Source organism: Gossypium arboreum, chromosome 7 (assembly GCF_025698485.1).
Source record: "Gossypium arboreum isolate Shixiya-1 chromosome 7, ASM2569848v2, whole genome shotgun sequence".
Lineage (NCBI taxonomy): Eukaryota > Viridiplantae > Streptophyta > Magnoliopsida > Malvales > Malvaceae > Gossypium > Gossypium arboreum.
The window spans coordinates 16,536,723-16,608,811 of NC_069076.1; the positions used below are offsets into that span (position 1 = coordinate 16,536,723).

General features: G+C 35.2%; 2 protein-coding genes and 1 non-coding gene across 3 annotated transcripts; 1 reads left to right on the top strand and 2 right to left on the bottom strand.

Moving 5' to 3' along the window:
- Nucleotides 1-7,192: 7,192 nt before the first annotated feature.
- Nucleotides 7,193-7,299, top strand: LOC128295920 (small nucleolar RNA R71). The gene has a single exon (XR_008286469.1). It is a non-coding gene; the product is annotated as a small nucleolar RNA R71 (small nucleolar RNA).
- Nucleotides 7,300-17,340: 10,041 nt separating this feature from the next.
- Nucleotides 17,341-19,592, bottom strand: LOC108485655 (receptor-like protein kinase FERONIA). Its single transcript, XM_017789512.2, has one exon. The coding sequence runs from the start codon at nucleotides 18,975-18,977 to the stop codon at nucleotides 18,078-18,080; it is 900 nt and encodes a 299-aa protein (XP_017645001.1). The 5' UTR covers nucleotides 18,978-19,592; the 3' UTR covers nucleotides 17,341-18,077.
- A 4,089-nt stretch (nucleotides 19,593-23,681) lies between these two features.
- On the bottom strand, nucleotides 23,682-25,355 carry LOC108473130 (receptor-like protein kinase FERONIA). The gene has a single exon (XM_017774686.2). It carries the CDS (start codon nucleotides 25,249-25,251, stop codon nucleotides 24,007-24,009), a length of 1,245 nt encoding a protein of 414 aa, XP_017630175.1. The 5' UTR covers nucleotides 25,252-25,355; the 3' UTR covers nucleotides 23,682-24,006.
- Between the last annotated feature and the right edge of the window lie 46,734 nt (nucleotides 25,356-72,089).

Genomic DNA, 72,089 nt, shown 5'->3' on the forward strand with positions numbered 1-72,089 from the left:
GTGCTAAAAAATTTGCTAAAGAGTAGCATCAATGTTATCGAAGCACCGAAAAAACTGCTGCTCGAATCGAGTAAAGCGCTTAGAGATGTCAGTGTATGAAGCCATCGCATAAACTAGCCGAGAGAGAGTGGTAGCTGAGTTGATGGATCCTCGTGACGTGGAGGGACATCATCAAGAATATCCTCTAGGCCCTCCTCCTCGGTGGACTGGGTGAGGCGGTACTGAGGAAGGTAGGTTCCTCGACACTTCTCGATCATCCTCATATGTAACATGCTCAAGATGCCCTATGGAGACATCTGGCCGATGAGAGTGAGAGAGGATGATTGGGCCGCTGTGTTGGAGAGCCCGAAATGTTGAGCGAACCGAGTTACGTAAGGGTCAATGGAGATGAACCCCTCTGATACCGCTCCATCTGGTGGCAAATGGCAAGGGCAATGAAGTAGGCGAGGTCAAAGATGTGCCTATTTGCCATACTCTATAGAAAGTAGGCGTTGTGAGTGTTGACGACGCCAGTGCTCTATTTGCCTATTTGCCATACTCCATAGAAAGTCAGCCTGTCAAAGTGTGTGCCAAGATGGCATATAGTTACCTCACGGGGAGAGTGAGAGCTAATGTCTTAAAGCGGCTGGGATCGTAGGAAGTCGAGTCGGGGACCAAAACATCCCAACACTTCGAAGGGGAGTAGTGGATATGGCAATGGAGGGTGTTGAGCTCATTGTCTTCCATAAACTGCTCCGTATAAAAGCCCAAAGCGATACCAAACTTGGGTACACTTAATTGGCGGACTAAACCAGCGAGATGGAACTGGACCGTTCTAGGGTCATCAAAGTTAGTCATGACATCTTGAACATGGAAGGTCGAGCAAAGTTCAAGTGTAAGCTCAATTATGTCGGCACGATGATCGCAAAGAAGAGTTCACATGGATCTGTTGTCAGGAGAGCTCAGACGTCGTCAGCCAACTGAACTTGTTCAAGTGCTGTCCAGTCAATACAGCGGCCCACACCTAAAGGTCGGGCCTGAAGTATCTGAAAAAGTTTCTCCTGATTTCCTGGTTGGAACTGGAGGAATGGGTGTCAGTTTTTCAAGATAATACCCGAAGATAATGCTGTTCCTTTTCTCTTCTTTGAGGCGGGAACAACAGTCTTCTTACCACGTGATGAAGATATTGTACTGCGTTGAAAAATCAAAACTTAACCAATACATCCCAAAAATAACACAGAGGCACAAAACTAAATATGAAGATTTCATGAGACTTACGTAGTGGATGAAGTAAACAAAACTACTAAATGTATCAAGTTATAGTATTATTGGAAAAATGTAACAGGAATATGAATGAATGTATATAGGAAGCATAAATTTCATGAAACTAGGAAAAATGAAAAGGTAGAGCATAATGGAGTACTAAAATGACAAAATTCTTATATACAAGCAAAAGTATTCTATTGTTCTAACTATGGGAATTCATTTAAAATGGGCAAATAAAGTAGAGAAATCATGGAATAAACAAAATATTTAAAGAAGATAGAGAGAAAAGAGTAAACAAATGTAAAAGGAAGGAGCTTGGGCGTCGGAATCGGTGTTGTAGGTGGCACACGGGTGGGGGGGTAGGGCGTGTGGAGTTACAGCGGCTAGGTTTAGGGATTTTTGGGGAGGGAGATGATGAATAGTGAGGGGTTTTTATAGATTTTGAGGCACACGGCCGTGGGACACGCCTGTGTTGCTCGAGCGTGTAAGTGCACACGGCCATGTCTTGCTTTGTTCGCTTCTCCCACGTCCGTGTACATAGGTCCATGCCCATGTTAACTTGACAGGTTAGCCCACAGACACGCCCATGCTAATTCGACAGGTTCGCCCACGGTTTCGAGGCACGGGCGAGTCGAACACCCGTATTGTTTGGCAGGTTTGCCCACGGCCATGTTGTACGGCCGTGGCGACTTATCGCTTCCTATGTTGGAAAAATATTTGCCCTATTTTCGTATGGCCTAAGGCACGCCCGTGTGCCTGGCCGTGTGGGATTTAGAGAGTCGGTATATCATGATTCGGTTAGTACATTAGATGTTAAAAACTAAAATTTAAAGAATTTAATACTGTTAGTGCTGGGGTTGCCTCCCGAGAAGCGCTTATTTATAGTCTAAGCTTGACTTACCTCTCTGGTGTATGATCATGGTGAATCGAGGAGTTTACACTCCTCATCCCTGCTATCAATTTTATCAACATAAGGTTTAAGACGAGTACCATTTACCTTAAACGTGCCAAATTTAGAGTGATTTACCTTGACCGTACCATATGGAAAAATACTAATTACCGTAAGAAGGGTTTCTCCATTTGGTTCAGAAGTGGTGATTCAAGGATCTGCTGCATCTTGTAGTACTTTGTCTCCAACTTTAAGTTGATTTTTGGAGGAATTAAGCTCCCCATGGCATGGTTTTGGTTTATCGTGTTTTTTCGATTTATGTGTCAGCCATTCATCTGGCTCCTCGATTTGTAAACTTCGTTCTTCATGGATGGGTTCTTTGATGTTGCTTGGCTTATGTATGTTCTTCGAACCTGTTTTCTGCAAAGCACGTTGCACTATATGGTTAGTTTTAGCCAAATGATTTGTACAGTCACCTTCGATTTTTGATGTGTTATTTGAATTACGGGCTTGAAGGGTGATTGTTTCATCTCCCACACGAAGTGTGAGTTCACCTATGCCAACATCAATAATTGTTCTGGCAGTTTCTAAAAAGGGCCTTCCTAAAATTAAGGGGACGTTGTTATCCTCCTCTATGTCTAGAACAACGAAATCAATTAGGAACATAAATTTATCGATTTTAACGAGTACATCCTTAATAATACCCTTAGGAAATCTGATAGTTTTATCTACTAATTGAATGCTCATCCTAGTTTGTTTGGGTTTCCCCAGACCTAGTTGCTTAAATAATTTGTAAGGCATAACATTGATACTAGCCGCTAAATCAACCAACGCATTAGTAAAATCTAAACTACAAATTAAATAAGAAATTGTAAAACTCCCTGGATCTTTTAGCTTGTTAGGCAGCTTATTATGTAGAATGGCTGAACAGACAGCATTCAGCTCCACATGCGATGCTTCATCTAACTTCCGTTTATTTGCCAGAAGCTCTTTTAAAAACTTGACTGCGTTTGGCATCTGCAAAAAGGCTTCAATAAATGGTAAGTTAATATGTAGTTTCTTTAGAAGTTTAAGGAATTTACCAAATTTTTTATCTAAGTGGTATTTCCTTGTCACATTGGGGTATGGCATGCGAGGTTTGTATTCTGTAATCACTGGCTTTGGCTCATTGTGGCCGACCTCATCCTTACCTATGCTTACCACCATTTTTGGCCTTGGTTCTGCAACTAGCCCTTCCTCATCTTGAATGGCAATCGCGCTGCGTTACTTCCTTGGGTTAGATTCAGTATTGCTTGGTAGGCTACCTTGTGGTCGTCCAGAAATCAACTTGGCGAGCTATCCAATCTGAGTTTCGAGCCCCTTGATTGATGTTTGTTGATTTTTGAGTGCTGTCTAGGTATTCTGAAAACGAGTTTCTGAAACTGAGATGAATTTTGTTAGCATCTAATCAAGGTTCGATTTTTTCTCTTTTTGGTAGGGTGGTTGTTGGAAGCCTAGAGGTGGTGGTCTCTGATTCCCTTGGCCTCCCCATGAAAAATTAGGGTGGTTCCTCCAACCTGCATTGTAAGTATTGTTATAAGGATTGTTTTGAGATCGAGGATTGTTACCCATGTAATTTAACTATTCATTCTCCATGTTGTTGCCATAAGGTGGGTATTCTGAACTGCTTGATCCGCCTCCACTTTCTTTGTAACACCCCTTACCCGTGTTCGACGTCGGAACAGGGTACGAGGCATTACCGGACTTAATCACTAATCATCGTATAAAAATCGATTCATAATTTCACTCTAATTTAAAACTTTTTAAAACACATTCAAATTGTCCCTTAAAAAGAGCTTACAATGCCCATATCATACTTTAATTCAACCACACACATAGGCAAGCATGCACATTCATAAATTGCATCATTTAATTAATAACATAATCAAGACTATCTACATTAGATGACTTTATACAATAGAGACATTCAAATAACATAGGTCAGTATTTTAAGCCAATTCCTAGCAACTTAATAACAATTAAATGAGTCTCCATACATGCCAAAGACTTAAAATACTTTAAAACCTTGATATATCGATCAATAGTTCGATAGTGTGATTTAGCCTCCGGCTACCTCCAACTCGAGCTAACATCTGCGACAATATAGGAAAAAGGAAAGGAAGGGAGTAAAGCATTATAGCTTAGTAAGTAAGTATGTAAATATTAATAAAAAATAAATTATCATACTTTAAACAAAGTCACAATATGTTACCGGAATATTACCATCGCAAACACACATACTTTCACTATTACAATCATAAACAGGTTCAAAATAAGCTGTCTAGTAGAGTACCAGAAACTAAATTATTTATTTCTGGAGCTATAGAACTCAAAATTACAAAATGTTAATTTTCCTTGAAACTAGATTCACATATATTCTTACCATAAAATTTTCAAAATTTTTTGTCTAGCAATTTAGTACAGTTTATTCATTGAAGTTACCCCTGTTTCACTGCTCAACTATTCTGACCACTCTTCAATACGAATCAATTTTCTCCTTGTACAGAATTCAAAGGATGTTTTAGTTTATTTCATTTAAAAATAGACTCATTAAGGATTTCAATAATATAAATTATATCCCCTAATTATTTTTTTACAATTTTTAATGATTTTTCCAAGTCAGAATAGGGGATCATGTAGTCATTCTGAACCAGTCTCTCAAAAACTTAAATATCTCATAATATAGAATTCCTTTGCTTGCTCTGTTTCTGTTATATGAAAATAGACTCATTAAGCTATAATTTGATATCTCATTCAATCTTTGATTAAATTTTTACCATTTTTGGTAAATTTTTAGATTCACATCACTGCAACTATCTAGAACAGTTTTATTGTCAATTTTGATCTTTCACACTTCAATTGTATTCATCACTTTCCCATAACAATCTTTCCAATTTCCAATCACATATCGAGCATATTGCTCACAAGTTACACATGTATATACTTACACTTACCATCACAAAGTCATACACAATTTCATTTAATCAATTTTCCAGTTGAACGCTTCAGAATAATAACAGATACGCGATGGTATCGCACATAGCCCACTTTTAAAATTGAAGCTCTCTTGTACACATAGTGGCCTTCACTTATCACCACTCATGTGACCTAGATCGATTGTACACATAATTTTGGCTCTCTTGTACACATGGTGAACACTTAGTACCACCCATGTGACCTAGCCAGTTTATCTCGTAGCTCTCTTGTCTACATGGTGTCCTTCACCTGGAACCACGCATGCGACCTAGCTACATATATCCTGTAGCTCTCTTGTCTACATGGTGTACACATAGTATTACCCATGCGACCTAGCTACATCATAATGTCTCATAGCTCTCTTGTACACATGATGTGCACTCAAGACCATACATGTGACCTAGTCACATACCATCTCAGATCATCCAATCTTTCGAAGGTTCAACTAGGATTTCTCTCTTTTAATACTTGATTCCATACTTCAGTAGTCAATTATGATTCAAAAATCAGCTACAATACATAAAATATGCTGAAATACAAAAACATAATAAAGATAATGTATTATTTACATACAAACTTACATACTTTCTCATTTCCATGTTGAATTAATATTGAACATTTAAATCATCATAATTATACTTACTTTCAACACCTCGGCAATCATATTAAATTTATCAATTTTACATTGAAACATGCATAAATTAATGCTTATTATACATATGAACTTACCTCGATACTAAAACAGCCATTTTACCAACTTTCCCAATTTTCAATTTTTCTACCATTCTAGATTCAAATCTCATTTTTCAGGATCTAAAACATCATATTTTACTTGTTTAATTAATTTAATATTCAAAACAATCCTTAACTCAAACTTTGGAAAAATTACAATTTTGCCCCTAAACTTTTTCATATTTACACTTTTGCCCCTAGGCTCGGGAATTAAAATTCATCCCTTATTCTTATGTTTTATGACATGCTGATCATTTTTCCCTTCTATGGCAACATCAAATTCTCACTCTAACACATAGTTATGAACAATAACAACTTTTACCGATTAAGCCGTTTTACTCATTTTTGCTTAAAACCGCTTAGCAAAAGTTATTTAACATAATTTCAGCCTTCATATTCTATCATAAAACATCAAAATAAACATATTTCACCCATGGGTATCTTTCCAAATATGAACCCTAGCTTAAATTATTGCTAGAATAAGCTTAATCAAGTTATCGGGATTCTAAAATCGTAAAGAACTTGAAAAACGGGGCTAGAACGAACTTACTATTGAGCTTGGAAAGCTTGAAAACCCTATCCATGGCTTCCCTCATGCTAATTTCGGCCTCCATGAAAAAGATGAGTCAATTTTGGCTTTATTTTCCCTTTTTATTTCTTTTAATTACCAAATGACTAAAATGCCCTTAAGGCCTTTCTTTAAAATTTTGTCCTATTCATGCCTTTGTCCAAAAAAAATATAATGGTCTAATTCCATTTAAGGACCTCCTCTTTAAACCCCCATTTCAATCAAGTACTTATGAATTAGAACACATATTTTGCAACTTTTGCAAATAAGCCCTAATAGGCAAATTAAACATGCAATCTATAAAATTTCTTATCAATACTCTAACACATGCATCTAATCACTTGGTAAATCATAAAAATTAATCAAAATAAACTTTTCTATCTCAAATTTCTGGTTTCACAACCACTATTCCATTTAGGCCTTATTTCGAGATGTTACATGCTTCTCATTACATTACTTGCTGAACCTGTGAAGAACTAAGGAACCCATTAATTTTCTTATTTAAAAGTTCTACCTGATTAGAAAGCATGGTGACAGTATCGAGGTTATAAACGCCAACTATTTTTGTTGGCTTTGTCCTCATGACTTGCCACTGATAGTTATTTAGTGACATCTCCTCCATAAATTTGTAAACCACCTTAGGTGTCTTATTAGTGATAGTTCCTCCAACGGCTGCATCAATCATCTGCCGAGTCGAAGTATTCAGGCCATTATGAAACGTTTGAACCTGTAGCCAAAGCGGTAACCCATGGTGAGGGCACCTTCTCAAAAGGTCCTTGTATCTCTCCCATGCATCATAGAGTGTTTCTAAATCCATCTGCACAAAAGAAGAGATGTCATTACATAATTTGGCTTTTTTAGCCGGCGAAAAATATTTTAATAAAAACTTTTCGGTCATTTGTTCCCAAGTAGTGATTGACCCTTGTGGTAACAAGTTCAACCATTGTTTAGCCTTTTTTCTTAATGAAAAGGGAAACAACCGAAGGCAAATGGCGTCATCAGAAACGCCATTAATTTTAAAGGTATCGCAAAATTCTAAGAAATTTGCCAAGTGAGCGTTGGGATCCTCGTCTTGCAAACCATCAAACTGAACAAACTGTTGTATCATTTGAATTGTGTTAGGTTTCAGTTCAAAATTATTTGCAGCAATAGTAGGTCTAACTATACTTGACGCAATTCCAGTTAAATTAGGTTTAGCATAATCATACATAGTGCATGGAGCAGGATTCTGATTTACTGGATCAGCAAACTGTTGTATCATTTGAATTGTGTTAGGTTTCAGTTCAAAATTATTTGCAGCAATAGTAGGTCTAACTATACTTGACTCAATTCCAGTTAAATTAGGTTTAGCATAATCATACATAGTGCGTGGAGCAGGATTCTGATTTACTGGATCAGCAGCAATCGCAGGAAGTAGCAGATTTTCTTGGTTTTCAGCCATCTCCTCGGTTGTGGTTGAAGTATTGTCCTCTCACTCGTCCTCTGTGTATCTTAGGATTCGTCTTATTTCTCTCTGGTTTTTGCAAACTGTGCGGTCGATCTCACCATAAAAAGTATTGGTCCTGACGGGTTTCTTCTCGTCATAAACTAGTAAAACCTGTCAAAAGGAAATAAGAGAAAAATTAGAAAAGAAAATTGTCGAAACCTTTTTTTATTTTGAAAACAATGGGGATCGACTTTTGGAAACAAAAATGTGGAGTCACCACCAATCTCTTGGTTTAGGTGTGATTGGGCTACCTACTAAAATGTTTTGTTCCATTGAGAATAATTTTGGTTCACATAAAATCAAAAAATCATATGGGTTCGGGAGTCGGTTACGCATGAGGAAAGGTGAACACCCTCATTACGCCCAAAAAATTTGTACCATATTGACTCGATGCTATCCTTATATCAAAGATTTTTAAGGGAAAAAAAAGATCTTTCAAAGCATGATTCTTCAAAATGTGTAAATAGTTTAAGTTAACTGTCAAAATTCCCTCGTCTCAAAGATATGCAGCATCATATCCAGCACAATTGGATACGATCCTTTATACCTTTAAAAATATGATTGATTACTCGTTCACTAAAATTATAAAAGGTTATCCAAATATTTAGTTCATCGAAAAATCATACCCAGCACGATTGAGCACGATTTCTCGAATTCCCAAATATTAGATATTACCTTATTTCAGAATTTTTGAATAATAAGGAAAATTGAAAATTCGCTCAAAACACGTTTATTTGGTTTAAAAAAGGTAGAACACTTAATGTATTGTATCGAAATATTTACATAGAAAAGGATTAATGAACAGGAAATAATATGATACAACAAGCCATAATTTAATGAATCCAACAATTATGTACGACGATTCTAAGTAAAATGTAACCAAATTCTTAATCATGCATGGAGAACAATTGATAAAACAATGACTAAATAATATATCACAACAATAAATGTAAAACAACCCACAAAACATGTACAAAATAAAGCGGAAATTAGCAAAAGCTGTAGTATAAGGCAATTTTATAATAATTACAATTAATGAACACATAATATACGTACTATATGAGTAGATTGATGTACATAAAAACTAGTAATATAATTATTGAAATAAAACATTTAAATCAAATAATATGCAAAATATTTTAAACACAAATTTATTTAAAATTGACAATATGCATGATAGCTTAAATAATATATAAAACATAAAAGAATAATAAAACACATAATAAGATATAATGTATATAATAAATTCATAAAACATATATATAAATAGATTTGGGAATAACTATAGCATGAAATTAATAATGTATGAAAAATTAAATAAATATATAAATTATACATGTAACAAATTTAAAAATATAATCATATACACAAAAGGTAAAAAACTACATTTATAAAATACATAAATTTAGTGATGTATATTTATAAAACTATATCTAAGAAGGAATTTTGAAACAAATGATATATAACATAATTTTACATGTAACAAATTGATTTGGATTGATGGTACATGTAAATAATACATACATAAGGATGATAGAATATGAAACTATATACAATAAGTTAATTGTACAATTTTCATAAAAGGGACGCATCATACGCATAAATAATGTTAAAGGAAAGTATACATAAAAATATTTACATAAAATAATATGAAACTAATAATGTGGACTATAGTAAAAATAATTTAATATGGGCAATGTACATGTGAAGAAATCTTAGAAATAATTGTATGTCTAAATAACATTGAATTAAAATATGAATTATCAAATTAACTTAATTTTATCATAAACTATACATTTAATGAAACTAAAAACATTAGATACAAATTTACTAAAAAATTATATGTATAAAAACAACGTGGCTTTAATAATGTATGTAGATTAAATATAAATACTAAATATATGCTTAATGATTTATATGACACATAAAATAGATGAATTTCTAAAAACAGGATATAAACGTCAAAATATACGGATAAATTCAAGAGAAATTATAAAATATCATAAAATTAATAGCATACATAAACTAAAATGAATTTTATTACAAATATTACATCAATTATTAAAATAATAGAATGAAAAAAGAAAATATTATAATAATGTTTTTAAAACAAAATTCAATTATCAAGTAACTTGAAATATTACAACCAACAATCAAGCATGTAAAAGAAAATGTATGTGCATTAAAAAAAATGAGGATAAAAACTTAATTAAAACAAAATTGAAATAAGTGGAACAATCTACAAATAAAATAATTGTAAAATAGGATCAATGTGCCATGCGCACAAATGTGCGAGGACTGGAATTGGAAATACCCCAAGCCCAAAATGCTGCACTGAACCGCATACCAAAATAAAACAACGCACAAATTACAGAGTCAAATTTAAAAAAAAAAACAAAGTAAGCAAATAGGACACAATTGTAGGCTCGCGCGAGGGGAAGGACCTAACGCGCAAATCGACCATTTAAAGGGAAAAGGCGCCGATCCGAGTATCCAAGCGGGTCGACGCGTGGATCCTCAAAGCTTGAAACGGCGCCGTTTTTTAAACAATGGATTTAAAACCTTTTTTTTCATTCTTTTCCCCAAATGCTGCCAACCTTTCAAACAAAAAACCACAACCCTAAAATTAAAATTGCTAGGGTTCTTAGAATCCGCCGGATCCACCATTTCGTTTGGTAATCGACGGTATACCACAGTGACCAGATCCATTTCACGCCCATGAAAATGCAGTAAGCTACTTTTTCTTTTTCTTTTTTTTTACAAAACTTTTGAACCAATATTATTCTTTTTTTTGAAAAAACAGAACGAAATTTAAAAAAATGAACCCGAATTCAACATTGTTCGACCCTCGCCTGTATCCGTATATGAGGTTTAGGCTTTCATCGACATCGATTCAGGTATCTTCTCTTCGCATTTCTATACAGAAATTACAAGCTAATCAAAAGAAACAAAAAAAAATATATGTTTGGGAAATCACCTTTTGGCAATTTTTTTTCTACTCTTTGGTATTCAATATGCGTGCGTGCTTGCGTTTGTAAAAATACATGGGGTACAAGTGAGGCTTTTTATAGCCTGAATTTATAAAGAAATAAAGAAAATAAAATTACATTTTCTCGTTGTCATTTTGCTATATTCTGTTAGCTTGCTTTTCTTCTCGTATATTCCTTTGCAGGTTCTACGGACGCAAAGCTGTACGGGGAAAAGGCCGTGGAGGCCGTGCGTGGGAACCACTCGTGGGAGCCCCGTTCTGCTGCTATTCTCGTGTATTCCAGAAACTTCTGGCCTGGGCTTTATGGGTTTACCTCAAATGGCCAAGAGGGAGGGCTACTGCTACGGCGCTGGTCAGTCAACTGGGGTTTTGGCTAGGGTTAGTTTTAGATTTGGCCTTTTTCTGGGTTATTTTTAGTCTCAAATTTAGGGCCCAAAATTTTGCAAATGGATTTAGATTTAATTTAGGCCCGAAATTTTGTACATAGATCAAATTTGTGTTTAATATTTGGGCTGAATTATAAATAAACTTTGGACCTATAATTTGTGGACTTTATTTGGTTTTTTATTTCAATTTATTTATTTTCTGTAAATAATTTAAACAGGCCCAGGCAAAATGGGTTAACTACAAAAATAAAAATTTAAATTGTAATAAAAGTAAAGTGGCTAAAGTAATAAAAATCTAGTTTTCCTAATATCCTAGTTCCCCGACAACAGCGCCAAAAACTTGATGCGTGATATTCGTAACAGGTTTTAAAGATTTATAAATCAAACGTTCTTAAGACTAACTTATTATCACGATTAAGGTAAATATACCTATCGAATAGTAGTATAGTTCAGCAAGATCGGATTGTCGAACCCAAAAGAACTACGAGTACTAGTATTTACTTCCTTTTTATTATCTAGCCCAAAATTTAAGAGGTTTGGTTGTCTAAACTAATTACCAACAAAGAATGCACAGAAAGAAAAACTTGGGAAAATACTTTTGGGAAAATTCGATTGTTTGAGACAATACCTAAGGACAAATCCACCTAGACCTCACTTGTTATTTGACTCTGAATCAGACGATTTATTCATTTGACTTGATCCGTAGAAATCTCTAAGTTATATTATTATCTCTCTCAAGACTAATAATGTCTAACTTTAGGTTGAATAATTGAAATCTCTTTTTAATTAACACCCTAGAATTGCATTAACTCGATCTATGGATTCCCTTATTAGGTTTCACCCTAATCCGGAAAAATCTTGTCACCCTATCTCTAGGCGCGCAATCAACTCCCCTTAATTATGACAAATTTACTCTTAGACAGGGTCTATTGCTCCTCTGAATAAGAGCTTAACTTGAATCAATATCTTGGAATATCAAAATAAGAATTAAAAACTCATAATTAAGAACAAGTCAAATATTTGTCATACAATTCAGATAATAATAACAAGATCTATCTTAGGTTTCATTTCCCTTAGGTATTTAGGGGTTTAGTTCATACTTATGAAAGAAAACATCTCAAAAGCATAAAGATAACAAAACATAAGAAACCCCAAAACTCCTGAAGGAACTTGAAGGGAGATCTTCAGTCTTGATGATGAATCCGGCTCTTGAGATGGATAAATCGGCTTTCCTTGAGTAATTCCTTACTTCCTACTCTGCGTCCCCCTTCCTAAGTGCCTCCTCAAGTGTTTTAAATAGGCTTTGGAATGCCTAAGTGTAATATCCTGATTTTGGGCCTAGTCAGAATAGTGGTTTCGTGACCACAAAATCTGAGATAGAAATAATTATTTTATGATTATTTTAAGGTCTATGATATGATTGCATGATTGTGTGAAAATTTTGTGAAGAAATTTTATGCATAAAGTACTTAAATTGAAATTAGGGACTAAATCGAATAATTTACAAAACTTGCATTCTAGAAGTTTCTAGTATGAAATTGTTTTGAAATATTAATTAGGAGGTCTTAAATAGAAATTTTACCAATTTCTAAGTCTATGGACAAAATTGGACATGGATGGAATTTTTGGAAAGTTTAGTAGCAAGGGCATTTTGGTCATTTAGGGTAAAATGAATTAAAATACAAAATTAAAGCCAATTTTGCTCATCTTCAACCCCATGGCTGAATATAGCAAGGGAAACCATGGCTAGGGTTTTCAAGCTTCCAAGCTCAATTGTAAGTCCGTTCTAGCCTCGTTTTTAATGATTTTTACGTTTTGGAGTCCCTAGCTCGATTAAGCTTATGCTAGCAATAATTCAACCTAGGGTTCATATTTGGAAAAATACCCATAGGTGAAATTTGTGTATTTTGGTGTTTTATGATATAATATGAGGTTTTAAATTATGTTAGACAACTTGTACTACTCGGTTTTAAGCGAAAAACGAGCATAAGGGCTTAATCGGTAAAAATACCTAATAGTCATAAGTACATGTTAGAGTGAGAATTTGATGTTACCATAGAAGGAAAAATGATCAGCATGTCATAAAACATAAGAAAATAGGATGAAGTTTAATTTACGAGCTTTGGGGCAAAAGTGTAAATATGTGAAAGTTTAGGGCAAAAGCGTAATTTTGCCAAAATATGAGTTTGGGTCAATTTGAATAATGTGAGTCCTAATTAGACTATATTTTAAATGATAGAGCAAGGAAAACTAAAATTCGGGCTAAAATGGGAAAATACCAAGTTGTGGACGAAATGGTAAAAGTAGCCATTTTAGCATACGAGGTAAGTTCATGTGTAAATAATGTAGTATAATTGTTATTTTTAAGTTATTGATGTTAATTATATGATATGCTGATTTTATCATGAAATATATGCTTTGTGGTTATTTTGAATAAAATGCAAATTATGTGAATTATTTGTTAAATATAAAGTGCTACCGAGTATTGGTTTCGGTATTTTACGGAAGATGGCATGGAGATGTGTTCGAGGAAAATCCCGTTTGAACCTTAGGAATAGATTAGGATACAAGTGACATGTCACTAGGATATTTGGGCATCCAAACTCGTTAACTTGAGTCCGAGTTCACTTATGAATGCAAATGTCCGAACTCGTTGAGTTGAGTCCGAGTTCGTGAGATGTAACTAGGCATCCGAACTCGTTGAGTTGAGTCCGAGTTCACGCATGGATGCGAACGCCCGAGCTCGTTGAGTTGAGTCCGAGTTCGCTTATGGGCGGGTTACATAGTAGCTTGGCTACATATGTGGCACTTATGTGCAAACTTTCCATGTATCCGAATTATATTCCGATGTGTTCAACGGGTAAAGTTCTACTCAAATGGAGGAATACTCAAGATGAAAGTGACATATTGGTAAGTGTTGTGAAATGGATACTTTGAACAGGTATGTACTTAACCCTCGGGTTGAAAACTCAATATAACAACAATATGGTAAGATGATAAATGAAAATGTGATATGAATGTCTCGGTGATGATTATGCAAATGATGTTTTATGTTTGCTTATATAGTTGTGTTACTTGCTATTTGCATGTGAGCTTACTAAGCATTTATGCTTACTTCCTCCTTTACATTCCTTGTAGTTTTGACAAGCCAGCTCGGAAATCGGGAACGGTCGGAGGCTCGCTCACACTATCCGTATACCATCTTAGCATAATGGCATGTATATTCTGAGTATGGCATGTATAGCATTATAATCATTTTGTATATATGGTCTTATGATATGGTTATTGAGTGGTATGGAAATGCTTGGTAATGATTAGCCATTGGAATAGCTAATCATGATCATATTTGGTGTTATGTATGTCAAATTGCTAGCTAATCCATGGAAACCATGAAATAGGTAAAATTTACCATAAAATAGATTCAGATAGCAGTAGTGACGTGAATTTGAAAAATCACTAAAAATAGTAAAAATGGATTTAAATAATGAATAAGTTATGGAATCGAAGCTTGATGAGTCTATTTTCATATGGAAGAAGCAAAACAGGTATATGAGCTATATTTTATGAGATGTTTAAATTTTTGTGAAATAAGGCCAGAGCAATTTTTGGATCCCCTATTCTGATTTTAGAAATTCACTATAAATTTTATAAAGATAATTAGAAGTCATGATTTATATGTAAAGATTACTTATTAAGTCTAGTTTTATTAGAGACAAACGACATAGTCATTGAAGCTCTGTACAGCGAGATATCTGATTCGTAATACACAGAGGTCAGAGTAGTCGAACCCTAAAATAGGGGAGACTTTAACTAATAAACTGTACTAATTGGCCAGACCAAAAATTCTAGAAAAAAATTAGTAGATAGATATATGAGTCTAGTTTCAGGAAAAATTTACGGAATTGGATTTTGAGTTTCGAAACTCGAGATATGATTTTTAAAGCAATTGTGATGCAGCTAGTTAGCTTGTCTAGAAATTTTAAAATGAATTGTATGAGCTGTTTAAGTAATGAATTAAGTCCGTTAACACCTCGTGTTCGACTCCGGAAATGGTCTCGGGTACGGGGCGTTACATTAAGAGCCCTCAAAATTGGCCTTTTCCAAATTGGACTAAACTTGGGTTTGGCAGGGACACGCCCATGTGCGATTACTGAAGGCCGTGGTCAAGGCTGTTAAATGGGCACGGACATGTGATCCACCCGTGTAAGTCGTGCTTCAATCCTACCAAATTGACATAGCAGTGTGATGCGCCTGTGTGAGAAAGTCCAGGCCATGTTGTTTTCCCATGTGGGTCTATTTTCTCCGTTTTCGGACCGTTTCTCGCTCTTTTACTCTCCTATGCTCTCCTAAGTAAAAAAAAATAAAATTAAAAGATTAGAAGCATCGAATTCACCAAATCTAAGGAGAAACCATCCATAAATGCGTTAAGCATGGGGTAAAAATATGTATAAATTACGGTTTATCAATAGGACCTGTGTATATTTTTCATATAGCTAGGTCCGATCCACTTGCATAAACGGCTTGCAATGGGGAAATGCACGCACAAATGGATCAAACGTCCAGAACATCTGATGGAAAATTCTTTTTCCCGGTTGTAGTTGGTCATCCGGGCTGTAATAAGGTCGTGTCTGTAACTCAATGACAGTCTCCGGTACGTACTCTCGCATAGTGGTTATCCATCCATGTAGCTCATTATATGACGCATCGAAATCCCCATACAATTGCTTCATTACCATCTGTTTAGTTATCCACGCCTTTCGGTATGATACTCGATACTAGAATCCTGCCTATATTTTAGCAATCAGTACCGAAACTTTAATGGTCTGCATTTCCTTCACCATTGGTATGAAACACGTACAGATAGTTTTGGAATTAAGTTTTCGATGATCTTCTGTCATACGTGTTGATGTGCATGTGTGGGGCCCAACAAATTTTCGTATCTCCCACATCTACGAATTTTGAATAAATGCAGCTTGTACTCGCCAATTGCAGCCTTCCGCTGACTTTCAACACTCCCCAATATAGAATGTCAGTTTAGACACTGCGACTTTGTATTCCATTAATATATTCATGTTATACCACTTAATAGCAAATATGCACTCTTTCTTACTTTTGAATCTCTGGCCTACAAATAACTCCTCAAGATCGAAATTTACGGCTAGCCGATGAGTAAGAAGTATTTCAGGGTACTCCAAGAACTCGGCTACGTGAGTCGTATAGGGGTCTATGAACGATATATGTGGCCCAGGATTATTGTATATCACAATAGGTCGAATCTGGTTCTCGACTGAAGACGCGTTAATGTTTCCATCGTCATTCACGTCTTCATCGTCATTCATGTCTTTATCGTCAATATCATCAGGGACCTTGTCCACATTAGGATCACTATCACTATCGACCTCTTGATCACAAGGATCACTACTATCGTATCCATCATCACTAACCACATCAATATCGGGTGTAACATTAAGATTGATATCGATCCCGCGTATAGTCGATTCACTATCAACGTATGATATTGGAGCCACCATGCACGGTTCTTGAGCTCCATGTTCTTCACCATATGCAGTGAGATCTTCATTTTGCTTCATACCGGCTAACTTAGCAAATAAGTGAATCGGTGCATTTTTGTCACTCCAATTCCCATAGTAAAGAGCGATCATTGTCTCCACGTCTTCGTCATTTATAAGTTTCATTTCGGTGAATTTGCTTGGATCTGTCGAAACTAGAAACTTGTAGAAAAGTTTCAAAATCCTTCTCCCACAACGTCTAATAATTTTTGCGTTAATTCTTCCCTTCATATCATCCAACAAGACATTTCTATTAAATCTCATTGCTATTTATCGCCAACATTCAAATATACATCCAGCTGTTGTTGTCAAGATGATTCCATCGAAATAAACACATACGAAAAACTGATTATCCATCTTCAATACTCAATCTGTTAAAAAATTAACAAAAAATATCAAAACAATTTCTAACAAAGATAAAAATACTTACATAAAAAATTTAATGAATGATGATAGTCTATTTCTAACAATATCAAATTTATTGTCATTTCTAACAATATCAAATATATTAAAAAATTTACAAGATAACATTTTCAATAATCTAAACACAAAATTTACTAACAAATCACAATAAACAAAATAACTTTAAAACAAAATATAAAAATAACACTAAACAAACTATATAATACTAACATTTTTTTTCTTATCATAATCAATTATATTTAAAAATAACAATAAAAAAATTACATTTTCTTTTCTTTTCTCTTCTTTACTTTTCTTTTCTTTTTTCTCTTCTCCCTCTGTTGTTCTACTAATTCTTTTTTCCAAACTGATACGAGCTGGATGGGAAGATGGGGGGAAAATATACTAGGTGTGCCGCCTATCAGATAAGCACAATTGGTGCCGCCTATTTGACACCCTCTACTACTAAAATAAATTTTTTTACTGTAAAGTGTCAAAAAATGAGGGTGATGCCGCCTATGCAACACCCTTCACATGTCCAAATATACCATTTTAATACCTAATCTTAGCAACAACCTATTTTCGTGTTTTTTTAATATTATTCCAGTAAAAAATCCAAATAAAATAAATTCAAATTGCTGTCTCTATTGCTTAACTAACGAAGGTTTCCCTTTGTGAAGCGTCAAATCTTCAATGGACAGTAGTCAAGAAAGTTAAGAAACACCTCAACTGCTTAACCATACGTAATTAGTTTGACCCCGCCAAACATTCATCCCAGATTGCATATCTTCACTGTCATCTGCACAGCTCTTCAATGTCTGACAACATATCCTCAGATTTCCAGCTGAATGTATCCTCGACACGAGAACTTCCATGGGGCCAGAGTACATCAGTCTGATAATCAGAGAAACTGAAGGCAGATGCAGGGAAAACTACTTCTTCATACATAGCTTCTCCATGAGGATTGAGGCGCTTCACTTCGGAGTCTGCTTTGTTTTGGAGCTTCAAAGCAAGCTCTAATGTCACCTCCACTTCACCAAGAGCAGGTCGTTTATGTTCCCCAACATGGACGCAACTTAATGCGATGTCCAGGAATTTCTGTAAGCAACCCGGGGCTATTTTCCCTTCCAAATATGGATCCGTCATTTGGCAAATAGTTCCATTCTTTAGGTGTTCATTGACCCATGAAATTATATGACGATGATTATGGTCCCCTGCATCAAACATTAATACTTTTCTACCGCAAAGTACTTCAAGCAAAACAACCCCAAATGAGTAAACGTCTGATTTCTCTGTCACAAGAGTAGTATCCATGAAAAGCTCAGGAGCCACATAACCCACAGTACCAAACAGCCTCGTTCGACTTGTTTGCAATTCAATTTCATCCAGAGGGGGTAACTCTATTCTGATGGGAGCGTTTGATAAACTAAAAGGGCCTATCTTAGACAAGGTGAAATCCGCAATCTTGGAAACCATTTGGTCATCTAAAAGAATGTTTTTGGTCTTGATGTCACGGTGGATGACTGCACGCTTTGCTCCAGCATGAAGATAATGTAATCCACAAGCAACCCCAATGCAAATCTCTAACCTTTGCTTCCATGGGAGGGGATCGTGATGACCAGTACCATGGAGATGATCGAAGAGCGTCCCCTGGCTCATATAATTGTACACTGTGATCATCTTCGTCTTCCTCATCGCAGAATCCAATCAGAGAAGCGATATGTTGGTGGCGCAGCTGGCAAAGTAGCTGCACCTCATTTCGAAAGTCTTCAAGTATTGTATGTCGTGAGGATTCGAGCTGCAAGTATTTGACAGCGAAAACCGAAGCCCGGTCATCGAAAAACCCTTTGTATACACTACTGCGCTGCCACCTTTACCAAGAACCAATTGGGAGTCAAAGTTATTGGTGGCAAATCTGATCTCGTCGAGTGAAAATCGACGGCACAGATGTTGGGGAAGCGATGATTTAGCTTTTCCCTTGCTCGGCTTCTTCTTTAATTTGCTTTCAGATACTGGACAGAAACAAAAGCTGGAAAGTGAAGGAATTCTCATTATAAATCTCATTCCAAAGCCTAACTTCGGAGTCGGAGAGTTTTTTATTTCTCAAAGAAAATTGAAGAAGGAAGAAGAACGAGGAAGAGAGCATTATTAAACGAGAGAGAAAGGTAGGAGTTAAGAATTGTGTAAAATGTCTTACCGATTTCAAGTTCGACAAGTCATTTTACAGAAAAACAGCTAGCCTTCTACCAAACATTGGAAAAAAGATAAAAACATTTTACCGAAAATGAAATCAATGAAACAAACTGGCCCTTTGTTGGAACATTGAATGGGTCATAATCTTATCAAGTTCAAGCAGTGTACTTTCCTCGCTGCTTCTCCGGGGGCGGGTCCATTGAAGTCCCGGGGCTAGGCCCGTTACCTTTTTAGTATATACGACTTCATCTTCATATATTTACATATTAAATAAAGAAATAATAGTTTATATGAGTTTTAAAATCTACTGATGTGTTTTTTTAAATATTTTTAGTGTTTTATTATATCTCTACATGATACTTATTAATCTTCGGATCTATTTATTTAATTTTTATATTTTAGAAAATATGAATAAATACACCCATTTCTTTTTTAATTGAAAACCCAGAAATACATTTTGTTTTTCTCCTCTTTCAAGTTATATTTGTGTAAAGATAATGGAGATAAGTGGTAAGTTTTAACTTACACTCATCTTTTCAGTTTTGATTTGGTTTTGTTACTTTTCTGATTATATATATTTATTTAAATTATATGATTTTTGGACTTCTTATTAACAAAGAAAATACAGATTAATGAATGTTTGAAAAAATTAAAACTACCTTTTTATGGTAAGTCTATGTTCATGGTTTTTCTTTTGAAATTTCATCATCTATGGCAGAGGTATTTTAAATATTAAGGTACTTTTAGTAAAAAATTATATAAATTACTTATTTTGTGTGTGTTACAGTTATTTTGTTGTAGAGATTGGTTAATATCAGGGCAAAATTTAGAAAAAATTAAGAGTTTGAAATTAAATTGTATATTTTATTATAGTAAAATGTAATTTTATTATTTTAATAATTTATATTTTATAATTTTTAAAGAATTAATTCAAAATTTTTATCATTTTTAAGAGCTAAAGTATAATTTTACATTTATTAATTTAAAATTTTATAAAAAGAATTTAATTTTTATTTTAGGAGATGTCCTCTACCAGACCCTAAACCCTAAAAAAATTGAGAAATGCTTTAAAGTTGGGATTTATATGTTATTCAAATATAGTTAATACGAAGAAGGTGATTGAAAAATTAGATGGAATTAAAATTTACTAGAACCTATTCAACGTTAATTTGGAAATGTGTAATGTCATCAACCTATAGGAAAAATTTTCCATTTGTGATCAGTCCAGTTAATGGAGGAAGGGAAAAAGAATAGAAGGTAGAAAGGAACAGGATGGATTTGGGTGACACTAAAAAAGTTAACTTGAAAAAAAAGGGTTTATATGGAATAAAATTATTGGGAGGGACCGTATCCTACTTGATAGTAAAATTTACTTAATAATTTCTCTAAGAGTAACAATTAAATTGCTAAAAAAAGTATTAAGGATTAGTTGTATTTAAATTTTCATTTGGAGTAATAGTGTGATTAAAATTACTCTTAAAATTGGTATATTTGCTTTAAAACTACTCTTATATTAATTTTTTTACAAAAACAGTCCTCTTTTTAAATTGGAAGTCTTTTCTACAGTATTTTCATAAATTGATTTAATTTTCAAAAGTCCATAGTCTAATATATTTTCAGTCTATCATAGTTCAAAATTTCCAAACTTATTTTAAGCCAAAATCCTTAAATTACCCTTGAAATTTTTAAGCCTAATTTCGGGATGTGACATCAAACTTAAAATGGTCTATATGTTAATTTAAACCTTATTTAATTATTATATAAGTCCTTAAGACATTAAAAACCATATCAATTAATTTTTATTATTTTTACAATTTAGTATTTATATCTTAATTAACTATTAATTCAATAAAATTTCTAGACCAAAATTTGATATAATACTAGAATAGACTCTTGCAACATCACTGACTTTGGAGTTGTTACACTTGTGCATCATTCCTTATGTATTTGCTAGTATCTTTTGCTTGTATTTTGCACTTGATTTATAAGCATTTTTCTAGAGTTAATATTGATTGCAAGTGAGGTTATTTTGGTGAGTGCTTGTAATGAATCAAGGTTATCTATTAGGGTTACAATTACTTCTTATGTAAGAGTAGATTAGACTTTAATCAATAAATTACTAAATCGATTCTGGAATAAATTATTTACTGAGCAAAGCTTTGCAAAATTGGATTATTTTCCAAATTGCGTTAACAAAATTTGTATGTCTAATTCATTCCTTCCCCCTAATTGCTTGTTCTCTTTGCTAAATTGTCTCATTCAAAAGCGTGTTCAAACATATATTGGGACAGTGTGTTTGAACATAAGGCAACCATATTACTTTTTCATTAACAATTATATTTTAATTTTAAATTTTAAAATTAAAAAATTAAATTTTTAAATTAAAAATACATGAATTAAATTTCAAATTTTCCGACAATTATTTTACCTATATTTAAAATCATTAAACATGAAAATTATTTAAGTCATGATTAAAAAGGTGTAAACTCAATAATTATGTCTTAAAAATTTATTAAAATAATATAAAATAAAAAAATTACCAAAATAATGTACAATAATAATAATATATTTTACAAGTCTAATAATCTGACACCAAATCGGCGATTTGAGAGTTTTTTAAAATTTATTTTAGCCTAATTCCATTTCAAATGGGGATTTGGAGAGATGTGAATTTTTTATGTAATTAAATTATTCTTAAAAATAATGACGAGACCGTCACTTTTTCCTCTACTTCAAAATTTTAAACTTATGATATTTTTTAATTATTTGAAATGATTATTCAAATTATATCAGGCTTATTAAATATTATTCAAAGTACAGTATTTTCATAAATGATTTTCATCCATATTATTTAAGTAATTATTTTTTATTTTATTTTATATCATATTATATATTTACTTAACATGACAAGGTACATGTAATAAAACTATGAAAAGTGCACATATGTGGTTTTATTTAATTTTTATGATTTTTATTTCTCTCTCAAAAGCCAATTTACATTTCTAAAAATTAAAAGCAATCTTGAATTTTTAATAGATAATAATATTAATTTTAAATATTAAGTTATGATAATAATAAATTTTAATTAGAAAATTGGAATTTTTAAATACAATGATGATGCATGACAATGGCAAAATTGCAACAAAAGATGAATTAAGTTTTTATCTGTTTTGTCTCATATCATTCAAAGACGAATTAAGTTTATGAAACTGGAACTTAAAAAAGAAGTTGTCTTAATGTTTTTCTTCTGCATTTTACAATCCAAGCAAAAAAACTATAGCAACTGGATTGAGTGTTTATAATTTTAAGTGTTTAATATCATAAATTATCTTTATAAACAATAAAATAGATACATAAAATATTTTAATCATGTCAATAAAAATAATAGTGAGATTTTTATACTTTCAATATTTTCTTAAAGTAACACGATACAAATTCATTACAACTCCAATAAAATAATTATCAACATAACACAAAATCAATAACCATTTCATATGCATAACCAAGTCATATTGTATCATATCACTATACCTTACTCATTTGCAAACATGTCAATTCTTTTCATGTTCATCCTTTTCAAATTCTATCATTACGTATAGTTATCATTTTCATATTTGAGCTGCTCATACAAGCTTCAGATCAAGGTTACTATACATACTTTACCAAATACTATTCATACAAGCTTCAGAAAATCTACACAAGAAGCAAATGATGTTCACCATGCAAACTTTGCCTAAAAGTTCCAAGCATTAATGAAGCTTTCTCCCATCAATGTGTCACCAACAGTGGAGAAGATGGATAGGGATTTCGACGTGAGCATAGGGCCAATACCTCACGCGTCGATAAACTTACTACCGTACACAACTACAAAGAAATGAGACTATTTCAAAAGAGAGTGATTAATTTTATGCAAAATTAAAGAGTTAACAGATTGTACCTCAATGAACATTATATTCCATCTGCGTTATTGGTAGAACCACTTATATTTGAAACCACAAGCGACGATATATCAAATAGAAATGTGAAGATGAATTACATTTCTTACTTGTTTTGCCCTATTTCATTCAAAGACGAATCAAGTTTACGAAACTTGAACTTCAAAAAGAAGTTGTCTTAATATTCTTCTTTTGCATATTACAATCCAAACAAAAATACTATGGCAACTGGATTGAGTGTTTGTAAATTTGAAGTGTTTAAAATCATAAATTATCTTTATAAATAATAAAATGCCAACATAAAATACTTTAAAGCGAAATTTTTTATATTTTCAATAGTAAAAATACATTCAATGAATGATGTTAATACCGTAATGAAAATGGGAAATACAGTCAACATATTCCAAAATGATGCAAATATTTCTCAAAGTCGTGAAGACCTGCCTCTTAAACAGCTATTTTCAAAGAGACAAATAAATCACGGTAGAAAATAAAATAAATTCAAATTTCTGTCTCTGTTGCTTAACTAAGGAAGCTTTTCCTTTGTGAAGTGTCAAATCTTCAATGGACAGCAGTCAGAAAAGTTTAGAAACAACTCATCTGCACAGCTCTTCAATGTCTGACAACATATCCTCATATTTGCAGCTAAATGCATCCTCCACACGATAACTTCCATGGGGCCAGAGTACATCAGTCTGATAGTCAGAGAAATTGAAGGCAGATGCAGACAAAACTACTTCTTCAGAAATAACTTCACCATGCCTCTCCACTTCGGAGTCTGCTTTGTTTTGGAGCTCCAAAGCAAGCTCTAGTGTCACCTCCACTTCACCAAGAGCAGGTCGTTTATGTTCCCCAACATGGACGCAACTTAATGCGATGTCCAGGAATTTCTGTAAGCAACTTGGGGCTATTTTCCCTTCCAAATATGGATCCGTCATTTGGTAAATTCTTCCATTCTTTAGGTGTTCATTAACCCATGAAATTATATGACAATGATTATGGTCCCCTGCATCAAACTTTAATACTTTTCTACCGCAAAGTACTTCAAGCAAAACAACCCCAAATGAGTAAACGTCTGATTTCTCTGTCACAAGAGTAGTATCCATGAAAAGCTCAGGAGCCACATAACCCAAAGTACCAAACAGCCTCGTTCGACTTGTTTGCAATTCAATTTCATCCAGAGGGGGTAACTCTATTCTGATGGGAGCGTTTGATAAACTAAAAGGGCCTATCTTAGACAAGGTGAAATCCGAAATCTTGGAAACCTTTTGGTAATCTAAAAGAATGTTTCTGGTCTTGATGTCGCGGTGGATAACTGCTCGCTTTGCTCCAGCATGAAGATAATGTAATCCACGAGCTATCCCAATGCAAATCTCTAACCTTTGCTTCCATGGGAGGGGATCGTGATGACCAGTACCATGGAGATGATCGAAGAGTGACCCCTGGCTCATATAATTGTACATTATGATCATCTTGTCTTCCTCATCGCAGAATCCAATCAGAGAAACAATATGTTGGTGGCGCAGCTGGCAAAGTAGCTGCACCTCATTTCGAAAGTCCTCAAGTATTTTCTGTCGTGAGGATCCGAGCAGAAAGTATTTGACAGCGAAAACCGAAGCCCCGTCATCGAAAAACCCTTTGTATACAACTGCACTGCCACCTTTACCAAGAATCAACTGGGAGTCAAAGTTATTGGTGGCAACTCTGACTTCGTCGAGAGAAAATCGACGGCACAGATGTTGGGGAAGTGATGATTTAGCTTTTCCCTTGCTCGGCTTCTTCTTTAATTTGCTTTCAGATACTGGACAGAAACAAAAGCTGGAAAGTGGAGGAGTTCTCATTAGAAATCAAGAGATGAACAAGTGAGAAGTGAGTTTAAATCTTATTCCAAAGCCAAACTTTGGAGTTGGAGAGTTGTTAGCTTCAATTTCATCTATTTATTTTTTTAGTTGGAACATCGAATAGCTCATAATCTTTTCTAGTCCAAGCTGTGTACTTTCCTCGATGCTTCTCACGGGGGTCCCCAGAAGACCGAAGACTAGGTGGTGAATCATAGATCCAATCAAGTGAAAGAGGTTTTAATTAATGAATCTGATAGAATTTTATTTTATTATTTTAATTCGATTTAAATTTATTTTAATTGAATGAAATTAAATTTGAATAAATTATTCAAGTTAACTTAAAAATTATATATGTCAAATAAAAGTATAAAATTAAATCATTAATTAATTTTTTAAATCTTCAAAATTATTATTTTAAAGATTTTTGAAAATTATAACTTTTTATATTTTTTAGAATTTTTAAAAATATAAATTTTAAAATTTTTATAAATATTTTGAATTTTAAAATTATTTTGAATTATTTTGTATTTTTGTTGAGAGAGACCAATTTTTTATTTTTAAAATTGACAGAGATCAAAATGGTATTTACACTAATATGTTATTCAATTATTTGAGTTATTTGAATTAAAAAGTTCAACTCGACTTGAACTCGAAACTTAAATTACTTATTTGAGTTGACTCGAATAACTTGAATAATTCAAACAACTCGATTTGATTAACTCAAAATTCAATTTTATTTTTAATTTTTTAAATCGAATCGAATTTTGTTCACCCTTATTGAAGACTCGAGGCTAGGACATTACCTTTTTAGTATATATAACTTCATCTTCATATATTTAGATATTAAATAGAGAAATAATATTTTATATGAGTTTTTAAATCTATAAACAAGATTAAAGGTTGATAAGTATCTTATAGGGTATAGTAAAATAATTAAAATAATAAATATTTTAAAAAAAGACACATGTCAATTTTTAATATTATTTTTAAAATAAAATATATATATTATTAGTGCATTAAATACTAGCCCCAAAAATAATACACTTTGCGTTTTTAATTTGGCTTGTGGAGTTAAAAATAACTATTTTTAAATATTTATTTTTAATATATTTTTGATGACAAATGAGAAAAATAAAAAAGATAAATTACATGTTTACATAAATAAATTAAAACAAATTATATCTTGAAATAGGTTATCACTAGATTATTTATGAAAATTGTATATTTCTTTTAGTAGCGCCTATATGAGAGGCGTAACTCCTTTTTTTATATTACAATATTTTTTTTCGTTTAATAAAATATTATTAATTTTTTTTCCTAGATCAATATATGACCCGTGTATAGATACAAAAATGGTATATAGGTTGCGTCTATCTGGTAGGCGCGAATGGTTGTGTCTATCTGATAGGCGCGACTAGTTGAGCCTATCTAACAAACGCAATTGGTTGAGCCTATCTGACAAACGCAATTGGTTGAGCCTATCTCAAAGGCATGACTGGTGGGGCCCACAGGCGCATCGGGTGCTTAATTTTTCCCCTTTATACACCCCCGAAAATCAAATGAGCAACAGACACAAAATTTAGCAGAACGGAAGTAAGAAGATAGGGAGAAGAAAGAAAGAAAGAAAGGAAAACAAAAAGAATGATAAGATATTTTAGTTTATTTCTTTTAAATAGAATGTAGAGTTTTGTTAGTAATTTTATTATTTGAAAGTTACTTTGTTAGGTTATTAATTTTGTTAGCTTCTGAATGAAAATTTTGCATTAAAAATTTTATGTACTTTTTTGGCTATTCGAAACTGTTTTGAGAAGTTTGAAATTTTTTTAACAAATCTAGTATTGAAGATGAAGAATTAGTTTTTCGTATACGTTTATTTCGATGGAGAAATTTGGACAACAACCGTGGGATGTATATTTGAATGTCGCAAACAAGTAGCAATGAGATTTAATAGAAATATCATGTTTGATGATATAAAGGAAAAAATTAGTGAAAAAATTTATAGACGTGGGAGAAGGATCTCGAAACTTTTCTACAAGTTTCCAGTTTCAACAGATCCCATAAAATTCACCGAAATGGAACTTGTAAATGATGAAGACGTGGAGACAATGGTCGCTCTTTATTGTGGGACTCGGAGCAACCAAAATACACTGATTCAGTTATTTGCTAAGTTAGCTGGTGTGGAGGCAACTAAAGATCCCACTCTGTTAAGTGAAGAAGAAGGAGCTCAAGAGTCGTGTATGGTGGTTTCGATATCGTGCATTGATAGTCAATTAACTATACATAGGATCGACATTGATCTTAATGCTACACCCGAGACTGATGTGGTTAGTGATGATGTATATCATAGTAGTGATCCTTCTAATCACAAAGTCGATAATGAAAATGATCCCGACGTGGACGAGGTCCCATATGATATTGACGATGATGGTGTGAATGAGGATGGAAACGTCAACGCATCTTCAGTCGGGAACCAGATTCGTCGCATTGTGATACATAATAATCCTGGGGCATACATGTCTCAGATAGAGCCCGATGCGGGGCACGCAGCCAAGTTCTCGGAGTACCCTAAAATACTACATGCTCACTGGATGGCTGTATATTTTGATCCTGAGAAGTTGTTCGTGGGCCAAAGATTTGAAAGTAAGGAAGAGTACGTATTTACCGTTAAGCGGTATAGCATGAATATATTAGTAGACTACAAAGTCGTCATGTCTAAATCGACATTATATATTGGAGAGTGTTAGAGGTCGGCGAAAAGCTGCAATTAACAGATAGAGATGCATTTATCCAGAAGTCGTAGATGTGGGAGATACGAAAATTTGTTAGGCCTCACACATACACTTCAACATGTATGACAGAATATCATTGAAAACTTGATTCCAAAGCTATTTGTACGTGCATCATGCCAATGGTGAAAGACATGCCTACCATTAAAGTCTCGGTACTGATTGCCGAAATGCAGACATGATTCCAGTATCGAGTATCATATTGAAAGACATGGATAGCTAAATAGATGGCAATTGAACAATTGTATGGAGATTTCGATGCATCATACAATGAGTTACAGGGATGGATAGTCGCTATGAGGGAGTACGTGCCAGGGACTGTCATTGAGTAATAGACACGACTTTATTATGGCCCGGATGACCAACTACAACCAGGAAAAAAAATTTTCCATCGGATGTTCTGGACGTTTGATTCATGTGTGCGCGCATTTCCCCACTACAAACCGTTTGTGCAAGTAGATGAGACCTGGCTATATGGAAAATATACATAGATCCTACTTATTGTAGTTGCTCAAGACGGCAATAGGAACGTGCTCCCGATAGCATTTGCCATCGTAGATAAGGAGAACATAGAATTGTACGAATTTTTCCTTACCAACCTGCGAAAGTATGTTAATAGCAACGATAATATTTGCATCATCTCCAATAGAGGGAAATGATTAATTGCCACAATTAGGCATTCTGATGTGCCATGGAGATCCATTTACTGTATCCGGCACATCGTGGCTAACTTCTATCGAGATTATAAGAATGCAGACTGGAAGAGACAAGTTGTAAAAATAGGTAAAGGATTACCTTATCTTTTCAATATAAGTTTTAATGTTTTAGGGCAATACTATAATTTATCTTTTCTTAATACATATATATCGCATGAGCTAGAGCCACACATTTTCTGCCAAAGAATGACTCAACTTGAGAGTGACATGGAGGGTCAAACGAACACATCTTTCCAATAGTGGTTGGGTACCATGGAGCCATAGCAACGGGCTTAAAGTTTTGACGAGGGCTTTCGTTATAGTCAAATACCACAAACTTGGTGGAAGGGATCAACGCTGTGTTGTTGAAAACACGACATCTTTCGATTTTATCTGTCTTCTTCTCAGCTATATTCTACAGGTTGGCTACCTTGATACCAAGAATGGGTCAGCAACAAGTCAACCAGATGGAGACAGGACACGTGTTTGTTGAAAATGTCAAAGATGTAATGGTTGTAAACCGTCAGATAGCGAGGTTAATGACTGTAAAAGTATATTCACGATACAGAGACCATCAGTCGTTGACCCGATATATCACTTAGGTCCTACGGAGTTGATCTCTGAAATAGAGGTGCGATTGTAGGAGGTTTCAGACACTTCATTATCCCTGTACACATGTCGTGGCAGCTTATGCTAAAGTCTCGCTCAATGTAGAACAATTTATCAATTAAGTGTACACCCTCGAACGCACGTTGCGTGTATGAGAGAATATGTTCCCTGTGCTTCCTGACCTATCTACTTGGGAGCTTCCTTCAACGACCTTTGAGCTTATCCTAGACAAAGGGTTACATAGTAACCTGAAAGGTCATCCGCAATCATCCAGAATCCATAATGAAATGGACATTAGAGAGAAATCTGACGAAAAGCCATACGGCATATGCAGATTAGCCGGGCATAATTAGAGTAAATGCCTGTGACAGCCCAAAATTGACCCTAGTCGGGATGTGGTTTCGGGACCACAAAACCGAGGCATAAAAATAATTTAAAAATTTATTTTGATGCCTATGATATGTGTTAATTTGTGTATGACATTTTGATGTTTCAATTTAGAATTATAAATGTGAATTTCACTAGAAAGGACCTAGTAGTAAACTTTGAAAGTATGATGGGAAATGTGTGATGACTAGTTGATCATGCATGCAAAAATAAGGGATTTGCATGTCAAATTTCCCCAAAGATGGTATAGTGGCCGGCCATGACAAGGGAATATGGGCAAGGAAAACATGTTATGACATGTTTTGTTAATGCATGATGTGATAAATGATAAAAAATTAAGCATGTAGGAAGAGAAACAAAAAAATCAAAAATTTGCTCATCCTTTCCCCCCCTTTTGCCGTGAGTGAAAGAGAAGCAAAGAAAAAATTTTGTTCATCTATTTTTCTCTTCTTTGGCGAAAATACTAAGGAAAAAGGAAGGATTTTGCTTCATTTTCTTTGTTTAGAAGAGATCTAGAAGGAAATTTGGCTAAACTTGCATCAAGAGTAAGGTATGTACGAGGTTGTGTTATGAGTTTCATGCATGTTTTAGTTGCTAACTTGATGTTCATGTTAGCCATGGTTCAAATCCTTGTTATGCCATGGGAATGGTATTTGGCCAAAGTTGTTATTGTGTTAAAGCCATTGCATGCTAAATGTGAAGCTTGCTAATGATGCATGCAATGATGGATTTTCTACTCTTGAAATTTCTTGTAGCCATCTTGAGTAAGACATTGAGTTTTCTTTTGTTTAACCATGATTGAAGTTGAAAGGGCATGATTGTGATGTATTCGGCCATGATGCATTCATGAGCATGGTTCATGCTTCTTGCATGTTAGTAAAAATTTGTGTTTTGGATGGCTATGGACACCTTGAAATTGACCTTGCACCTATATGTGTATATATGATTGCACATGATATTTTGATTATGAAGAAAGTGATAAATATGTTGTTTAAAGAAGAAATTTGTTGAAGAATGTTGTGAAATTTGCATGTACAATCGGCCTAGTACACATATGATGTGAAAATCTTGCAATTTATTGTTGATTTTATGCAAGTATGACTAAGTATAATCGGCCACATGGGGGAATTATTGTGCATGCATTCGGTTAGAGGCAAGCTTAATGATGCCTATTCTTGACTTAGGTAATCGGCTACCTTGTTGTGAGCTAAGGCCGAATGTGTGCGTAATTAAAGAAAATTGACTAAAGTGCTTAGTTATGTGATGTTGAGTCAATGATATGTGTATTCGGCCAAGGCTAGCAAGCGAGACTTTAATGAATTGAATTTGTTTGAATTAGCTCAAGAGCTTAGAGGGCCACAATTGGATAAGGGGAAGGAAAAAGTGATCGATTAGCCCTCGGTTGTTCGACAACATCCGAGGTAAGTCCTCAAGAAATGACCCTACTCGAATTATGTGAAATGAAATATGGATGTGTAATGATTATTGATTTATGTGTGTATGAGTATTTGAATGATACCCGGGCTAAGTCCCGAAGGCGATTATGCAAGTGATATGTTTGTGTTTGAGCCTTAGTAACGAAAATGAAACATGGATGTGTAATGATTATTGATGTATGTGTGTGCATGAGCAATTGAATGATATCCGGGCTAAGTCCCGAAGACATTTATGCTAGTAATTATACCCGGGTTAAGACCCAAAGGTCATTGTGCTAGTGACCACATCCGGGCTAAGACCCGAAGGCATTCGTGCAAGTTGTTAAATCCGGGCTAATACCAGAAGGCATTTGTGCAAGTCGTTCTATCCGGGCTAAGACCCGAAGGCATTCGTGCATGTGGTTATATCCGGTTGTATTCCGAAGAAGCTTGGGCTGAAGGTGAGCATTGGTTGCTGTAATAAATTTAATTAGTACGCTCGAAAAGCCCAAAGGAAAAGGTATGTTTATATGTGCATTGGAAAAGTCGATATGTTTGAGTAACATTCGTTCAACCGACTAACGAATTTTCAGCTATTGAATTGGTTGATATCTTGTGAAAGTATACAATGATGAAGTGTGAAGCAAGTATGATTATGTGAATGTGTATTAATGAAATGATTCATTTGGCTATGTGAATGTAATGCCTTAGTTAAAGCTGATTTTATTGCTTGAGACTTACTAAGCATAAAAATGCTTACCCGTTGCTTTGGCTCTCTGTTTTATAGATTTTGCTCGTTAGCGATCGGATTCGGGATCATTAAAGTCGAAGTCATCTACACTATCAAAGCCTCCATTTTGGTATAATTTTGGTTGAACTTTGAAATGGCATGTATAGGACTACCCTAATGTTGAAGGTCATGTACCTTTCGGTTTTGTGTAAGCTTGGATAGCCATGCGAAAATGGCTTATATCGTTTTTAGTATGATTCTATAATAGTTTGTATGATAATCATTATGGGGTATGAAATTGTCTGAAAGGATTAGCCATTGGAATGGTTAATCATAATCACACTTTGTGCTATGTGTGCAAAAGGGCCATTTGAATCGTGGAAATCATGAAATAGGTAATGGTTACTTTGAAAACAGATGCTGGCAGCAGCAGTGGTATGGTTTTGAAAAATCACCAAAATTTGTAGGAATGGTATTAAATAATGAATAAATTATGTAAATGAACCTTAATGAGTCTACTTTCATGTGGAATAAACGAAACGGTCATAGGAGTTACATGTTAAGAGATATTAAAGCTATTGTGAGATAGGGCCAGAACGGTTTCTGGGTCCCCTGTCGCAACTTTAAAAATTTATTATAAATTATCCAGAAAGAATTAGGAGTCATACCTTATATGTACAGATTCCATTTTGAGTCTAGTTTCATTAGAAACAAATGGAACCAGTATTAAAGCCCTGTACAGAGAGATATTCAAGTTGTAATGCGCGAAGGTCAGAGCAGTCGATCCCTGTAACATGGGTGACTTTAACTAATAAACTGTACCAATTTGCCCGACCAAAAATTCTAGAAATAAATCCATGGATGGATATATGAGTCTAAATTCAGGGAAAATTTACGGAATCAGTTTCCGAGTTTTGAAACTCGAGATATGATTTTTAAGGTGACAGTGACGCAGATTTCCAGCCTGTCTGGAAATGTCAAATTGGTGGGTGAAATATGTGGATTTGGCTTGTTAACCCCTCGTGTCCGACACCGGCGATGGTCTCGGGTTCGGGGTGTTACAATGCCTACTCCGAAACTACCATATTGGACAATCATCGTGATCAGGTAGAAATTGAGATGTTGTTCATTACATGTTGAGAGGATTGAATCTAAAATTTGTCTACAATTTGTTACAGTTAATCTAATTTGACTTACATAGTTAGTATAAAGTTTATTTATTTAAGTTGCAAAAAAAAACCCATAAAATTGAAAAATAAAATGGCAAAAAAGTCGTTACATTAATACAAAGTTGACTATTTAAATTGTAAAAAAAACAAATTAAATTGATAAATAAAATGTCAAAAAATTCGTTACATAAATATGAAGTTATTTATATTACAAAACCCTCTAAAATTGATGGTTTGATGGTATGGTTCTAGGGGTATATTTCTGTGAAGCTCAACGTTCACATTGCGAGCAATTGCGATGATCAACGTTTTCTTTATCCGTATGTGGGGGTGTATGAAAAATAGACGAAAAATCATGTCTCAAACGCCATCGATAAAGGAGTGGAGTACGGCGGTGGATATAGGTAGGAAGGAGCGGAGTACTGAGGTGGATACGAGCCAAGATGACTAGAATACTGAGGTGGTAGTGGGCTGAAGATATCAAACTCTGAATGATATCCGTGGCCTGACGAGCCCGGGAAATAGTCATTGCCTTCCAAATCTGGATGATAAGAACTATCCCCAGAATGTAGTTCTGGCTCTGGCTCTGGTGCATGATGCGGATCTAGAAAGGGTTGCCCAATTCGTGTTGTATGTGGAGGGACTACCATCGATCGCCCACCAAACAAATATGGTTTTCCTATCTCACAGTACCACTATATGTACTCTGAAGAGGGCTGCAGATCCAAAGCACGATCCATCTAAGGTACCCTCCCCAATCGATTATCCCATATCGTAATATATTTTTCATGCACTTCTCCCCAGTCATTTTCACACTTCCCCCTCCTGTTCATCCCATGGATCTCGCCCAATCGTACTAGTAGTGTCGGGATATACTGTATGCAACCGAACTGTCGAAGTACTCGATCGCCATGATACCACTCCACTATCTAAAAATTGATAATGGGTGCACTAATGCATCATATGTAACGCCCCCGAGACCGTCGCCGGAGTCTAACACGAGGTGTTAATAGACTTAATTCATTACTTAAACAGCTCAAACAACGCTCAAACAATTTATTTTTAAAATTTTTAGTCAAGCTAACAATCTGCGTCATAGTCGCTTAAAAATTCATATCTCAAGCTACAAAACTCGAAATCCAATTCTGTAAATTTTCCCTGAAACTAGACTCATATATCTATTTACTAATTTTTTTATAGAATTTTTGGTCAAGCAAATTAGTACAGTTTATTAGTTAAATTCTCCCCTGTTTCAGAGTTTGACTGTTCTGACCTCTGTGTATTATGAATCAAATATCTCCCTATACAGAGTTTCAATGACTATACTGTTTGCTTCTAATAAAACTAGACTCAATAAGGAATCTGTACATATAAATTATGACTTCTAATTATCTTTGAACAATTTATGGTGAATTTCCAAATTCAGAATAGGGGATCCAGAAATCACTCTAGCCCTGTTTCACAAAAATTTAAACATCTCATAAACTATAACTCATATACCTGTTTTGTTCCATCCATATGAAAATAGACTCATAATTATTCAATTCCATATTTTATTCACCATCTAATTATATCTCTACTATTTTTAATGATTTTTCAAACTCACGTCACTGCTACTGTCTGAATCTATTTTATGGTAAAATTTACCTATTTCATGTTTTCCATGGATTAGCTAGCAATTTAGCATACATAACACCGAATATGATCATGATTAGCCATTCCAATGGCTAATCATTACCAAGCATTTCCATACCACTCAATAACCATATCATAAGACCATATACACAAAATGATTATAATGCTATACATGCCATACTCAAACTATACAAGCCATTATGCCAAGATGGTATACGGATAGTGTGAGCATGCCTCCGACCATTTTCGATTTCCGAACTGGCTTGTCAATACTACAAGGAATGAAAAGGAAGGAGTAAGCATAAATGCTTAGTAAGTTCACATGCAAATAGCAAGTAACATAACTATATAAGCAAACATAAAACATCATTTGCATAATCATCACTGAGACATTCATATCACATTTTCATTTATCATCTTACCATATTGTTGTTATATCAAGTTTTCAACCCGAGGGTTAAGTACATACCTGTTCAAAGTATCCATTTCACAACACTTACCAATACATCCCTTTCATCTTGAGTATTCCTCCATTTGAGTAGTACTTTACCCGTTGAACACATCGGAATATAATTCGGATACATGGAAAGTTTGCACATAAGTGCAACATATGTAGCCAAGCTACCATGTAACCTGCCCATAAGTGAACTCGGACTCAACTCAACGAGCTTGGGCGTTCGCATCCATAAGTGAACTCGGACTCAACTCAACGAGCTCGGATGCCTAGTTACATCTCTCGAACTCAGACTCAACTCAACGAGTTCAGACATTCGCATCCATAAGTGAACTCGGACTCAACTCAACGAGTTTGGATGCCCAAACATCCTAGTGACATGTCACTTGTATCCTAATCTATTCCTAAGGTTCAAACGGGATTTTCCTCGAACACATCTCCACGCCATCTTCCGTAAAATACCAAAACCAATACTCGGTAGCACTTTATATTTAACAAATAATTCACATAATTTGCATTTTATTCGAAAATAACCACAAAGCATATATTTCATGATAAAAATCAGCATATCATATAATTAACATCAATAACTTAAAAATAACAATTATATTACATTATTTACACATGAACTTACCTCGTATGCGAAAATGACTACTTTTACCATTTCGTCCACAACTTGGTATTTTCCCCATTTTAGCCCGAATTTTAGTTTTCCTTGCTCTATCATTTAAAATATAGTCTAATTAGGACTCACATTATTCAAATTGACCCAAAATCATATTTTGGCAAAATTACAATTTTACCCCTAAACTTTTGCATATTTACACTTTTGCCCGAAAGCTCGTAAATTAAAATTCAGCCTATTTTCTTATGTTTTATGACATGCTGATCATTTTTCCCTTCTATGGTAACATCAAATTCTCACTCTAACATGTACTTTTGACTATTAGGTATTTTTACCGATTAAGCCCTTTTGCTCGTTTTCGCTTAAAACCGAGTACACAAGTTGTCTAACATAATTTAAAACCTCATATTCTATCATAAAACACCAAAATACACAAATATCACCTATAGGTATTTTTCCAAATATAAACCCTAGGTTGAATTATTGCTAGCATAAGCTTAATCGAGCTACAGGGACTCCAAAAACGTAAAAATCATTAAAAACGAGGCTAGAACGGATTTACAATCGAGCTTGGAAGCTTGAAAAACCCTAGCCATGGTTTCTTCTTGCTATATTCGGCCATGGGGTTGAAGATGAGCAAAATTGGCTTTTAATTTTGTATTTTAATTCATTTTGCCCCTAAATGACCAAAATGCCCTTACTACTAAACTTTCCAAAAATTCCATCCATGTCCAATTTTTGTCCATAGACTTATAAATTGGTAAAATTACTATTTAAGACCTACTAATTAATATTTCAAAACAATTTCATATTAGAAACTTCTAGAATGCAAGTTTTACAAATTATTCGATTTAGTCCCTAATTTCAATTTAAGCACTTTATGCATAAAATTTCTTCATGAAATTTTCACACAATCATGCAATCATATCATAGACCTCAAAATAATTATAAAATAATTATTTCTATCTCGAATTTTGTGGTCACGAAACCACTATTCCGACTAGGCCCAAAATCAGGATATTACATCATAAGTTTGAATGGACGTGGGCAGATGAGGAATAACCGTCATAATTTATGGAATAGAATACGACATCCAAATGAACTGCACAGTTAATAACATTGTTATATTAACGCGGGTTGAATAAGATAAAATAATAAAATTAAGTTTATATTGAAAAAACTTACCCCTTCTCCAGCCTGATTCTCAATCAACAGACGGTATATCGGAACCGTATATGACCTCACAATACCCAAATTAGTTCTCCATCTATGAAAACAAATTGTTAGAACAATATAATTTGAAAAAAGTCAACTAATTGTTATAACGAGTAAAAATTCATCACCTATTAACTAGTGGAAATATATATGATTGGTGATTAATGGATGCCAAGAATGACATCAGATAAAGTGCCCATGACTGCAGCAGTATGAGGCATCCACCTATGTCCATCACAGAAGGATCTGTCGTCTAAAAAAGTTCGCGATACAGCATGGCTAACACTGCAGACCCCCAACTATATGAACAAGTGTTATGCAAATTGGATAATAGGGGTAAGTACATTAAGCAGACCGTACTACCGTTTGCATCCGGCATAAGTATACCCCCTATAAGATGCATAATGTAAGCTAAAACGGCCTGCATCACCTCTCATTCATTGGTAGTACTCGGAAAATACTCAAAATTGGCCTTTAACAATGAAAACCTCAAACTGACAAATTTCCCCTCACTTGGCAAACGTCCAAGTAATTCATAGCAAAGGGAAGCCGGCTTAGAGATCGAACTTATACCCGTGACCACATTCCCATCAATGGTGAGCCCTAGCTGTAGTGCAACATCCTCTAGAGTGATGGTGCACTCTCCACACAGCAAATGAAATGTGTGGGTCTCCGAACGCCATCGCTCGACTAAAGCAAAAATCAAGTCGTATCTCAAATCAAAAGTTCGGATCAATGCCGTTGATTCAAACCCGGCTAACTCTAAGTATGACATTAGACATTCATCTGGCAGAAACCCTATACTATTAACATGGCCCCTCAATACGTGGTACGGGCCCTAACATTATTAAATTAGTAAAATAGTTAATACAGTATAATTTAATTCCGCAAATAACATAAGTATCAAATAAAAATTTTATTGCCATCTCATTAATAGTACTTGTTATGTGATTATTATTATTAATCAAAAACCCATTTGTTACAAATCCATAATTAAAAATGAATTTATTTAATTTGTTTCAAAAATATAATAAATTATTTCAAATTTTAGAAATAAAACACTGTAAATATCTAATAATTTCCCATAATTTACCTACAATAAAAAATTTATGTTAGATTACAATAATAATATAATTAAAATTAATATAAACTATCTAAACATAAAAATATCTGAATTAAAAAATAAAAATAGGAATAGAAACATACCGATTAGTTTCTTTCAAACAACCTATAAAATTATAAAACAACAAATTTAATCAACGTTTTAATAAATTAATAAAATTGTCAAATAAATAAAAAATCAAATAAAATTACATTATATAAAAATTACATTAAAAAATCACAAACTAAACACTAACAATTTATATAACCTAATCATAAATTACTAACAAAATAACTATAAAATTTTTTTTTAAAATACAATTCTAAAAATCACAAAACACATAACTAAATACTAACAATTTATATAAATTGAAAAAAATGTTTGAAGACTTCCTTGTCATAAAAGACAATGACACAAACATATGATTCATTTCATTATTGTATAAATAATTTCTCTAATCATGATAAAATCCAAATAAATGGCCTCTAAAAATATAGTTAATTCAATGACAATGATATGTTCATGCATTAATTTTAAAATAATTACAAACACAAAAATTATAACATACTCCTAAATTACTAACAAAATATTTAACAAAATAATTTTATATTACTAAAACTCACCAAATACTAAACTAAACACAACAATTTATAACTTAATCCTAAATTACTAATAAATTAATTTTAAAATAATTACAAATACAAAAATTTATAATATAATCTTAAATTACTAACAAATTAATTTTAAAATAATTATAAAAAACAAAAAATTACATTCATACAAAATATTAACCCAAAACCATAAACACTAAACATAAATAATTTATAAACAATAAATAATAACAAAAATTTTCACAACATCTTAATTAAACTCTTTAAATTATAAATAAAATTATTTAATAAAATAATACATTATCTTTTTTTCTTCTCCTTTCTCTCTTTTCTTTCACTCTTTCAACGGGTGCGTGTTTGGTTTGGGGGACCATGCTTATAAGGTCCCTCATTTGCAATCTTTTTCCCATTGAAGGGACCACACAGCAGTGTACACTGTTGTTGAGTGTCATATGCATGCAACAGCAGATGGTAGCAGATGGCACGAGGAGGGGGAGCATGCAACAATGAGATGGTAGGAGTGCTGCGATTGTCGCGAAACAACGTGGGGGCAAGAGCATTAGCCTACACATCGAGCACAACCTATTTCGGGTATTTTTTACCCGTATTTGGACCCATTGACCATATTTTTACCTGTATATATTTTTAATAAAAATAAAAAAAATATTTTATTTAAAAAACAAAAATAATATTTTAGTATAAAAAAAGGAGTTACACTTGTCAGATAAGCGTAACTAAAAAAAAATACTATTTTCGTAAATAATCCAACTAACAACCTATTTCAGTATATAATTTTTTTTAATTTATTTATGTAAAGAACCTGGTCAACGGGTCATAACATTCTAACATCCAAAAGAATATGAGATTATATAATTTATCCAATCAAACATTGCCACATATAAAAAACATCTCACCTCACCAAATTGCAAAAATTCTAAAAAAAATTTGTCGAAACCTTCCTTTTAAAAGGAGATCTAAAAAACGGGTTCGACTTTTTGAAAAATGAAAAAATGGGAGTCGCCACCAATCATTTTAAGTGTGATTGAACCACCTTCAAACCACTTTTTGTTTGAAATCTTTTGTTTTGGTCTATGAAATCAAGAAAACGGATTCGAAAGTCGGTTACGTACGAAGAAGGGTTAGCACCCTCGTAACGCCCAAAAAATTGGTACCAAATTGAATAACTTTCTGTCTTTAATGCTAGGATTTTGAAAGTGTTTTAAAATATGATCCCTTTTGAAATTAAAATAGTTCGAGTTGAAAACTGAGATTTCTTTGTTCCAAAAGAATACGAATATCACATCCAGCATGATAGGACACAATATTCTAAAACTCTTGTAACTGAAGTCACCTCGTAATTTATAAAATCGTTTGGAAGGGTATTTTAGGCATTTAGACAAACAAGAAATTGAAACCCAGCATGTTAGGGCACTACTTCCCGAATTCCTAACTACCAAAAAAAACATTGCCTTTTCCTTTTTTTAAAAAAATCTTTTTGGATCAAATGAATTATAAAAATTCTTTAAAATAATGATGCATTTAACATATTACAAAGGATCAATATTAATTTACATGATACCTACTTTAACAATCCATGCAAATATAATAGAGATGATGAGTAATAGCATGAATTACACAATATTTGTCATCATTTTATGCATATGTGATCATAGATTATATCAAATATACATGCATTATCGTTACATACTAAATATAACATAGAGCATAATGGATACAACAATATAAATTAAGTAATATATATGTGATAATATTTTATGCAAATGTAACTTAGATCAACATAAATAATTAATTTATTGCGAATATGTAAAAATAATAACATAAAATAACAAATAATCTATAAAAATTTAACCTACTAAAACAATACTAAAAATAAAAATAAATTATAAACTTATTAAAAGTAAATCAAATAAGATAAAAATAAAGATATTTAAAAATTAAGAATGATATAATAATGATAAAGGAGTACCCTTTTTAAAAATATGATATATACATATAAATTATATTATAGAATATAATAATTTAATAAAAAATGTATTAAATATTGATATTACACATATTTATTTAATAATAAAAAATTAAAACATATATAATTAATAAGTAATAGAATAATGTTTATTTTATAATAAAATAAATGTAATGTAAAGAATAATGTATAGTAAAATATATAACATATGATAAAATTTATAAAAAAATAAATAATGATATAAAACATATAATAGATAAAGTATAAAATAATAAAAATGATATAATAAATATTTTACATATAAATATGGTAAAATAAATAATAATATATATAGTAAAAATATATAACATATAATAAAATATAAACATAATAGAATAAATAATATATATATATTAAAATATAACATATAATAAAATTTATAAAGATGTATATAATAATATATATTATTTTATATAACTAACATTTATAAAATAAATAATACATATAATATTTAAAATGAATCAAAAATAAGAAAACTAAAATCGAATTTAATAAGAAAAATTGGGGCTAATTTCAAATAAAAGGAAAATTTGGGTTAAATTGGAACGCGCATTAAAACTGAGGGACTCAATGGGCAATTAGCTCTAATCCCCAAAACGACACCGTTTTCAGAATAAGTCTTATAATGACCAGAGGGACTAAATTGAAACAAATGTAAAAGGTTAAAGACAATTTAAAATAAAAATAAAATGAAATTATAAAATTTAAAAATGCTTAACGATCGATTGAGTAATTTTCTCATTTATCAAAACACGTGGATCCTTCCCGGGTCATGGGTCAACACGCGGATTCTCAGTATTGATACAACGCCGTTTTGAAGCTTATTATTTTAAACTAAACGACATTGTTTCGTTAGGGCTATATAAGCCAAATTTCAGTTTTAAAATCACTTTGAAATTTGATTTTTTTTAAAAAATAAAGAAAACCCTCTGAAGGAGGGCTGAGGGAGTATTCCTCGGAGCTCTATCAAGCCTCCGTCCAGTGGTCTCATGCGCTCACGCGCCATTGTCAACGCCACCACATACGGCGGCCGAAAATTGGAAAACCTTCACCCTTTTTTACCCCGAGTCGAAAGGTAGTCCGTTTTTATTTATTTTTAATATTTTACATGTATGAATGTAGATATTTAAGAGAAAAACAAAAATAAAAACAAATCACCTTTGCTTTCTAGTAAAAAATCTGTAATCTGTGAATCTGTTTCTTTTGTACTAATTTTTTATTTCTTTCCGTGTGCGTAAACTGCCTGTATTCTATTATATGTGTGTATAAAAAAAACCATCGTAGTTTACATTACTTCTATTTGGGCTTTTATAGCCTCCTTTACAGATTTCGATTTTATTTCCTGCTATGTTTGTTTCGTCTGTACTGTTTTCTTTCTCTTTTTGCAGGTAACGGCGAGAAATCTGGTGGAATGCACCGATTACGATGCGATACGGGGCCGGAGTTACGGTGATGATAGAGAGTCACTAGAACGACGCCCAAACGAAAGGGCATGACTATCAGTGTCCCTGCGGCGCCTAGGGTTTCAAAAACCCTAAGCCTTCTGTCTTCTGTCAACATTTTGGGCCACTTGGGCCTTGTATGTTTTGGGTTAAGGGTGTAATCGGGTATTGAGTATTTGATTGTAAATGGGCTGCTGGGTTAAGCTTGTTATTGGGTTAGGCATTTAATTTTGGGCCTACGGGTTAGTGGGCTATGGAATTTGGGTTCTATAAAGGGACTTAAATGGACTGTTTAATTTTATTTTTTAATTTTCGTAAGCCCGAGAAGAATATGGGTTCTATAGCTGCCCCTCTTTGCTCATTGCTGTGTAACAGGAATAGAGCAAAGATATAAAAGAACCAATTTTGCCCTTGCTTGCCGAGTCTTGAGTTCTTCGATCTGCTCCCCGTTGAATACAGAGACGCCCAAATCATCTTGAATCAGCCTTGATGAAGGTTAGATTTGCTAATGTCTTCGATTTGCTCTCCGTCCATTACAAAGATACCCAAATCATCTTGGATCTGCCTCAACAAAGGTCAGATCTGCTATGTCTTCGATTTGCTCCCTGTCAAATACAGAGATGCCAAATCATCTTCTTGGTTTTGCTCCCCGTCGAATACGGAGATACCAAATCTGTCATCTTGGATTTGCTCCTCGCCAAAATACGAAGATGCCAAATCTACTATCTTCGATCTGCTCTATGACAATACAGAGATGCCAAATCATCTTAGATCTGCTTTAGTGTAAACACGTGAAAGCCAAATCTGCTATGTCTTCGATCTGCTCCTTGTAAACGCAAGGATGCCAAATCATCTTGGATCTACTTCGATGCAAAAACATCCGAAGGTTTGATCTGCTATGTCTTCGATCTACTCTCCGTCGAATATGAAGATGCCAAATATGTTTCTTCGATTTGTTCTCTGACAATACAGAGATGCCAAATCATCTTGGATCTGCTTCAGATCTGCTATGCTTTAGCCTGTTTCCCTACTACTTAGGAGGTTAAGGTGCATCAATCTTCATTGTCCCTTGAAGGACATAACTTGTATAATGTGTATGAGTTCATGCCTAAGGATTAGGATGCTATGATCGAAGTGAGTCAAATGCTCCTAATTAAACCTGTTATAATGCAAAATGAATATGACCCCTATTCCAGACGTCACCACTCATTCCTTCGTCAAAGTTTATCCTTATTTTTCTCGAAGTATCATTCTTGCTCAGCCTGTGGGTTTGTACCATTCTTCAAATGCTATGACCCACCAAAAATGTCTATAAGATGATCTTCTCTTAGAATCGAATCGTTTGATTTGTCCAATCGTCATTTTGGACTAAAAAAAATTTCTTTGAGTTCTTTCAAACCTTACTTACATGAATTCCTCGAACAATTGTTCTGTTTTAGTTTCTTGTATTATCTAGAAATTTCCAGAGTAATGAGCAAAACTTCATTTGTGAAAATTATTTAGTTCATCTATCATTATTTTATGTAACATACTTTAGGAATAATAGAAGATGAATTTAGATTTGAATGAATTTGTCGAAAATACAAAGGAAATTAATCTGGTAGTCTATCTTCGAGAAGAAAGAGAATCTAAAGATATCAAATAGGAAAAAGCGTTAGATGCCATAGATATCACCGCTTGAGCGTCTGTTCACCAGCTCCATGAAGGCTTTCTTGAGTTCAACATGTGTTTAAAAGATCCAAAGTACTTTGTTGAGTCAGATATAGCAAGATTACCGTGTGCTCTTCAAAATTTGAGCTGCCCTTTCGGGTTTTCAACTCAAAACCTATGACAGCCCTAAATTGACCCTAGTCAGACAGTGGTTTCGAGACCACAAAACCGAGTCATAAAAATAATTAAATATTGAATTTTGTGTTTATTATATGTGTATATAGGCATGTGTGAAAATTTCATGTTTGAATTTTGTTAATTGTAAGTGAATTTTGCTAAATAGGACTTGTGTGAGAAAAATTTTGAAATGTGCTAGGCAAATGTTAAAGTGGCCTATTGATGCATGCTAGAAAATGTTGTCCTTGCATGTCAAAATTCCCATTTATGATAAGTGGTGGCCGGCCATGATGGGGGAAATAGTATTAAAATAGTTGCAAATAATTAGTTAATAGTTGTATAATTGAATTTTGCTAAGTGATAATAATAGAAAAAGAAAAGAAAAAAAAAGGGGTGATAGAAACAAAGCTTCATTCCTTTGTTTCTTCTTGACCGAAATGAAAAGAGGATGAAGAGGGGGAAGCATTCGGCCATCCTAGGGTGATAATGAGGTAAGGAGTCTATACTAGTTCTTGAAATTTTAGTTGATCTTGGGTGAGATATCAAGCTATTTTTGTAACCCATGTGGAAATTTTGATATTGGAATGGGTAAGGTTTTCGACTATGGTGATTAATAAGGGTGATAGTTGTTGTTTCATACTAAATCTAGATGAACAAGGGTAGTTGCCTACATCTTAATAATTATGAGTTCCTTTCTTGGATCTACCTTAAACCCATGAAGCATTCGGCCATGGTTGATAGTGAAGAGGTTGATTTATTTTCTTTATGTTAAATGAAAAAGTGTGGATGGGTGAAGTTTGAATTAGTTAAATGTTCATATAGGTTGTTTGGATGATAAAAAAAAAGAATTAGATATCATATTTGATGCTAATGCCGTATATGAGGATGTTGAACTTGAATAAATAATATTCGGCTAGCATGATAAGTATGAAATATTAAGTAGATGATATAATTGATGGGTGAAGTGGCTAATATGGACTTTTAATGAAATTATGCCAAGGCCGAATGTATCATGAAGTAAATAAAAATGCTAAATGTGCTTATATGTGTATTCGGCCAAGGAAGTATGATATGAAGCTTTGATAGGTTTGAGAGATGAATGACCGAATGAGCTATAGGTCATGTATGGATGAATTTTATGCATATGTGTGTGTGTGGCATTAGTAGTTAATGGCATTCGGCATTGTTTAACTAAAATTAGAAATGAATGCTTGAAAGTTAAATAGGTCGCCCTAGTGACCAAATGTGTTAAAAGCTAATATATGGACAACTGATACGAATGAATTTGTTTTTGAAATGTATATGGTTGCCGTATGTATGTGTTTGATTGAGAAGTAAATTTGTTTGATTTAGCTCAAGAGTTTAAAGGATCAAAGTTGGATAAGGGGAAAGAAAAAGTAATTGAATAGCCGTTGAAGACGTTCGACAACATCCGAGGTAAGTCATTAAGCATATGTTTGATGTTGATTTAAATGATCATGATATCTATGCGATTACGTTCAATGAAATGAAATGTATATAAAAATGTATGTGTATGGAAAGATGATATTGTTGAACGTAAAAAGGTAGTGAAATGTGTAGAGTGTTTGGTTTCGGCACTAAGTGTGCACGGTGATGAGATTGGCACTAAGTGTGCAAGCTTGAAATGTATGGCACTAAGTGTGCGAGCTTAAATCACATGGCACTAAGTGTGCGTGATCGATTATTAAGCACTATGTGTGCGAACTCAATACATAACTTCGATCAATTATTTACATGGAGGGTGTGACTTTATCGAGTTGGTCATGGACAGTGAAAGAGTAAGTACCTTGAGTTCATGGCGAATAGGCGCCATGCCCATACTTGGAGTTGAGTTTGGTAAGTTGTGAACCTATGTGACGATTATAATTGAAGTCACGTATATATGGTATCGTGAAATAGATGAAAGGTCATTTATTTTTATGATTGTAACGAAAATGAAATGTTGTATGGAAACGCCTCAATTATTCTATTGAATAGTATATGATATGTCAAAGTAGGACTTGGTATGAGATTGAACCGTAAGGTCCAAGAAACTATGACATAGTTCGGTATGGATGGAGTAATTAGCCTCGTTTCATTTGTTCCTTTTGCGATAATTTTATTATTATTGGGTGGTAGTGTAATGCTTATGACTTGCTGAGTTATAGACTCATTTGGTGTTGCTGTCATCTATTTTAGGTTTCTTGGACTCGTCCTTTTTGCGTGCTTGGGACCGTCATCGAAGTCATCACACCGGCTAGCAACCTTTTGGTATTGTCTTCTTAGTCGATCTAGGAGAACATTTTGGCATGTATAGGCTCTTATGTTTTGTTGAACTTTGGGTTGTAAACATTAAGCCATGCGAAAATGGCCTATGTGGTCGGTTGGGTGTGGTTCTAAAACCTATAGTCGCGAGTCTTAGAAATCTTGATTTTGATAATGTAACGCCCCAATTTTCGGGAATTCTGTGAATGTTGGCATAGGTTTAATTATGTTAGTGGGCCTTTAGAAAGCCCAAACTTAAGATAGAACCCGACAATTTTAGTTAATTTTTGTTCCATAAGAAAAAGGGGGTGAAATTCTGAAATAGGACATATGTGAAAATGTTTGAAAATGCTATAGGCTAAATTGAAGTGGCCAAATAAATAGGAGTGCAAAATAGGAGGATTTGCATGACAAACCTCCCATTTTACATGTAGTGGCTGGTCATCATGTTGTTGTAGACAAAATGTACACTTGATATCCATAATTTATGGTACAAATTGATACAAATTGATAATAGGTTAGGTAAATGTTTCATGATAATAGGTTAGGTAAATGTTCCATGATAATGGGTTAGGTAAATGTTTCATGATAATGGGTTAGGTAAATGTTTCATGATAAGAATATCATGTCTTTTGTATTAAAGAATTAAATGGATGAAATATAAAGTTTTATTAAAAGAAAAAGGGGTGAAAAGAACAAAGTTTTGTCCATCTTTGTTCATCATAGCTGAAAATTAGAGAAGAGAAAGGAGAGGAGAAAGCTCTTGAGTATTCGGTCATTAGGAGGAGAAAAATTGAAGGTAAGTTCTTGGTACCTTGCTTCTATTTTGAGGTTCATGAGTTCTTCTTGATTCTACCTTAACTCTTGAAGTATATTTTGATTTTCGGTTGTGTTGTGAGCATTTGGTCATGAATTAAAATGAAGGAAATGGTTATTGTTTCATGTTCTTTTGATGAAAAATGGAAGATATGTGAAGTTGAGCCAAACAAATGAGCATGCATGTGCCTTAGATGCTAAAGGGAAAAATCGGCTAACATGTTGTGCTTTGAAATGATGAAATGGAGATTATGCTTAAGTAAAAATCATAGATATGTGATGATTGATTGGTGATATACATGTTTAAATAACATGCATGCAAGATAGGTGTATGAAAGAGTGATTTGGTAATAAATCTGCTTGGGACAGCAGCAGTAACGTGACTTTGGAAAATCACCATAAATTGTGGGAGATGAATTAGAAGCTGAATAAATTATGTGATTAAAGCTTATTGAGTCTAGTTTCTAATGAAATAAACAAGAACATATTTTGAATTCTGTACAATGAGAAATTTGATTCGTAATGAAGAGTGGTCAGATTAGTCAAACAGTGAAACATGGGAAACTTTGAGAAAAATCTGGTATTGATTGGCTAAACCAAAAATTCTTAAAATTTTATGGATAGAAGATATATGAGTCTATTTTCAGGGAAAATTAACAGAACTTGATTTGGAGTTTCGTAGCTCCAGTTATAAATGATTTAGTGACTGTTGCTCAGAAAGACAGCTTGCAGTGAAATTATGATTATGTGGTAAACATTGACAAAAATTTGTTAATGAGTTGCTTATTGATTTCTTATAAACTTACTATGATCTGTAGGTGTGGTTGGCGAATATTGTAAGGGGTTAATAGTAGTTTGTATTTGAATAGTTAGATTAACGTGTTAGTAATCCAATTGTAGGCGGTTCGTGTGTGGATCTCAATCGACATATAAATCATAAGCAGGTGTGTAACTAACACCCTCTTTCTTAGTCTAGATCGGCAAAAGCCGAAAAGCGAAATCCGAAAACCGGTATTTTGTAGATTTGCTTGAGTGTCTGAATGCTCGTGAGGTAAATCGATTAATGTTTTTAGTAGCTGCAATGTTTGGACCAAAGTGCATGATTTACGTGCCCTCGATATTTTTGGGCTTAATGGGCCAAAATTGGAATGATGGGCCAATGGGCCCAATTCGATAAGAACCCTCGATGCGTGATTACATTAGTACGTGAAAAGTAGGAATATGCATGAAAAACCCTAAAAGCAGCTAAATTACTATAATACCCCTATGTATGGAAAATTCTTGTTATACCCCTAGGTGCAAAATTACCGAAATACCCCTAGGGTTAAATTGACCTAAATGCATGTTTGATGTTGTTATTTCTTGCATGCCATGTTGTTATTATCGATGCATGGGATTGGGATATTGACGGAGGAAGTACTAAAAGTGGCTTGTCCACGTCTTTGGAGGCTTTGCCTCAATTCTTTGATAACTTCAGCAGAAAGGTTACAATGTGGAGTGTTAAATTTGGGTGGGTTGAGCTATTCCCACATGGAGTGTATGGCTGGTGCGGGTGGAGTGTAGTGGTTGGTGGGTTGAGTAGTCTCCCAAATGGGCTTGCATATGTTTACTAATGTTGCATGTATTTTGAAATGGGCCTATGGGCCATTTTTTATCTGAATAAGGGCTAAGGCCCAGTACCACTATTACCCAAATGGGCTTGCATATGTTTCTTGATGTTGCATGTATTTTGAAATGGGCCTATGGGCCATCTTATTATCTGAATAAGGGGCTAAGGCCCGGTTTATTATAATCTGAAAGGGCTCGGCCCGATACCATTATTACTGAATGGGCTTAGGCCCAATAGGCTGGTGACTTGGGCTTTGAATGGGTTTTCCTTACACTTTGAGTTTCCCCAAACTCACCCTTTTATTTTCATCCACGCAGAAATCCCCAACCATAGTGGGCTTGGAGTCATGAGGGAATTCGGATGGCCACCCGTTCGAAAGTTTGATTTTCTTACGGTGAACTGGACATCCTTTTATTTACGTTTGAAGTTTTGGGTTTTAAATGTAATAAGGCCGCTTAATTATTTTGATGGTTTTAATATGTATTACTAAGATAGGTATTACTTATTTTAATTGTTGAAATTGGATAGCTTTAGGCGCGTTTTCAAAAAACAACAATTGATTTCAAAATAACACGACAACAAGCAAAGCTTCCGCAATGAAAGTATTTTCCAAAATTAATCACTTTTCCTAAAATGACTTAATCAAATCGGTTTCCTAGAAATATCCATGACGTTAAGGTGTGGCAATGGCGGTATGCATGTCTAGGATTGGATCCGAAGGAGATTGGTACTTAGCGATCCGATGGACTCACCACCTCTTTCCGGTTTCCTACCTAGTGCACGACTTCCATTCACTTTAACCTTTAATGAATTAATCTTTTGAACATCAAGTACGATTTTACGGACTTAGAATGGATTTTGTTTTTACATTTTGATGTGGCATGCGGATCGGCCATAACCAGGTCGGGTTTAGGGTGCTACATTTAATGGTATCGAGCCTAGGTTGCAACAACTCGGTACGTGGAATGGGTTTACAAAAACAAAGATTTTCGAAAGCGAAAATTTTATAAAGAATCTGAAAACTCGATTTTTAAAATTTGGATCTTTTGAAGGTGGCATTCGAATCTCCACCCAAGCACGTAAGTATTACTCGAACTCTTACGAATATTTTTCTAACTGATCTGTTTGTACTGAAACCCTACTAGGATGCTCTAGATAGGATGATTCTGAACATAGGAAAATCTGATAAGAGACTGAAACTGTAGCTAGACTTCGATTCTGCGAAAACAAACTCTGAACTATTGTTTGATTCATAAAACATTTGTAATAAACACTGGAATATTAATTGATGCATAAAAATTCGTAATCAAGATAATACGATATGAGTACAAGAGGCCGTGGACGGAGCCGAGGAAGTGCTCGAGCGAGATCTTCGTCTTCGAGACATATGTCGGCGGTGGATGCACCGGTACCACCGGCAATAGAGGTAGAGTCTCATGATCTGCGGTGCGAGGATGATGCCCTATCACGGTAATGCTTCGTGTTACGAAAAGGGTTGCGAGCAAGTTCGAACAACGAAATTGAGGATCTATTTACGAATGACTTGGGACTAACGAACGGAGATCTTTAAGGGCATGTCTGGTATAGCCCGAATGTGGCGGAATATTGGTTGGAGGCCACGAGCGGATTATGGATGACTTGGACTACTCGAGGAGATTGTGAGTGGGGTATCTGTACTAAGTCCCTTGGGTCACTTTCGGTTAGGGTAGACAAAGCGTATAGGAATGTACCCTTAGAAATTCAAGGTAAGATTTTCCTGGAGATCCGATGGAGTTACCATTCGGAGAGTTTGATCTCATTTTGGGAATGGGTGGCTTGTTAAGCATAAAGCGACTCTGGATTGTCTTGCTAAGCGAATGGTGTTAAGGACCACAAAGGATTATGAGATTATGGTGATAGGTGGCGAAGGGATTATTTGTCCAATGTGGTGTCGGTATTAAGGGCCGAAAAGTGGATTCGGAAAAGTTGTGATGTCTATTTGGCATTTGTAAGTCAGTCGGAAGAGGAGGGACTGATAGTGGATAAGGTTAGGACCGTAAAGGAGTTCAAGATGTTTTTGGAGGAGCTTCGAGATTGCCTCCGAACCAAGAAGTTGAGTTTGGAATAGATTTGTTACACGGAATGGCGCTGTGTCTATCGCACCGTATAGGATGGCACTGAAGGAATTAGTAGAGTTAAAGGCTCAAATTCAAGAGTTGTTGGATAAGGGCTTAATTAGGCCAAGCGTGTTTCTATGGGGAGCACCAATACTATTCGTGAAAAAGAAGGATGGTACGATGCGGATGTGCATTGATTATTGCCAGTTGAACAAACTGACGATTAAGAATAAGTATCCACTGCCAAGGATTGACGATCTATTCGACTAGCTTAGAGGAGCTTCTGTATTTTCCAAGATCGACCTTGATCGGATATCATCAATTAAGGGTCAAGGAGGCGATATCCAAAAGGCGACATTCGGGACTCGGTATGGTCATTACGAGTTTACGGTTATGCCATTTGATGACAAAGCGCTCTGCGGCGTTTATGGATCTGATGAATCATGTGTTCTAACCATTTTTAGATCAATTCGTAGTCGTCTTTATTGACGATATCCTGGTATATTCTGAAACTAAAACAAAACATGATGAGCATCTCCGTATAGTGCTATAAGTATTAAGGGAGAAGGAACTCTTTGTGAAGTTCAGCAAGTGTGAATTTTGGTTGAGGGAGGTAACCTTCTTAGGATATGCGGTCTCTGCTGAGGGGATTAAGGTGGACCCTCGAAAAATTGAAGCGATTTTGGAGTGGAAGCCGCCTAGGTCAGTGTCGAAAATACAGAGTTTCCTAGGACTGGTAGGATACTACAGAAGGTTTGTGGAAGGTTTTTCTGTTATGGCAGCACCTCTGAAAAAACTCATAAGGAAAGGAGTACCGTTTGCATGGACTAAGAAGTAGCAAGCTTTTGAGAAGTTGAAGAAAGTTACATTGAAGCACTTGTGTTAATTTAGCGAGTGCAGGAATGATTTTCTTGTGTGCGTGGCGCATCACACGGGTTTGGGCTGCGTGTTAATGCAAGAGGGTAAGGTGGTTACATATGCATCACGATAGCTTAAGCCTCATGAGGAAACTATTTGACTCATGATTTAGAGTTAGCGTGATAATATTTGCACTTAAGATTTGGAGACATTACTTGTGCGGAGAAAGGTGTATTATATACACTAACCATAAGAGTCTTAAGTATTTGTTGACTTAGAAGGAGCTGAACCTTAGGCAAAGGAGATGGATTGAGTTGCTTAAGGATTTTGACTGATCGATCGAGTATCACCCAAGCAAGGCTAATGTGGTAACCGATGCTCTAAGTCGTGAAGTCATGTCGATCTGAGAGCAATGTTTGCTCGTCTGAGTCTGTATGATGATGGAAGTCTGTTGGCTAAGTTGCAAGTGAGGCCAACACTGGTGGATCGAGATTAAGGAAAAGCAGTTGAGCGATGAGTCTTTGGTCGCTCGCTTTCAACAAGTTAAGGAAGGAAACTTCGAGTTTGGGAGCGAGAAGAGGATGCAACAACAATACCCTCATCTGTTTGGATTAGGTAAATTTGAGGACGAAATTTCTTTAAGGAGGGTAGAGTTATAACGCCCAATTTTCGGAATTACGTGAATGTTGGCATAGGTTTAATTATGTTAGTGGGCCTTTAGAAAGCCCAAACTTAAGATAGAACCCGACAATTTTAGTTAATTTTTGTTCCATAAGAAAAAGGGGTGAAATTAAAATAGGACCTATGTGAAAATGTTTGAAAATGCTATAGGCTAAATTGAAGTGTCCAAATAAATAGGAGTGCAAAATAGGAGGATTTGCATGACAAACCTCCCATTTACATGTAGTGGCTGGTCATCATGTTGTTGTAGACAAAATGTACACTTGATATCCATAATTTATGGTACAAATTGATACAAATTGATAATAGGTTAGGTAAATGTTTCATGATAATAGGTTAGGTAAATGTTCCATGATAATGGGTTAGGTAAATGTTTCATGATAATGGGTTAGGTAAATGTTTCATGATAAGAATATCATGTCTTTTGTATTAAAGAATTAAATGGATGAAATATGAAGTTTTATTAAAAGAAAAAGGGGTGAAAAGAACAAAGTTTTGTCCATCTTTGTTCATCATAGCTGAAAATTAGAGAAGAGAAAGGAGAGGAGAAAGCTCTTGAGTATTTGATCATTAGGAGGAGAAAAATTGAAGGTAAGTTCTTGGTACCTTGCTTCTATTTTGAGGTTCATGAGTTCTTCTTGATTCTACCTTAACTCTTGAAGTATATTTTGATTTTCGGTTGTGTTGTGAGCATTTGGTCATGAATTAAAATGAAGGAAATGGTTATTGTTTCATGTTCTTTTGATGAAAAATGGAAGATATGTGAAGTTGAGCCAAACAAATGAGCATGCATGTGCCTTAGATGCTAAAGGGAAAAATCGGCTAACATGTTGTGCTTTGAAATGATGAAATGGAGATTATGCTTAAGTAAAAATCATAGATATGTGATGATTGATTGGTGATATACATGTTTAAATAACATGCATGCAAGATAGGTGTATGAAAGAGTGATTTGGTAATAAATCTGCTTGGGACAGCAGCAGTAACGTGATTTTGGAAAATCACCATAAATTGTGGGAGATGAATTAGAAGCTGAATAAATTATGTGATTAAAGCTTATTGAGTCTAGTTTCTAATGAAATAAACAAGAACATATTTTGAATTCTGTACAATGAGAAATTTGATTCGTAATGAAGAGTGGTCAGATTAGTCAAACAGTGAAACATGGGAAACTTTGAGAAAAATCTGGTATTGATTGGCTAAACCAAAAATTCTTAAAATTTTATGGATAGAATATATATGAGTCTATTTTCAGGGAAAATTAACGGAACTTGATTTGGAGTTTCGTAGCTCCAGTTATAAATGATTTAGTGACTGTTGCTCAGGAAGACAGCTTGCAGTGAAATTATGATTATGTGGTAAACATTGACAAAAATTTGTTAATGAGTTGCTTATTGATTTCTTATAAGCTTACTATGATCTGTAGGTGTGGTTGGCCGAATATTGTAAGGGGTTAATAGTAGTTTGTATTTGAATAGTTAGATTAACGTGTTAGTAATCCAATTGTAGGCGGTTCGTGTGTGGATCTCGTCGACATATAAATGCATAAGCAGTGTGTAACTAACACCCTCTTTCTTAGTCTAGATCGGCAAAAGCGAAAAGCCGAAATGCTGAAAAGCGGTATTTTGTAGATTTGAGTGTGTCGAATGCTCGTGAGGTAAATCGATTAATGTTTTTGGTAAGCTGCAATGTTTGGACCGCAAAGTGCATGATTTCTATGCCCTCGATATTTTTGGGCTTAATGGGCCAAAATTGGAATGATGGGCCAATGGGCCCAATTCGATAAGAACCCTCGATGCGTGATTACATTAGTACGTGAAAAGTAGGAATATGCATGAAAAACCCTAAAAGCAGCTAAATTACTATAATACCCCTATGTATGGAAAATTCTTGTTATACCCCTAGGTGCAAAATTACCAAATACCCCAGGGTTAAATTGACCTAAATGCATGTTTGATTGTTGTTATTTATTGCATGCCATGTTGTTATTATCGATGCATGGGATTGGGATATTGACGGAGGAAGTACTAAAAGTGGCTTGTCCACGTCTTGGAGGCTTTGCCTCAATTCTTCGATAATGAGCGGCAAAGGTGCAAGCTGTGAGTGTTAAATGGGTGGGTTGAGCTATTCCCACATGGAGTGTATGGCTGGTACGGTGGAGTGTAGTGGTTGGTGGGTTGAGTAGTCTCCCAAATGGGCTTGCATATGTTTACTAATGTTGCATGTATTTTGAAATGGGCCTATGGGCCATCTTTATTATCTGAATAAGGGCTAAGGCCAGTACCACTATTACCCAAATGGGCTTGCATATGTTTCTTGATGTTGCATGTATTTTGAAATGGGCCTATGGGCCATCTTATTATCTGAATAAGGGCTAAGGCCCGGTTTATTATGTCTGAAAAGGGCTCGGCCCAGTACCACTATTACTGAATGGGCTTAGGCCCAATAGGCTTGAGTGACTTGGGCTTTGAATGGGTTTTCCTTACACACCGAGTTTCCCCAAACTCACCCTTTTATTTTCATCCACGCAGAAATCCCCAACCATAGTGGGCTTGGAGTGTGAGGGAATTCGGAGTGGCCACCGTTCGAAAGTTTGATTTTCTTCGGTGAACTGGACATCCTTTTATTTACGTTTGAAGTTTTGGGTTTTAAATGTAATAAGGCCGCTTAATTATTTTTGATGGTTTTAATATGTATTACTAAGATAGGTATTACTTATTTTAACTGTTGAAATTGGATAGCTTTAGGGCGCGTTTTCAAAAAACAACAATTGATTTCAAAATAACACGACAACAAGCAAAGCTTCCGCAATGAAAGTATTTTCCAAAATTAATCACTTTTCCTAAAATGACTTAATCAAATCAGTTTCCTAGAAATATCCATGACGTTAAGGTGTGGCAATGGCGGTATGCATGTCTAGGATTGGATCCAGAAGGAGATTGGTATAGCGATCCGATGGACTCACCACCTCTTTCCGGTTTCCTACCTAGTGCACAGCTTCCATTCACTTTAACCTTTAATGAATTAATCTTTTGAACATCAAGTACGATTTTCTGGACTTAGAATGGATTTTTTTTTTACATTTTTGATGTGGCATGCCGGATCTGGCCATAACTTCTGGGCCGGGTTTAGGGTGCTACAGATAATGTGTCATGGATGATAATTTTCAGCATTAAACTCATAATATGGCTATAGTGTAGTAGGGAGATGCTTAGTGATGATTAGCCTTTGGCATGGCTAGTCATGGTCATAACTTGTGATATGTATGATGAATTACTAGTTAGACCAAGGAAAAATCATGAAATAGGCATAGTTCACTTTAGTAACAGCAGCAGTGATGTGAGATCGAAAAATCACTAAAAATAGTATAAATGGAATTAAATAATGAATAAATTATGTAATCGAATATTGACGAGTCTATTTTCATATGGAAGAAACGAAACATCCATATGAGCTGTATGTTAGGAGATATTTAATTTCTTGACGAACAGGGCCAGGGCGAATTCTGGATCCCCTGTCATGACTTATAAAATTCACCGTAAATTTTATCGAAATAATTAGAGGACGTTCCTTATATGTACAGATTCAATATTGAGTCTAGTTTCATTAGAAACAAACGGAATAGGCATCAAAGCCCTGTACAGGGAGATATTTAAATTGTAAGGTACAGAGGTCAGTGTAGTTGAACCTTGAAACAGGGGAGACTTTAACGAATAAACTGTACTAATTGGCCCAACCAAAAATTCTACAAAAATTCCACCATATAGATATAGAAGTATAGTTTCGGGGAAAATTTATGGAATTGGATTTCGAGTTTCAGAGCTCAAAATATGATTTTTAAAGCAACCATGATACAGTAGCCAGCTTGCCTGGAACGAAAAAAAAATAGGGGGAAATAAATGAAGTAAGCCGGTAACACCTCGTGTTCGATTTCCGGTAACGGCCATGAGTTCGGGGTGTTACAAAAGCCCTTTAGTCACAAGTTGCCCTTTGTGGGTTTTCACCTTGGCCTCTCCATTTTTTTTCGAAAACTCAAGGAGCCCTTTGCGGGTTTTCACCCTGGATTCTCCTCTCCTTTAGACAAAGTACTTTTTGACTGAGTCTGAATTCACTGGATTGGGTAAACTCTTCCCATCCATTTCCGTTAAGATCAATGCACCTCCAGAGAAGGCATTCTTCATGACATACGGCCCTTCCCAATTTGGCATCCATTTTCCTCTAAAGTCCTTCTGAATGGGAAGGATCTTTTTCAGCACAAGATCCCCCTCGTGGAATTCTCTTGGTCGTACTTTCTTGTCATAAGCTCGCATCATTCGCTTCTGATACATCTGACCATGACGAATGGCCCTTGGCCTCTTTTCCTCAATCAAGTTCAACTGATCATATCGCGATTGTATCCATTCAGCTTCAACTAACTTTATTTCTGACAAGACTCGGAGAGACGGTATTTCCACTTCAATAGGTAACACTGCTTCCATCCTATAAACCAACGAAAAAGGAGTTGCCTCAGTAGAGGTTGTAGAAACCCAAATTGCCTGGGCCCGTTTACATCCAAACTTAAACAAAATTAAACCCATTTACAATTCAAGCCCAATACCCTAACCTACCCAATACACAAAACCCATTAAGCCCAAATATCACTAGCCCAATACCCAATTAAACTTAAATAGCAAGAATAAGAAACCCTAGCCCCCTAAAGCTACCAGCCACCGACCTAACCCCTACCTGCCCCTGACACCGCTGCGGCCACCGCCCAAGGTCATGTCCACCGCCACTGTCTCCATCAGCAATTTGCACCTGCAACCAGTGAAACGAAAAGACAGAAAATAATAGAAAATAACTTGTAAAAAGATGGCTATAAAAAGCCAAACAAAATGTTGTAAAAAGAGGGGGTCGGCAGATCAAACAAAACAAAAATAAAAACACATTCGATTTTTGAAGCAAAATATCGAATCCATCAACATCCAAGTAAGAAGATATCACCAAAATCAAACCAATATCAGAGATCAAAGAACCGAAAGCTTAAAAACCTAAGGTGATTTCTTTTTTTATCCTATTTTAGTTTCGTTTTTGGGCCTATTTTCCCACATATATATATTAAAACATATAAAAAATATAAAACAAATAATTTTTTAAAAAAATTTACCTTTTAAACCCGTGCACGGTGGTGCTCTTGCTTGGCGACGGTCCGAAATGATCGGACCGGTGACACCCCCATGGCCCTAATCCTTTTCTCTCCCCTTCCCCCCCTTTTTTTCTCTTCCTCGGTCCTGAATGAATTTTAAAAAAAAAATTTTAACTTTTATAGGGACCAAAACGGTGCGTTTTGGCCCCCCTTTAATAAAACGACGTCGTTTTGGATAGGGTCGGATCGATCCGACCCGACCCGATAGGATCCGCATGTTTTTTTAAACGGAAGGGCTAATTGCGCTTTTAGCCCTTCCGCTTTTCTGATACCTCGCAATTGAGTTTCTATGAATTTTCGATTTGGGCCCATAATTTTTTGCGATTTTCAATTTAGTCCCCTTTACATACGCTGAGTTTTGATGAAAGGGGTAATTGTTGTTTTGGTCCTCCTAGGTTACGCACGTGTTGCGTTTTGATCCTTCCTCTTTATTTCTTTTCAAGATCGTCCCAAAACTTCGTTTTTGTTTCAAATTTAGTCCTTTTTATTTTAAGTTTACTTTCATATTATCCTTGCTATTTTATTTCATTTTAAATATTATTTATATTATTCTCATGATTATCATTGTTATTATTACTATTATTTTTATTCCTTTTATTATTCATTATTAATATATTATTATTATAGCTACTATTATTATTTCTAATATATATTACGTACATATTTTTTATATTATAATATATTTATGTAATATTATTAATAAGTTTTTTAACATTATTAGTATGTATGTTATGTATATATTACGTAAGTATTCTAACACTATATATATATATATATATGTATGTATATATATATATATATTTCATACTATTATGTATATATGCTTGTTAATACCATACTTTTATATATTATTATGTACATGCATTAACATTATTAGTTATGTAGCTTTATACTATTATTGTATATTCCTAACACCATTATTATTTATATATACATATATATACATATTTACGTAGTGTCTGAATAGTTTTTTTATATATTATTATCATTTCTAATAAAGGTATATATTGTATATATTTTATATATATTATGTATATGTTTTAATGTCATTAGTTATATATTTCTTATACTATTCCATGTATGTATTTTATATCATCTTATGTATACACATGTATGTATTTTATATCATCTTATGTATACATTCTTGAATACTATGTTATATATGTATATATTTTAATACCATATTATGTATATATTTTTGTACATAGTATTATTTTCTAATTACTTCATTTTAATATTCTTATTATATTATGTTTACGTATACATAGTGTTACTAATTTTCTTTTATTATTTTTATTTTCCCTATACATATTGTCGTTTATCGTTCTTATTATTACTATATCTATTATTTATTAGTATTTTACTATTACTATTATCAGTATTATTATTTTAAAAATCAATACTTATATGTATATATTATGTTTTCATAATACTATATTTTTAATATCATATGTATTGTGTATATTTGGTATATATATTATATACTTTTTTAATGTTATTTGTTATATATTTCTTTTACTATTTCACGTATATATCTTTAAATACCATAATATTTATATATTTTATGCTATCTCATGTATATGTTTTATATTTCTTCTTATTATTAATATTAGTATATGTTTTATTATATATCTTTAATACATATAGGTATATGTTTATGTAACATTATTAATAGGTGTTTTCAACATTATTATTATGCATTTATATATTATGTAAATGTTTTAACATTATATTATATATGTATTTTTATATATTACATATATATATATATATACCCTTTTAATGTTGTATTTTTATATATATTATGTATATATTTCTAATATTTTATATATTATGTACCTATCTTCAATACTATTAATGTACTTTTAATACCCATTATTGTATATATATATTTTAATTAATATTGTAATATTAGGTTTTCCGTCACCATACGTACTATTATATGTTTATACATATACATTTATTGTTTTATTTCGTGTTTAATACTATTATCATCATGTTTAATATCGCATATATTGTCATTGTTTTTAATATTATTGTCATATTCATTATTTGCTTCAATGTATTTATAACTCTTTTATTTTTTGTTTCCCACCCATTTATATCATCTCGCTGTTCACCACTTTAAAGATTTTTATTCATGTCTTTTAATTTCAATAAATAAGGCAATGTACCGATTTAACATTAAGCCTGGCGACTCCACTAGGGAACCCTTTTTGAGAGTCGTGTCTGGAATTAAACTCGTGTTGTCAAAATTTTTAAAGTTCTTTTGTTCAAATTAACATTTAGTCGTGATCCTCAAATTGTTGTTTTCAAAAAAATCATGCATTTGCATCGTGTTGTGTATATTCTTCTAACTTGTTTTATCTGGTTGTTTTTCAGCTTTAAATTTTATGGTTTTAGTTTTGGTTTAGTTTTTAAATAAAAAGTAAAGGTTTGTGAGTTTCTCCCCACACACCGTGCACTTGCATTTTCGCATAACATGAGCTCTCTACCCGAGCTCCGTCTGTTTAAGTGAAAGTAAACGCTACGCCGTGAGTTAACTTGTCCTCTCCATGAGCTAGTGAATACTTTCGGGTTACATCGACTTATGCTTTCGTGAGTTAACTTGTCCCTTCGCATAAGCATAAGTAAATGTAATCCCTCGAATTAAACTCGTGAGCCTGTGATGGGCTATGACCGAGGCTTCGTACTAATCTTAGCAGATGACAGTACGGACAATTCGAGTACCTATCTAGAACCAAAACCGCATATAATAAACCATACGAGCCACCTAACTAGAGCCATGCTGAACCTCCATCCGTTTAGTAGTCACCAAAATAAGTGCACGGGAGGAACGCCTTTGGCCTTTTACATTTTCACTTTCTATACAAGGGGATTGGGTCTGTTTAATAAACTAGATTTGGGTAGTTCGATTCATTAAATTTTCCATATTTTTTCTGTCTGTATTTAATTACTAATCAAGGTTGTTTGTCTTTGCCGTATTGTTTTTCATCATGCATTATAGGCATCATATTAAAAAGGTGTTGACTAAAGATTGGTTGCCAAAAAACGGGTTTCTAATGGAAGAGTCAATTATACAAACAACTGAGAAAAATACCGTAGTCCGAGATTGGTCTCTAAAAACTCAGAAAGAAAAAGGGGATAGTCTAGTGGAGGGATGTATTGCCAATCTGCCCAAGCACGTAACTGTGAATGTTCGCCAGAATAACCTTGAAGATTTGGTTCGGGTTTGGAATTAGTGGGACTCGGACACTAGGGACATCTTCACTGAGAGATATGGGGACATAGCCAACTTGATTGCTGTCAACATAGACGAACGATTGATCCAAGCCATGGTCAGATTTTGGGATCCGGCTTACCAATGTTTTACTTTCAACCAGGAAGACATGACCCCGACTATAGAAGAGTACGCTGCTCTACTTCGTATCGATAATGTACAACCCTATAAGATATATGTGAAAGAACCTAAGCCGATGACCTTCAAGAAAAAGTTGGTGAGATTGACAGACATGACTGACGCATGGGCCGAAAAACAGATAAAGAAGAAGAATGAAACCATTTGTATTCCATGGTCTGCCCTACGAGATTTGGTTCTGAACCATCTCGACATGTTAAAAAGGATAAATCTATTCACTTTGGCCATTTACGGTTTGATCATTTTCCTGAAAGTTCTCGGACATCTTGAAGTTGCAGTAGCCGATTTCTTTAAGGAATCAACCCTGTCCCGACTATCCTAGCCGAGACCTTCAGATCCCTAAGTAGTTGTCGAAGAAAAGGGGAAGGACGATTTATTGGATGCGCGTAGTTGCTCAATGTTTGGATTTTGAGCCACTTCTGGAAGGTAGAGCGCACTCTGTTTCATATGTTTTCAAAAACATTTGCCCCGTTGGAAGCTTATCTCAAGAAAGAATGGCAAAAGGAAGTAACTGAACAACATTGGGTCTCAGTTTTTCAGAACCTTCGCGCCGAGGATATAACATGGAGAGCGCCGTGGATACGCCCTTCGGTTCTGCTATACAAGGTCGGAGATCAAGACTGGGTGCCACTACTCGGATTATGGGGAGGAGTCGAATATGCCCCATTATTAGTCCAAAAGTAATTTTTTCGCGACAATTCATACTCACCACTGGAGGATTGGCACAATCCAAATTCGCTTTCGCAGGTGAAGGGTATATGAGGAGGGTCCGAGACATTACAAAGTCTTGGAAGAAAGTTCATCTCATGGAATTCGCTCTATATGCTGATACCCTCACCCAAGATTACGACATATGGAGAAAGCAACGAGCGAACAGTCAGCAAATCTCGTCAATGAACTACACCGTCCATAATCCTTTCTCGGAGGAAATACCGTCTGAGCTAGAAATGGCAAGACAAGAATTTGAACGAGAAAAGGCCAAGATATCTTGGGACCTTAATGCTCTTCAAGAGGAAAACTACCAATTGAAGATCGACGTTCAGATTGAAAGATCCAGAACCGAGAAAGTGCAAAAAGAAGTTAAAGTCGTGAGAAATGACTTAAGAGACCTCCATCTGGAAAATAAAAAGTTAAGAGGCACAATAAAAAATAGTGGGCTAGGCAAGTCGTCAGCAGAATGGAAAGAGGAGATAAGTAACATTAAAGGCGGGATGGAATTTTGGAAAGGAAAAGCAAAGAAAGAGGAAGAAAAGGCTGCATGGGCTATGATAGAATTGAGGAAGAAGAACGCCGAATATGAAGTTGTGTCTGCCGAGGTGATGACTAGTCGATCTAAACGTCAAGAACTAAAAGAAAGGATATGAGAGTTAGAAGATATGCTGCAAGATCGTCAACAACAGTTAGATACTCTCTTGAAGGCTTTGGAAGAAAAAGATAGTCAGTATGATAGAGACGTTCGTGCTTACGAAAAGGGCCTACAGGAAAAAGAAAGGCAACTTAGTTATTTGATCAATGAAGTTCGTGGGGTAGCCATGCACGTGGTATAATTATCAGAAGAAGCTGAAAATCTCAGTTGCCAATTCCCACCAAGCCAAAGATCGAATATATCAGAATTCTTAGAGCGAGTAAAGAAATATGGCGATATAGCTAGAAAGTTTGTGTAATAGCTGAATCAAAAATGGCAAAATGTTTTGTAATGAACTCTTTTGATGAATGAAATGCCTAAATAGGGGCTATCTTGAAATTAATACCAATTCCTTACATGTCATTCATGACTAACATTCATTTGGCATTCAAGAATTCATGCATTTATTCATTCATTCACGGCATATCCCGTATTCATTTGCTGAGGTTAAAACGTACAATTCGCAGTTGCAATACTTCAAATCTGGAACCACGCCACTAGTATAGACCGCGTCGACAAACTAGAAAAATGGAGGCTGAATTCAATGAAAGGATTGAAAGAATGGAAAGAATCCAAAAGGAATTACAAGAGCAGTTGGCTAGGTCACAGCAAGAGACGAGAGACTTAATGGTGAGATCACGAGAAGAATCGCTCGAACAGAAGGATCAAATGGCCAAGATGATGGAGATGATGTCAGCTTTAGTTAAAGGAAAGGGACCCATGCAGAGCCCTAACATCGAAGAACCTCAGTCAAGAGTTAATCACAATCAAGACCCACTCTATCCCCCCGGATTCACTCCACCACACGCCGGCGCAGCACAAAGAGGGTACACCCAAAGAGAACCCATAGACCCAGAGCAACAACCAGTATCACATACTCATTTAGGGCAAGGAATATTCATATTAAATCCTGGGGCTAATCCTGCCAATCTAATTGTTCCAGATTTGGACGATCCAGTGGAAATAGGTAGGTTGAGAATGGACGATTACGAGGCTCAAGAGAAGTATAGGAGCTTAGAGGAAAGACTCAAAATAATAGAGGGTACTGAAGCCTTCTCTACACTAAGTTCCAAAGAGCTCAGTTTGGTGCCCGATCTAGTTCTGCCTTCGAAGTTCAAGGTGCCTGATTTCGAAAAATACGATGGTACGAGATGTCCAAAGGCGCATCTTGTCATGTTTTGTCGAAAAATGACTGGTTACATGAATGAAGACCAGCTACTCATACATTGTTTTCAGGATAGTCTAGTAGGATCGGCTCTTCGGTGGTACAACCAACTTAGTAGGGAAAGGATCCAATCTTGGAAGGACTTGGCATCAGCATTCTGTGAGCAATACAAGCATGTATCGGATATGGTGCCAGACCGGATGACTTTGCAAATGATGGAGAAAAAGCCGTCAGAAACTTTTAGACAGTATGCGCAGAGATGGAAAGATGTCTCAGCCCAAGTGGAACCCCCACTAACAAAAACGGAGATAACCATTCTTTTCATCAACACTTTGAAAGCACCGTTTTATGACAAACTAGTGGGAAGTGCCACGAAAGACTTTTCGGATATTGTAATATCTGGTGAGCTTATAGAGAATGCCGTCAAGAGCGGTAGAATGGAAGATCAAGAAAGTTCAAGAAGGGCAAAGCCCATGAAGAAGAAAGAACCAGAAACCCATATGGTGGGAATGGGAAGCCGTTATGCCCCTAATCCATATCCAAACCAACCCCGACCTCAAAATTATCCCCCTCCGAATTTCTATTATCCTCCTTAGACCCCTTACTACTAAGCACCACCTCCTTCCTACCCCGTATATGCCATGAACGACCAACGGCCCGTCACTACATTCCCACAAAACACTCTACCCGCTCAAAGCCAACCCAGAAATGAACCAAGACCAACAAAGCCCAATCCCGAGAAATAGCAATTCACCCCTATTCCTGTGTCGTATGGAGAGCTGTATCCAAAACTCCTAGAGAAGCAGTTAATATTTCCTCATTACATAGCACCCCTTAAACCTCCATACCCGAAATGGTACGACCTAAATGCTAGTTGTGCATGCCATGCCGGGAACCAGGGGCACTCTACGGAAAACTGTCTGGCCTTCAAAAGGAGAGTTCAAGGGCTCATCGATGCGGTTATTCTACCATTTGATGGCACTGGCGGTACATCCGGGAACCCATTCCGAAACCATGCTGAAGAGAATGTGAGTGCAGTAGGAGAGGAGGACAAACGAAAAAGTAGAAGATGTGTTTTTGAAATAAGAACACCACTGCAGAAAATCTGGGAGGCACTAGCTAAAAAGGGGTTGCTCTGTCATCTTAACAGAATATTCGAAGGAAGAAATGAAAAAGGTCAAGGTTTTACGGTTTCCATGGAATCATAGGGCACGACATTCAGTCATGTGATATTTTTAAAAGGGTACTTCAAAACATGATGGATAATAAAGAGATTGAGATCTTTTATAAAGGCGAAGAGGCCCATGGAGGAGAAATATGCGCCTCTGACCATCAATCGTCAGGTTTTTCGTATAGTGCCGATCGACTGTTAATAATTTATTACGACGCGAAGAAGGAGCTAGTGAAACCAAAATTGATAATCGAGGTACTATCTCCTTTCCCCTACAAGGACAATAAAGCAGTACCATGGAAATACGACGTTAATATCGTCACACCGAAAAATGAAAAACCCAAGGCCATGACTGGAAGTGTTGGGGAAGTAGGTCATTTCACTCGTAGTGGAAGATGTTATTCGAAAGAGGTCGAACCAGTGAAGAAGAACAGTACCTTGAAACAAAAAAGAAAAGCACCAATGCGTGTGACCGAAGATGAACATGAAACTGTGCCTGAACAAGAAGCTAAAAAGCCTGTGGAGGAGGAGGAAGCACAGGAATTTTTAAAATTTATTAAGCACAGTGAGTACAACGTGGTGGAATAGTTGAGTAAGCAGCCAACATGAATCTCAGTATTATCTCTACTGTTGAATTCAGAAACACCGGAACGCTCTGCTGAAAATGTTAAATCAAGCTTATGTGGCAAACAACATATCTGTTGAAAAACTGGATAGGTGGGTGAACAACTTGAAATGGATAATTTCATTTCTTTTAGTGATGATGAAATACCGCCCAATGGTAGAGGCTCAGTGAAAGCATTGCATATCACAACCCGTTGTAAGGGCTATATAATACCGAACGTGCTTATCGACAATAGATCAACTCTCAATGTCATGCCTTTGGCCGCACTTTCTAGGATTCTGATGGATTTGTCCTATCTAACGCCCTGTCATTCTACATTAAGGGCATTCGATGGAACAAGACGAGAAGTTATGGGAAAAATCGAGATCCCTCTAGAAGTGGGTCCCTATATATATGATGTTGAGTTTCAAGTCATGGACATTACACCATCATACAATTGTCTCTTGGGAAGACCTTGGATCCATTCTACTGGAGCAATCCCATCATCCCTCCATCAAAAGGTGAAATTCATCATGGATGGCTGTTTGGTCACCGTCGAGGGAGAAGAAGATATTGTAGCATCTATTTCTACCGACGCACAATACATTGAAGTGAGTAAAGATGCTTTAGAATATTCCTTCCGATCCCTTGAATTTGTCAATGCCATATTCGTCGCTGAGGGAAACAGAATTCCCGCGCCAAAATTGTCAAGAAATACCAAGATGGGTGTCAAACTGACTGTAGGAAGGGGAGCTCGAGCGAGAAAAGGTTTAGGGAGATATTTGCAAGGAATAGTCAGGCTCTAAAGCCAGTGCACCACAAGGCCTGATAACGTTTGAGGTTCCAGCCGGACATGCGTCAAAGAAGAAAATAGTGGAAAAAGGATTAGGAGGGAAGGATTGCGAGAACTTTGGGCCGAGAAGTAGAATGGGAGCTCATAACATACCTTCCTTTGTCAAAAACATTTACATCTGCGGGAATGATATACCCCAGACAGGATAATATACAAAGCACGCTGTTATTAATTGAAAGGGGTCTTCAGAATGTCAGTATAAATGTCATTGACAAAGGAAGTGAGGCTATTGAAGATGTTTCAATGATACGCCCTTGTCCTCCTGGTTTCATGTTGAACAATTGGACTGCCGAGGACTTTCTTGTAGCTTACAAGTCTTCAGAGTAATGCTCAAACATTAACCCTCTATTGTGTCCTTAGATAATAGAATTCTTTTGTAAGAGCTTGCATTCGCTCTTTATCATTTAAATGAATATCAATGAAGATGCATTTTGTCACGATCTTTCGCATTATCACTAATTTAATAATCATCTCCTCATTTCATAGCCTATCTGTACATTTTCCTCATACCATGCCATAACATTTCGTTTGTTGGTTCCAATACTTGGATGCCCCTCTATAATTTCCTTTTCCATTCAACTTTCAGGTGCTCGGATATCAACAGCATGAACAAACCTGTTACGAGTCCTGAAATCGATTTTGAGAAGGCTGTTTGTTTAGGAGAATTTGAAGTCAAAGAAAATGCTGAAGACTATGTCTCATCTCCTGACTTACTAAGAATAGTGGAACAAGAGAATAAACAGATTTTGCCTCATCAAGAATCTGTTGAAACAATAAATTTGGGAACTGAAGAAAAGAAGCAAGAAGTGAAAATTGGGACTTTTATTTTAGAGGACACCAAGCATAATGTGATTGCTTTACTCCGCGAGTACAAAGATGTATTCGCCTGGTCATATCAAGACATGTCAGGATTGGATGAAGATGTAGTGGTCCATAAGCTCCCATTAAAGCCAGAATGCAAACCCGTTCAACAAAAGTTAATACGGATGAGACCCAAAATGTTGTTGAAAATAAAAGAAGAAGTCAAGAAGCAATTTAATGCTGGCTTCCTATAAGCATCCAAATATCCAGAATGGGTAGCTAACATAGTCCCGGTACCAAAGAAAGACGGCAAAGTATGAATGTGCGTGGATTTTCGTGACCTGAATTGAGCAAGTTCCAAAGATAATTTTCCCTTACCACACATTGATACGTTGGTAGATAACACAGCAAAGCACTCTTTGTTTTCTTTCATGGATGGATTCTCGGGGTATAATCAGATCAAGATGGCTCCTGAGGATATGGAGAAAACTACTTTCGTAACAATGTAGGGAACATTCTGCTACAAGGTGATGCCATTTGGGTTAAAAAATACTGGGGCAACATATCATAGGGCTATGGTAACATTATTCCATGACATGATGCACAAAGAAATAGAGGTCTACGTCGATGATATGATTGCTAAGTCCCGAGGGGAAGAAGAGCATGTAGCAAACCTAAAAAAGTTGTTCGACAGACTGAGAAAGTTCCAGCTAAAGCTCAATCTGTCCAAATGTACGTTTGGGGCTACCTCAGGAAAATTACTTGGCTTCATTGTCAGCGAGAGAGGTATTGAAGTTGATCCAGATAAAATAAAAGCCATTCAAGAGTTACCACCCCAGCGCACGCAAAAGGAAGTTAGAGGATTTTTAGGGAGATTAAACTACATCGCCCGATTTATCGCTCAACTTACCAACCAATGCGACCCAATCTTTCGAATCCTTCGAAAACATAATCCTGGAGAATGGAATGAGGAGTGCCAAGTGTCTTTTGACAAGATAAAACAGTATTTGTCTAATCCTCTAGTGCTAGTACCACTAATGCCGGGAAGACCATTGATATTGTATTTGACTGTGTTCGAGAATTCAATGGGTTGCGTACTGGGGCAACGTGACGAGTCAGGAAAGAAAGAAAAGGCGATCTACTACCTCAGCAAAAAGTTTACTGAATATGAGGCAAAGTATTCATCCATAGAAAAATACTGTTGTGCTCTGGTTTGGGTAACTCGGAGACTCAGACAATATATGTTGTATCATACGACATGGCTAATTTCAAAGTTGGACCCAATAAAGTACATGATGGAATCACCCGCACTCTCAGGAAGAATGGCACGATGGCAGATCTTACTATCAGAATATGACATCGTCTATGTGAGCCAAAAGTCGATAAAAGGGAGTGCAATAGCTGACTTCTTAGCAACTCGAACAATGGAGGAATACGAGCCATTGAAATTTGATTTCCCAGATGAAGACTTAATGTGCATTACAGAAAAAGAATGTGAGTCATCAAAAGAAAAGTCATGGAAGATGAGCTTTGATGGTGCATCGAATGTATTGGGGCATGGGATTGGAGCAGTCTTAGTATCACCAGAAGGGAACCATTATCCGTTCACTGCCAGACTGAATTTCTTCTGTACCAATAACATAGCGAAATATGAAGCTTGTATCATGGGACTTCGTGCAGCAATTGAATGAAACATCCAAATTTTAGAGGTATACGGAGACTCAGCATTAGTGATTTATCAGATCCGTGGAGATTGGGAAGTGAAGGATTCAAAATTAGTCAAATACAGTGATCTAGTGGCAGGGTTGATTAAAGAATTCAAAGAAATAACTTTTAATTACTTCCCACGAGAAGAAAACCAGTTAGCTGATGCATTGGCCACTTTGGCTTCAATGTTTAAAGCAAACAAAGAAACAGAAATAATGCCTCTTTAAATGACCATATATGAAGTCCCTGCACATTGTTTAAGCATTGAGAAAGAGCCAGATGGGCAGCCATGGTTCCATGATATCTTAGAATACATCAAGAATCAAAGGTATCCCGAGCAAACAAATGTGAACAACAGAAGAACAATCAGAAGAATGGCGGTGGAATTTATTCTTGATGGGGACATCCTATACAAAAAAAGGAAAAGATTAGGTGCTCTTGAGATGCGTGGATGCAGTTGAAGCCAGAAAAATACTTGAAGATGTCCATGAAGGAATTTGTGGAACACACGCTAATGATTTTACTATGGCCAGGAAGATTATGAGACTCGGTTATTACTGGCTGACGATGGAAAGTGACTGCATTAGTTTCGCACGGAAATACCACAAATGTCAAATTTATGGTGACAAAATTCATGTAGCTCCTTCGCCCCTTCATGTCATGACTTCTTCGTGGCCGTTTTCTATGTGGGGCATGGACGTATAGGGCCTATCTATCCAAAAGTTTCTAACGGACACTGGTTCATCTTTGTGGTTATTGATTACTTCACAAAATGGATAGAAGCCGTTTCGTTTGCCAACGTGACAAAGACCGCAGTTTGTAGGTTTTTGAAAAAAGAAATCATTTGTCGATATGTTTTGCCTGAAAGAATCATTTTAGATAACGCCATGAACTTGAACAACAAGATGATGAAAGAAGTATGTGAACAATTTCAAATAAAGCATCATAACTCATCACCTTATCGCCCGAAAATGAATGGAGCCGTTGAAGCGGCCAACAAGAATATTAAGAGGATTATTGGAAAAATGACCGAGACATATAAAGACTGGCACGAGAAGCTACCCTTTGCTCTGTTTGCATATCGCACATCTGTACGGACATCTACGGGAGCAACTCCTTTCTCTTTTGTCTATAGAATGGAAGCTGTGCTACCTATCGAAGTTGAGATCCTCTCTCTACGAGTCTTAATGGAATCAAAATCAGAAGAAGCAGAATGGGTTCGAGCTCGATATGACCAGTTAAACCTTATTGAAGAAAAACGTCTGAAGGCAATCTGCCATGGACAGATGTACCAGAAGAGAATGATCACAGCCCATGACAAGAAAGTACGGCCAAGAGAATTCCACGAAGGAGAACTCGTGCTGAGAAAGATTCTCCCAATACAAAAAGACTTGCGAGGAAAATGGGCACCAAATTAGGAAGGTCCATACGTCGTAAAGAAGGCATTCTTAGGTGGAGCTTTGATTCTCACTGAGATGGATGAGAAGGAGTTACCGAATCCAATAAATTCAGATGCTGTAAAGAAATATTATGCTTGAAAAAGGAAACCAAGATGAAAACCAAAAAAGGGCATCTTAAAAAAAAAGGAATCAAGGTGAAAATCCGAAAAGGGTGTCTTGATTAACACAAAAGATTAGGATGAAAACCCAAAAAGGGCGTCCTAATGAAACAAACACTGGGCTTAAAGAGCAAGGCATTTTGAACAGTGGGTCAAACAGCGAGACTACAACATTTGAAGCATTTTTGGAAAGCTCGAAATCTTCTACACAAGAAGCCATGCTCGAAAAGATTCTAGATAAAGGAACGTGGGAGAGTTCATGTATTGAATCTCTAGAGGATTTGCATTTGTTGAAATGTGACCCATTTTCTCTTTATGACATTTTTTTACTATTCGTAGTTAACTTTCTTTGTTTGTTACCGTTGAAATAAATGAATGTGAGGTATCCTTTTTATCCCTACCTGACTATTTTCATGCATCTCATTATGTGTTTATTTACATGATAAATAGTGAAATGACATACTCTAAACAAAAGAAATGTTAAGCATTACCTGGATGAAAATGTGACAAGTACAAGAGTTTAAAAGCAAGGACAAAGTTCAATCAGGGGCAAAAGAGTGATATTTGAGAAATTATGATTACTCGCGAAGCTTGAAGACGGGTACAAGGTTTGAAGAGAAATGCGAGAATCGAAGCAATGAATGCAGATCATCGCAAGGATCATAATAAAAAAGGACATACGGCAAACATGCCTAAGGTGCGCTGCATAATCATGTAGGCATAAAGGCATTTAGGACAAACGTGTGCATATCCTGATAACATTATACATGACATATACAGGTACTTCAGTAGAGCAAGAAGATGTGATGATAACTGTATCGAATTAAAGGAAAAGACGGCTGAGTTCTACCAAATGACAGGTTTTGGTATTTTGATGTTTTATTTCTATTTTTAAACCAACTCATATTGCGAGAGGTGAGTTGAGCCTCGGGACACGCTGATGTATTTTTAAATTCCTGTTTAATTTAATTTTTTAAAAATCAACTCATATTGCGAGAGATGAGTTAAGCCTCGGCTCACATGCTGAGGAATTTTTAATTCCTGTTTAATTTATACTTTTCAAAAGTCAACTCATATTGCGAGAGGTGAGTTGAGCCTTAGGGCACGCTGAGGTATTTTCAATTTCCGTTTTTCAATTTCTGTTGTTTCAAAAATCAACTCATGTTGCGAGAGGTGAGTTCAGCCTCGGGGCACGCTGAGGTATTTTTAATTTCTGTTTTTCAAAAATCAACTCATATTGCGAGAGGTGAGTTGAGCCTTAGCTCACGTGCTGAGCTATTTTCAATTTCTGTTTCTAAATGTCTGTTTTTAAAGAGTCAATTCATATTGTGAGAAATGAGTTGAGCTCAGGATTACATGCCAAGTAAAGAATAAAAATTGGAGCTGATTGAAGACACCAAATCTTGTCTCCCCGAAGTTGCAGTGAAGTTGATCGAGGATATCAGATCTTGCATTTCTGAAGTGGCAGAAGAGAAGACCAAAACCTTATCTCACTGAAGCAATAGAAGAGAAGATTGAAGTTATAGATCTCATCTTTCTGAAGTTGCAGTGAAGTAGATCGAAGCCACAAATTTCATATCCTTAAAGTTACATTGGAGTAGATTGAAGCTACAAGGTGTATATCGGAAGATGCAGTGGATTGAACCAAAACTACAAGATACGGTGGACTGGAGAGAGACTACCTAAACAAGAAGAGTTCCAAAGCAAGTCAAGACCTGACAAGACCGGGCAAATTTGGTCTTCCTTGAAAGTCTTTGCTCTATTCCCGTTGCACGACAATAAGCAAAGAGGGGCAGCTGTAGAAGCCCAAATTGCCCGGGCCCATTTACACTTTAACCCACAAAACCCTTAACCATTAACCCACTTACACTTTAACCCATAAAACCCAAATACAAAACAACCCACCAAGCTAACCCAAATA

Coding starts and splice junctions, on each gene's coding strand:
- LOC108485655 (XM_017789512.2), bottom strand. CDS start 18,977: ATGAGGAAGACGAAGATGATCACAGTGTACAATTATATGAGCCAGGGG.
- LOC108473130 (XM_017774686.2), bottom strand. CDS start 25,251: ATGAGAACTCCTCCACTTTCCAGCTTTTGTTTCTGTCCAGTATCTGAA.